Genomic DNA, 72,089 nt, shown 5'->3' on the forward strand with positions numbered 1-72,089 from the left:
ATTGGAACGTAGCCATTCGTGATAGTAATCAAAAAGATAAAGCGTAATAGATGAAGAGGTATTTAGAGTTTAATTAACAATCATGCTTTACGTTTAACATCACCTAAATAGCTGTAGGTTTTTATAGATGTTGGATTGTGGAAAATTCTACCTGAAACGTAAACCCTCGGACATGCTCTCACATGTTATGGCGTTCTTAATTAACTAATTAACTAATTGGATTTGATCCTACTGTAATTAGCATACGTCTTCGAACTTTTGACATAAGGTATGGTAAGAGTGTATTCTGCCCAAAGGCAGGTCCGAACCTCTGCAGAGGTGTGCCTGAGCTGGAGTTTACGTACGGTAGGGTGGCCAGTTCCTTTCCGTTCCTCCATTCCCTTACCCCCCCCCCCCAACAGCGCGTGGCAACCCATCCAAATCTTGACCACGCCCAATGTTGCTTAACTTCTGAGATCTTACGGGATCCGGTCATCTGGAGCCCTCCTCGTGGCCATGATCGTTGGGGCGTTGAAGTATAAACGGCCCGACATCGAAGTTAACCGGTTCGAGTCCCGTTGGTCGAAAAAATGTCAGCATCAGAATGTTGGCGAGTAGTGTACGGGAGGTAGTGGTGTACAATTTCCGATCACTATATTGCGTGCCAAAAGCCTGGATTAAATTCCAAACCTCTCCGCAGTGCTCATATGGAATGAGGGCATATGACGTTAAGCCTTGAGCAGACCCCTTGGTGCTATTCGACAGGAGTAGGCTAAGTGCCGGGACTGGGTTTCACCCTCTCCCTTTCTAGTATCACGTATCCCGGCATTCATTTCATCTTATTAAATCCTCTAATGAGGTTGACGTCAGGAAGGGCATCCGGACATAATAACCCACCACGACAGATCCATCTCGCCTCATACCCGACCCCGTAAAGAAACGGGACAAGGGTTGGACAAACAAACAAACTGGGGGTCATCTGGAAATGTGTGTTACGGAAGTTAGCGTAATGAAAATGTAACCTAGCAACCGGGCAGGCTGGTTTTGGGCAGTATATATTTCAGGCTTTGCATTACTCTGTATTTTGTGCTGTACGTTTTGGTTATTGCATATTACAGATAATTTAAAGATAGAAATTTTATAATGTTCCGTATTGAACTGTATCACAATTAAATTGAAAACAAGAAATAAAGTGGCTCAACCTATTCAATACAAGGAAAATAAGAAATGTAATGTTACATTCTTATTTGACTAAAAGCTGTACCGGTTTCGACCACTATTCTGCGTCATCATCAGCCGATTAAATAAAAACATAAAACAATGCATAGGAAAATAAGTAAAGGATAATTCTTTCCCTAAAGGCAGTTCAAGAAGCACTATAACACTGTAGGGATTAGCACTGCGTGATGTAAGATCCTAAAATCCAGAAGAAGTAGAAGATCAGTCATTTAAATGAAGCAAGGTGCAAGTTCTTGAAGAGCGGCATATCATACGTAATGTCCGGCACTGTGCTATGCTGTGTCATGCCGCTCTTCAAGAACTTGCACCTTGCTTCATTTAAATGACTGTGATCTTCGACTTCTTCTGGATTTTAGGATCTTACATCAAGCAGTGCTAATCCCTACAGTGCCATAGTGCTTCTTGAACTGCTTTTATTGAAAGACTGATTCTTTACTTATTATTTTCCTATGCATTGTTTTATATTTTTATTTAATCGGCTGATGACGACTCAGAATAGTGGTCGAAACCGGTACCGCTTTTAATCAAATAAGAATGTAACATTACATTTCTTATTTTCCTTGTATTGAATAGGTTGAACCACTTTATTACTTGTTTTCAATTTAATTGTATTACAGGTAAGGTGTGGATGGATGGCCAATGTTACCTAGCAAACGTGCGGGCTATGTCTTATGGCCGGTGGTCATCTGGAATTAGCAGCCGTTTGTGGATGGCTATGACCGGGGGAAATATTTAAGATCATTTGATTTTCGTAAAAGGGAAAGTGGTTTCTCTTTTCTTCTTCTCTCTTCTTCTTCTTCTTCTTCTTCTTCTTCTTCTTCTGTCGAATGTGCCTGCTTGGGACTAGGCTTTTTCAACCGTTGGGATTTGATGTTTGCCCAGTATTCCCGCATCTTCTAGTGGTGTAGACCCCTTTCTTGCCTCCTCCCAGGGGTACTTTTCCTCTCCAGAATTTCTTTCTGAAGACCATGGAAATTTACAATGCTACCGGTATTGTACTGATTATTTGAAGGAACTTGTTTCCTTCGAGATAGGTGCAACAGAATGCTTTAGAAAATATCGTCTCTAGAACGGTGTAAAATGTAGAAAGTACGGAATGGATAACTCCATAAATAATGGAGTCGAACTCCACCGACAAACTTTCAGAGGTTATTCAGCGATATCTTTTGAGTATATTGGTAGAAGGGACTCGCTGTCTCCGATGGCTCGTTTCAGAGTAATAAAGTAATTACGATTTATTCGGTTTGTTACCCCAATCATCCTTATCTCTGTGAAAAAACATTCATATCAGTGAGAAAGTCTGTAACATGCAATAACCACAACATACAACACGAAACACAGAGTAACGCAAAACCTGTAATATGCAATAACCACAACATACAACACGAAACACAGAGTAACGCAAAACCTGTAATATGCAATAACCACAACATACAACACGAAACACAGAGTAATGCAAAACCTGTAATATGCAATAACCACAACATACAACACGAAACACAGAGTAACGCAAAACCTGTAATATGCAATAACCACAACATACAACACGAAACACAGAGTAATGCAAAACCTGTAATATGCAATAACCACAACATACAACACGAAACACAGAGTAACGCAAAACCTGTAATATGCAATAACCACAACATACAACACGAACCACACAGTAACGCAAAACCTGTAATATGCAATAACCACAACATACAACACGAAACACACAGTAACGCAAAACCTGTAATATCCAATAACCAAAACATACAACACGAACCACACAGTAAGCAAGACCTGTAATATGCAATAACCAAAACGTACAACATGAAACAGAGTAACGCAAAACCTGTAATAGGCCATAATCAAAACGTACAAAATGAAACAGAGTAACGCAACAACTCTCAGACGAAACAGACACTTTTATTACAGTGTGTTCAATCTGTTCTGTCAGTGTATTGTACAGTATGTAATAAATCAGAACTGGTGCTGGTGGTGATTATTGTTTTATGAACAAATAGGCAACCATCCTCTATATAACATTAATCAGAGAGGAAAAGTGGAAGATATCAGAAACTTCGAAAACTGAAGGTATCGCCCAAAGAAAGATAAGGGCCACGAAGGGCGTGAAAATTAAGGACTCCCTAGGCCTCTAGCGCTCTAATACCGTCGGGGTAGGAAAAGAACAAGAGTTGACCAAGGGTGGTCAGATAGAATAGATGAAAGTGAGAATCCTGGTACAAGTAAGTGGAAGCAATGTCAGGACTCATCTGAGAGCTCCAAGATCGCCAACCCACTCTCCCAAGTAAAGAGCCCTCGGGGCTCCGTTTAGTCGCCTCTTACGACAGGCAGGGGATACCGTGGGTGTTATTCTACCACCCCCTACCAACAAAGGGATTTTGTTGAAGATGTCGAACCCCATGATCACGACATCGTTGGCTTCTGACACGTTAAAGAACTCCTGCGGGACAAAATTCCGACACCCCGGTGTTTGTCAAGAACTAGCCTGTATTAATTTCAGTGCAATACAAGTACAAAACTAATTGGGACAACAAACCAAACGAAGCGCAATTACTCTGTAAGGAGCCACCGGAGACCACGGGTCTCATATCAATATACTCTTAACAACCACCGTTTGACGGTGGAGTTCGGCTTCATCCTGTGGAGTTAATTATTTATGGAGTTATCCGTTCCGCACATTCTACATTTTACACTCATATGGCTACCGTTCTAGACATGATATTTCCTGTCCGGGCGAGTTGGCCGTGCGGTTAGAAGCGCGCGGCTGTGAGCTTGCATCCGGGGTTCGAATCCCACTGTCGGCAGCCCTGAAGTTGGTTTTCCGTGGTTTCCCATTTTCACACCAGGCAAATGTTGGGGCTGTAACTTAATTAAGGCCACAGCCGCTTCCTTCCAACTCCCCATGGCATTTCCTATCCCATCGTCGCTATAAGACCTAACTGTGTCGGTGTGACGTAAAGCCACTAGCAAAAAAAGAAAAAAAGTTATTTCCTGGCTCATCCCGCTTCACCTATCACGAAGGAATCAAGTCCTTTTAAATAATTTATACAATATTTAAACCAAAAAATGGTTCTTCTTCTACCTACTCGCTAACAAAAATTGTAATTGCCCTCAATTGCTAAAATCTCAAAAGTAGAAGGGATGTTGCTAAAAATAGTGACTTAATGATGTCTGAGACTTAAACCATGAATTGTTTTCATTCGTTCCATTCATTCTTCTTCTTCTCTTTCTACGTTTTCTTCTTTCGAATGTGCCTACTTGGCACAATGCTTCTTCATCTGTTGAGCTCTGTCATCTTTCCTCTTCAGAGCTATTTCCTGAAAACCACGGAAATTCTTCGGGATCTACGTCACAGTCTCTCAGCCCCAGTTCCTTATGTCCTCCATGGTCTCCGCCAGCGAGGTGGTACGGGCTACTGTGACTCAGTACTGACGGAATACATGACAGCAATAAGAAACTGGACCAGAGCCTGACCAGCTGCACAAGATCATTAATATCCGAAATGATAATGTATAACGATGTTATAAGGTGCTGTCATGACTCCGAAAGCAACAGCGCTGTTAACCTTAGACAGTATCTCTTTACACTGTCATTCCCAACTATCTTTCTTCACCTTTTTCTGCCTTCGCCCTATCATGACCAGAATGAAAGATTAAGCTCCTCTCATACCACACCCCTAAGACACACTGTATTATTATTATTATTATTATTATTATTATTATTATTATTATTATTATTATTAATATTAATATTATTATTATTGTTACGGAGTTATCCGTGGTAGTTAGAGGTGAAAGAAGGTGCGGGCGGGAATAGGTCTCAACTACAAAATTAAAGTTAATTTAAAACTTTAGTAAACGTTATATTTTCTTTTCAAAATCAACAAATAACAATAACAGATAAACAGGTACCAAGTAGCAGGAAAACAAGTTAATAAATTACATTTGCTGGGGTTCAAGCCCCGGGTGAATAATTAATGAGCTCCAAGCTCCACTTTACCAATAGTCAACCAGACCACCTGGGGCAGAATTCCCCTGAAATCAAAGAGCGCTTGCTCTCACCAAATACATTCCGGCCTTCAAGAGGCACTCAAAACCTAATTTGAAACGAGCGAAACGGCTCCCAGTTACTCACGCCTATTTAAGGCATCCTCGACTTTTACAATCGCTTGCCTGCAGGCACAACTTACAAATTTACACAGGGGTATCGTGTACCCAACCTACTGGGCCTACTCAGGAAAGAAACAGGTTAATTACATGGCCCAAAATACCAACTTGACTGGAGGCGTAGTTTGCACTCCTAATACACTTTTTAAAACCTAAGTGGCTCTAGGCTGATATACAGGGGCCAATCCCAAGCTAGGGAGGTGACACGTATGAGGAAACTTTAATGCATAAGGAAGAGAAGAAACGGTTATGAAAACGTAGTCACCTCAATTTCAAAATGAAGGGGAGTTCGAGAGGGTGAAGCACTCTCTATCCCCGCTTTACAGTAAAAGAGATATGAAGTTTTTTACATACACAGAAAGTTAATTTACATTTTAAAGGAATTGGTTACATATTAAAGGTATGCCGACATAGAGGGGCGAATAATACCATCTTTTAGCATCTGATCAATGATTCCTTTCAGCGCCTTCATTTTCGGTGGAGATAGCCTATAAGGTGGAAACCATACGGGAATTGAATCCGTAACCTCAATCTTATATTCGATAAGGTCAATAACACCAAAAGTATCAGAGAAAACCTCTGGAAACGACTGACATAACTTACGAATACTCTCTGCCTGTTCCTCAGGTAGATGTCTAAGGTCTAACAACATCTCATCCTGGGTAGGCGAAATAGATGAACATGTTACAGAACTACATTTTAACAAAGGGATTTTGGAATTACTAACAAATTTGAAAGTGCACGACTTGCTCTGAAGGTCGAGCACTAGACCGGTGTGAGACATGAAATCAGCTCCCAATATAATGGGGCAAGACAAGTGCTTAGCCACAAACAGTTTTATTTTCCAAGTGAATTTCAAAATGCGGATCTTGGCATACAGAGAACCTAAAATTTCTAATGGAGATGAGTTGGCCGAAACATATTGAACCGAAGACGAACAAAAATCAGGAAGTTTACAAATAGATTTTAATTTGGAATACCACTCAGCCGAAATAATTGAACAAACACTGCCTGAATCTAAAAGAGCAGTTACGGGCTCGTTATTCAATTCAATTTTGAGAAATGGAACAGGTGCGGGGGTATCCGCCGCAATCCTAAGACATTCTTTAGGACCTTCAAAAGACGAATTAGAGGAACAAAATTTCTCTGAGCTTTCGGCAGATTTACTTTGGGCTGAGCCTCGCAAAGAAGAGTTAGTCGACTCAGCCAAAGCCACTAGTCACTTGTTATTATTGGCATTGGGGGAAGTTGCACCAGAAGTTGAGCAGGAGGGGGTGCTATTCGAATTTGGGCAATTCTTGGCGATATGTGAAAACGCGCCGCATTTAAAACAGCCTTGAGTTGACCCTGCTCCATTCCTTGTCCCACTAGACTTGATCAATGGACATTTATTGCGAAGATGGTCAGGCGACCAGCAAGCGTAATATTTACGGGGTGTGACGGGTCGGCGAGGTGGAGGCCGAAAACTACTAGAGGATGGAGGGGGTTCTTTCGCGACACGCAAGGTATCGGCGTATCTAACTCCTTCGGCTGAGACAGCCATAGCCTCTAACTCGGCAAAAGTTTGCGGACGCGACGCAAAACACAAGTATGATCTGTAAGGCGGTGAAATTCTTTCCACAATGGCTTGCACGATTTGATCTTCGGGAAAATGAAGGGAGAATACCCTAGTATAGAATTTGATGTCTAGTATGAAGTCTGCCAGGTTTTCATCAAGTCGCTGCACTCTATAATAAAACTTCTGAATTAGAGATGACCTAGCTCGAGCCGGAATAAAATTAGCTAACAGATGGGCGTGGAAGTCTTCTATGGATGACTGTTCAGCAATTGCCCTAACTATCTTGTCGGAGAGAACACCAATTGCATAGGGATAAATGATCTGCAAAATTTGACACGGAGAAAGAGAGAAAACCTGGGCATGATCCTGAAACTCAACTAAAAACCGTAAGAATGAAATTACGTCACTGGCAGAGTTAACGGAAAACTTAGTAATACCTCTGAGCAACATTGCTAAATGATGGGGCAAACTGCTGAAACCCGGGGACGTAGTAGGAAGGGGCCTAAGTGGCGGAGAAGCAGATTCAGAAGGTGCATTATTTAACACGAAGGGTGGAGTGGACGTGCGACGATCGGACTCAGTTTCTAATGGGGCAGATGTTCGTTGGGTAGCCTCCACAGTCATACCATCTTCCTCTTTAGAGGAATCCTCCCCACTTACGATATTTACTACCATAGGCTGGTCGGTTTTTGAATCCAGATAACAAATGGCTAACTTTACTAGAAATTTTAGACAAGTTTTCGGCAACAGCACTAGCTTCCTTACCCTGAAGGTCATTTAACTTCAGGGACAATAGATCACATACCCTATTATAAAAGTTGTACAATCTGGCCTGTACTCTTTTGAGTACCGGGCGAGTTGGCCGTGCGCGTAGAGGCGCGCGGCTGTGAGCTTGCATCCGGGAGATAGTAGGTTCGAATCCCACTATCGGCAGCCCTGAAGATGGTTTTCCGTGGTTTCCCATTTTCACACCAGGCAAATGCTGGGGCTGTACCTTAATTAAGGCCACGGCCGCTTCCTTCCAACTACTAGGCCTTTCCTATGCCATCGTCGCTATAAGACCTATCTGTGTCGGTGCGACGTAAAGCCCCTAGCAAAAAAAAACTCTTTTGAGTTGATTAGGAGATGGATCACTTACTTCAAAAAAACTAACTACAGATGCTAGCTCAGCAGTATTGTCAGTGATCGTGGAGAGAGCATCGTCAATCTCTTTCTCTCCCAAAGGGGGGATGGAAATAGGCAAATCAAGGGTCTCTTTAAGCTTATTGGAATCTACTGCAACCGTGCCTCCAGATTGCACATTTCTAATTGTCAATTCATAGATCAATTCCTCCTTGCGCAAATAGCCCGGATGGAGGACGTCGCGAGGGCCGGACATGACGACAGAAAACATTTTAGAAAAAAAAAATCCAGCAACTGAGAAAATTGTTTGAGTTCGAAACAAAGCAAGTCAAAAGGGGCAATTTGAGACCCATTCAACCACGCTCTGCTACCCTTTTACGGAGTTATCCGTGGTAGTTAGAGGTGAAAGAAGGTGCGGGCGGGAATAGGTCTCAACTACAAAATTAAAGTTAATTTAAAACTTTAACAAAGGTTATATTTTCTTTTCAAAATCAACAAATAACAACAACAGAGAAACAGGTACCAAGTAGCAGGAAAACAAGTTAATAAGTTACATTTGCTGGGGTTCAAGCCCCGGGTGAATAATTATTGAGCTCCAAGCTCCACTTTACCAATAGTCAACCAGACCACCTGGGGCAGAATTCCCCTGAAATCAAAGAGCACTTGCTCTCACCAAATACATTCCGGCCTTCAAGAGGCACTCAAAACCTAATTTGAAACGAGCGAAACGGCTCCCAGTTACTCACGCCTATTTAAGGCATCCTCGACTTTTACAATCACTTGCCTCCAGGCACAACTTACAAATTTACACAGGGGTATCATGTACCCAACCTACTGGGCCTACTCAGGAAAGAAACAGGTTAATTACATGGCCCAAAATACCAAATTGACTGGAGGCGTAGTTTGCACTCCTAATACACTTTTTAAAACCTAAGTGGCTCTAGGCTGATATACAGGGGCTAATCCCAAGCTAGGGAGGTGACACGTATGAGAAAACTTTAATGCATAAGGAAGAGAAGAAACGGTTATGAAAACGTAGTCACCTCAATTTCAAAATGAAGGGGAGTTCGAGAGGGTGAAGCACTCTCTATCCCCGCTTTACAGTAAAAGAGATATGAAGTTTTTTACATACACAGAAAGTTAATTTACATTTTAAAGGAATTGGTTACATATTAAAGGTTTCGAATCCTCCCCGAGAGTAGACTGCTGAGCTAGCAAGAAATGAAGATGTTAACAGGCCATTACTTTGTAGATGAGCTGCTGCTTGAAGAAAGAGGCGCTTCCCGCCCCCTGCTATATATTCACACACTGAGAAAGATGCTACTGAAGTGGCACCGAGACAAGAAAATCAGCAGTTTATATACCCTCGTGGAACATTCGAGACCTTTCATAAAAGACAACGACCCGCCCACAAACGTTTATTGGCTACCAGCAAAAACTAATACACAAGACGATGAAGAAACACCTTATTGGTGAGAAATTAATTACAGAAATTTATGATTGGTTAATTTCAGAACTGGCGGAGGGAAAGGATTTATATTGCCAACCCACAAACCACAGAACAAAATTTAGTAAAAAAACTTAGGAATACCATATTTCTTCAAGAAAGTTAATTCCATTGCACCAGAGTGTGTTACCATAGTTTTGGGTAGCGACATATGTTAGAGAATGTTCAAACTTCTTGATACGGAGCAAACAAATACAAATCAAAATAGACACAGTTCAGAACACTTCAAGATTACCAAATTTACAGTAGTGAGATCTTCCGAGAAACCGTTGAGTTAATACAGTTGGTTAAAGTTCAGGCTTTCTCCTGTAGAGAGGTTTCAACTGGCGCAATATTTGAATTAGCGGCGTGGAGGTGTACCACCCGGTACAATTATTATTATTATTATTATTATTATTATTATTATTATTATTATTATTATTATTATTATTATTATTATTATTATGTTCCGGGGTTTCCGTGGTTCATATAGTAAAAGCAAGTGCCTGGGTTGAATGGTTGGACAAGGAATTACTTAGAGCAGCTTTTAACATAACAAATTTGGAAATTGTACTTCTTTCCTTTCTTAAAATTGAGAGATAGAACAAAGTCACTGTTCCCAAAGGGGACTAAAACGAAGAACAGTTACCTTATGAATAATACAGGATAATCAGGGACATAATTACCTATAATACCTGGCCTTAAATGTAAAAAAGAAAAGAGTGCACATAACCGGCCATTCACGAAAGGCAAGGAAGCGAAACACCAGCACTCCTTGTAGAAATTACTAAAAAACTAAGTGGGCTTACGGCCCAAAGATGCAGAGGCTAATCCCATACTAAAAGGGGTGACTAAAGAAGGAACATTTACAGCAGAGACAAGATTTATAATATTTAGAGATTGAAAACTTTAGTCACCCAATTGCAAGGTTGAATGGGAGAGGGCAGAGGGTCACCACTCTTCCTTCCCTTACATTACATATCCTCCCCACTATGACAAACCAGCGAAAGTGACCAACTAGGGAATCTGCAGTTCTAAACTTCTGGTCTAGATTTTATTACTTCTATAATGACATCCCTCTGACAAACTTTCACATCTGCAGCTTGTCATGTATGGTTAACACATAAAACCAATCATTATATATACAAATTGATTTGACATGAGTAATCACAACTTGTTTCAGCTCTCGTAATTTTTTGACAATTTGCCCATTTGTTAGTTTGCCAGACAGGGGACGATATATCCCCTCAGGGAATAGAACTAGAGTCATCAGACTTCGCCAAAAATCCTACATTTAAACTACCAGTTTACAAAATTACATTAAAAGGAAACAGCTGGAACCTTCCCCTAAAACTACCCGCAGACGCTATCACATATTTCGGTAAATTCTACCATTGCCTTGTATCGCTGAATGTTCTTCAAGCAGGCCGCGCCCCTACCTCCATTAGACCTCCGTCAATTCGCACTCGCAAGCACTGGAGCAATACAGACAAGACGGCCCTGAAGTGTCCTGCTTTTTATAGTTCCGTAGGGGAAGCTTCCAGATTAAATTGGAACTACCGTTGGCTGATAGGCTGAATCCCCATACACACACCTGGGTTTGATTGGCTAGAGAACAAGCATCTGATAGGTTGATTAAGAGGAGGAACCAGTTGAAGTGTTGACAACTTCGGTACATTAAAAATAAACAATCCTCAGAAGAAGGTTTACCAACTCACAAAATAAATATTACTCTATCAAGTAGTTTGTTTTTAGTCCAGCAGGGAGCGTTATTAAATAGATGGCAGAGGAATCTCACGATTGAAGAAGTTAAGTTTTTGGGAGGTTAAAATTTCAAGTCCGTTGGTATAGATGGCCGTAGAGAAAGCACGCGGTTTAAATAGCCGGGGCAGGTGTAACCCTGGAATTATTATTATTATTATTATTATTATTATTATTATTATTATTGTTGTTATTATTATTATTATTATTATTATTATTATTATTATTATTATTATTATTATTATTATTGGACATGAAAGGACGCATGAACTTCGCAGCTACAAAATAGCTCAAGAAAGCGGGTTTATATTGTGAAGGCACTCACCGAAACGAGCTTGTATGGTTATTTTAAGCCCCATTGCATGGTAGATGTGTTTGTTTACAACTGGAACGACAGAATATTGAGTGAAATATTGAAAAGTTTGCGGTGAAATAATCCTGTTGTGAGCAGCCATCTTGCCAAAGATCAAAATCACGTAGAAGGTACACTGCGGTAGATTAGACGATCGCTTTATAGTGTAAGCGCTCCCAGCCGCCTACTCACAACTTCATCTCCTTGACTCTAGACACGGCCAGCTAGACTCTCACATTGGCATGATGGCAGAAGCAGACATTCTGTGTGATACAGTGGAGCTCCCTGGTGTATCAAGGGAAAGTATTCACAATGGCCGAAATGGTAGGAGTATTGACCTAAATCTGATTGATGATATCAGTCGGCAGATAATGGATAATCAATACAAAGAAGAGGTGCATCTTGAGACAGCAAGATCACTGTTAAAGAACATAATGGCTATTCCTCTCAAAAATCTCAAAACGGAAATAAAGAATGGCCTCATGAAGCTGCAAGAAGCTTTAGAGGCTGGAGCAGCATGCAGGATGTTGTGGAAGAAATCTGCAGAAGAACAAAAGCAGAGACCAATTACCATGGAGAATAAGGAATTGTCCAACACATCACTAGTGACAAATGACTCGGAAGAGGAAGATCAAGGAAAATGGGAGACGTTTCTGTCAAAGAAGAAAAGAAAGAAGAAGAGCGAGGATAGGAAGCACGAAGATATTCCAACGAAACAGGCCAGTAATGATCCTGAAACTATAGTGCTTAGCGAAAGTGGGAAACGACCTCAATCTAAATCTAGGAGTCGTACAGAAGCCGTAATTATCAAACCGATGAACGGTAAGACTTTCGCTGATGTTTTGAAGGATATCAGGAACAGGGTGAAGCCTGAAGACAGTGGAACAGGCATTCGATCCATCCGTAAAACAAGAGCTGGAGCTGTCCTTATTAAATTCAACGAAACAACTAAGATTGAAAATAGGGAGGTATTCAGTAATTCTCTGAGAGATGCCCTCGGACGTGATGGCGATGTAAAGGCGTTAATCCCCCGAACTACACTGGAGATTCGAGACATGGATGGCGTCACTACCGCCGCAGACGTGGAGGAAGCTGTAAGACGAGATTCCAGAAATCCCCATGGAGAACTTAAAATATCGGTCTCGAAACCAAACAGCTGGGGACAGAAACTTGCCATTTTCGAAACCAAAGACGAGGACGCTCAGAAATTACTGGAAGCAGGAAGAATTAAGATAGGATGGCTATACTGCAGAGTAAGAGCTAGAACCCTGTTACCTCGCTGCTTCCGATGCCTATCATATGGTCATCTGGCAAAAAACTGCACAGGTCCCGACAGAAGTAAGCTCTGTTTTAAGTGTGGAGAATCTGACCACAAGGCAGTAGACTGTAAAAAGAACAATCCACGATGTATGCTTTGTACAGACAAGGGTGTTAATGAAGCTAAACGAAATCACATTCCTGGATCGGGAGCATGTGCAATATTTCGTGAAGCTCTGGAGAAAGCAAAAAGTCACAGTAAATGATGCGAATACTTCAAGCAAACATGCACAGGAGTCAAACAGCTAACGATCTTATGACACAGCTGATTTACGAGATGGAAGTAGACATCGTTATTATTAGCGAACCATATCAAGAGAGGGACCATCCAGGGTGGTTTGTGGATAACCTCGGAACAGCTGCAATTTGGATACCAGATCTAGGAAAAGTCCCAGTAACACAGCATGGATGCGATGACGGTTTTGTTTGGGTACAGACTGGGGGAATCACTATTGTAAGCTGTTATTTTACGCCAAATGAATCTGTTTCCAACTTTCAGATGAAAATTGATGGTCTTGAGGATGTAACACGCAGAATGGAAAAAAAACTAGTGGTCGCTGGTGACGTAAATGCTCAAGCGTTGGAATGGGGCATGCCACAAACAGACTCCAGAGGACGTCGTATAATGGAGATGGCAGCCAGAACGGGTTTGGTGGTCAACAACATTGGAAATGTGCCAACATTCCGACGGCCAGGATGCCAGGGAACAATACCGGATGTAACCTTTTCATCAGAGGATATTACGCCTAAGATTTCTGAATGGCAAGTGATTGAGAACTATACGGGGAGCGATCACCAATATATCATCTTTCGACTTCTTCAAGAATCTCCTCAAGAAAGAAACATCTTGCGCAGACCAGCACGGTGGAACGTAGCCGGTATTGACAAGGAAACGTTCATTGATGTAATACGGAATGGAATGGAGAACATAACTGAAAAATGTTCTACTCATAGAGGGAAAGAAGCAGCTGGTGTATGTGTTGAACTCACTATGCAGCTAATCCATCAAGCATGCAACGCCTCAATGCCCCGAAGGAGGCCGCGAAATAGCAAGCGCCCAGCGTACTGGTGGACCGAAGAGATTGCTGAACTGAGAAAGAATTGTCTGCGACTTCGACGCAGGGCTCAGAGGATGAGAGGCAGTCAAGAGAATACCTCAGTCACAGCGGAGTACAAGTCAGCGAAGAAGGAACTCCGTAATGCAATCAGAAAAAGTAAAGCCGATAAATGGTGGGCACTGGCTAAAGAAGTAGAAGATGATCCATGGGGACAAGGTTATAAGATTGTAATGAAGAAACTCGGGACATTTTCAACCCCGAGTGCGGATCCGCAAACAATTAAACAAATTGTGGATACACTATTCCCAGACCATCCAGAGAGGATTGACTGTGATGACGAAAAAGAACTGGATGACATACCCCTCTTCACTGTAGAAGAGCTGAATAGAGCTATTAGCTCTCTTAGAAACAAGAAAACTCCAGGACCAGATGGTATACCTACAGAAGTGTTAAAGATAATAGCAGAACTATGTCCAGAACTGTTGCTGAATATGTACAATCATTGCCTGCAAACGGGTGTTTTTAGTCCCCGATCGAAAATGGCTCGTTTGGTTCTGATCAGCAAAGGAAAACTTGGCGGTTATAGACCTTTATGTATGCTGGACACAGCCGGAAAAGGCCTGGAGAAACTTCTGCAGCCCAGAATCCTCTCAGCAGTTCAACTAGCAGGGGATCTATCTGTTCGCCAACATGGATTTAGGAGGGGACACTCGACGCTGGATGCAGTGTGGGAGGTGGTGAATACAGCAGAAAGGGCACAAATGGGCAATCATCATTCCCGTAAATTGACACTTCTTGTGACCCTGGATGTGAAAAATGCCTTCAATTCGGCAAGATGGAGCGACATGTTGGTAGCTCTTGAGGAAACTTTCAAGCTACCACAATATCTTATGCGCATAATAAGAGATTACTTCAAAGATCGCACTCTGTTGTATGATACGGAAGATGGAGAAAAGACAAAACGCCTGACGGCTGGTGCAGCGCAGGGATCGATCCTTGGTCCAGATCTTTGGAACATAATGTATGATGGCTTGTTACGTTTGGAGATGCCAGAGGACACGAAGCTTGTGGGCTACGCCGATGATGTGGCCGCCTTGATAGTAGCTCGTAATGTTGAAATGGCTCAAATCAAACTGAACCAGGTGATGCGGCGCATAAAAGAATGGATGATGAACCACAGTCTAACATTAGCCGAACACAAAACGGAGATAGTTCTTCTGACGAGGAAAAGGATTGAAACTCTTGTACCAATGACTGTTGGAGAGTTAGTGATTGAAACATCTGCGAGCACAAAATATCTAGGAGTGACACTTGACTCCAAGCTCACATTCTGGAATCATATTCAGAGAACGACAGACAAGGCAGTAAAATACATGACTGCACTTAGCAGACTAATGGGAAATATTAAAGGTCCGAAATCCAGCAAACGACGTCTTCTCATGTCGACGGTTCAGTCAGTGCTCTTATATGGCTCTGAAATCTGGGCTGAATCCTTGAGATTCGCTTGGTATCGGAGAAGGATAGCTGCCGTACAACGGAGAGCGGCTTTACGTATTGCATGCGCATACCGCACGGTCTCCGAGCCTGCAATCCTCACGGTGGCAGCAATAGCCCCAATAGACCTACTTGCATTGGAGCGATATGAAATCTGGCGAACCCAAGGAGAGCTGGGAAAGAAATGTGCAAAGAAGCGTGCCTTCAGTCAACGGATGAGACGATGGCAACTCAGATGGGAAAGTGACCCTCGAGGCAAATGGACCAAGCGATTGATACCACGCTTGGATATCTGGGTTGAAAGGGCCCATGGTGAAGTAAATTACTACCTCACGCAGCTTCTAACAGGGCATGGATATTTCCGGAAATTCCTGCATAAAGTGGGCAGAGCGAATGACGCAGCATGCATATACTGTGATTACATTGATGACGTATTTCACACCTTTTTTGTATGCGGCCATTGGACGATTCAGAGAAGATGTGTGGAAACTGAAATAGGAGAATTGACAGCAGATAATATTATTTCGGTGATGCTGCGAAACCAGGAATCCTGGGATCGCGTGGCAGTGTACGTGGAGAATGTCCTTCGTCAGAAGAAGAAGAAGGATTTGGAAGCATACGAACGTTCGTAAAGGAGAAATGAAGAAAGAAGACGTCTGAAAGACAAAGCACGATATCACCCTGAAGTAATGCGAGAGCGGTTCCGGGGTGATGATACACATCGTGGGAAAAGGGTGTGTGGTTTTTAGTGGGTAAGAATCCCACACACTTGTGGAGTGCGGACCCTTCACAAGTGTCTTTTTGAAGATTTTCCACAATCCCTCGTAAAAAAAAAAATTTATCTGTCTTTTAGGTCATCAGCCCAGAGGCTGGTTGGATCCTCAAATAGCACCATCAAAGGTTATGCGGTTATAAGGAAACGCCAAAAACCAATGGCAGCACCAAAATGAGGCGTACTAGGCAAGGTGAGGAGTGAGGTAGTTTGCCATTGCTTTCCTCACTGGGTCAGAAAGTACTATTGTAGCACGACTGACCCTATGAGCAGCACCTTTCATAATACTCAGATGCACTAGTCACGCTCTGAATGTCATTACTCAGCACTACCCACACCCCAGCAACTTCCATTCTGTCACAGCCATGCATGTTGATTGGGACTTCAGTGGAAGCTACACTTTACTCTGGCGTGTGCCAAGAGATGGATGCAAAAGTACTGTATCCATTAAGAAATGACAGCAGGCATATTATTATTATTATTATTATTATTATTATTATTATTATTATTATTATTATTATTATTATTATTATTATTATTCGTTACTTATGCGATGCTTCCTTCAAAATCACTTTATTCATTGTTCGCAGGTTCAGGATATATATCAAAAGTATCGTCATGCTTTCACTTATTGCGTACCGATACAAAATAATTATTCATTCCACTTCTCTAACTCGTGAACCAAGAGCTCCTCTTGCTCGTATTAAATTACTTTGAAGTCCATTGCCTCAGCAGCGCAAAACACGTGTTTTATGCATTTCGAATTATTTAAAGACAACGTAAGCAGTTAAAGTGAAAATCCCTCTACGTTGGAATTAATGATACTAGTTGCAAAACAAATACCCTTAGATTGTCCTTGATAATAATAATAATAATTTTATTTGCTTTACGTCCCATTAACTACTTTTTAAGGTCTTCGGAGACGCAGAGGTGCCGAAATTTAGTCCCGCAGGAGTTCTTTTACGTGCCAGTAAATCTACCGACACGGGGCTGTCGTATTTGAGCACCTTCAAATACCACCGCACTGAGCCAGGATCGAACCTGCCAAGTTGGGGTTAGAAGGCCAGCGCCTTAACCGTTTGAGCCACTCAGCCCGGCAGATTGTCCTTGACAAGAACAGTTTGTTTGCTGAGGGGTGAGAAAACCAACCCCCAACTATATTGTATTCCAGTAGCCAAAAATATGGAGAGACAAGAAAGAGCAAGACGAAGATTCTCTCTTTCTCACTTCACAGGAAATGTGACAGGAATATTTCAAATAATATTCAATTCATTTTTTAATATTCAAAACATTTCTTAAGAGAAAAAGTAGGGGATTTCCGTGCTACGAAAACGTAAAATTAGGCAATTTCCTCAATTCTGCCCAAAGTTGATCTAAAGAGCCCGGAAATATCTCAAATTATGAGTCTTGGATAACTCTATAAAACTAATTTCGAAAATCATTTCGGGCCTAAATGCAGTTCCGGAAGAACGGCCTAAAATCGCTTGTTTCTTTACTTGTTCTCTTTTTATTCAAGTCCTAGCCTAATTAACTTATTTGCATAATTCCTGGTTCAATACCCTCAGGCGTTTTTATTTATTTTTTGAATAAGGTCCGCACCGAATGTGAAACTCTGCATTGATTCACATTAGTATACCTAGTGGTGCTAAAGTGAAACAATATATTGACTCATATTAGCGTTCGTAGTGGTGCTTAAGTGAAACAGTGCATTGACACACATTAGCACTCGTAGTGGTAGAAAAACGAAAACTGCTATCTAATCGACCGGATAACGACGAATAAGATAAGTATTATAATTTTTAGGAATAAATAAAGAATATATTCTCACACTATATTATATTTTATTTGCCTAAAATTCGTAGCTCATATCCCTAGGATGTTTCCAATGAGTTGCTTGCCTGAAGGGCTGGAACTATGGATTTTTGTTTCTTTCGAGAAAAAGGTGCCGGTACTGCGTAACGTTGCGTACCACCAAAAGAGCACTGTATAGATCTAATAGCTATTGTACCCGCTTCGTCCGGTCTAACGATTCGATTACAATCGCTTCAAATGTCCTCAAATCCTTCACCTTATAAAAAACATATATACTTTTTAAATGATAGTGAACCCATAATTCTACCTTGCTAAAAAGAATTGCAACTACAAGATGGAGTGCAACCATATTTTTTATTGCAAGCTCATCTCGCGCTCCGTGGCATGGCAACTCAAAGAGGGAGGCGAGCCACCACTTCGAACGAGGTCGGAACATTTCGGCAGAATAAGGAAATTCTGGATAATAACCCTCATTGCGAGAGATGTCGGTACTGTCATTAACAAAGAAATAAGTATTTAAGAATTTTAAGACATATGATGAAGCTGAAGTCCACAGGATGTAAATGTATTTAATTGGGCCTGGAGAGAAGTTGGCATCTATGTCGGCCGTGAGGGAAACACGTGACAAGGACATGCAGTCAAAATGCGCGGCAAACCTAATGCACGAAATTAATTAATTACGCCCGTTAAATAATGGGAAAAATCAGCAAACAACAACGTCATGACTGGAAGAATAGGTGGAATGTCTGGAGTGAGTCTCGAAAAAAATCGGTCCAGTGATCTTCAATCGGAATGGTAGCACCACAGTGTATAACGCTTAGCATAGCGTCCCTAGGAAATGCGTAATTACTATACGCGCACTTTTTCATGCTGAATCGGTAGACCCCGGTTATCTTCGACATCCATATCGGCAACCTTTGAAACACAAACTATGAATCGCTTATTCATCGCTGTGCGACATCTGGCGTACACTTTACGAACTAGTACTGTTGTTGTTTATACAGCAAAGCCAAACTATATAATTCATGCTAGTAACAAGATTCGCATTGAGAAATGTTATATAATGTTAAATGATGTATGTGTGACACAATTGTTGACGTAAGATAATAAATGTTTAGAAAATTCATATCGATCGATCATATTATCGATTCAATTCAGATTTCATTTCCATCCAGTTGGCAGTATAACCGGAACTGGCAGCACTCCCTCCTTGCTCCTCACCCCGTAAAAATTGGGCTCAGGAAAAAGTGCGCGTATAGTACTCCCTCCTGAGGCAGGAGCGTCAGTCGTAACTCTATGTTCCGAGAGTGTGGAACTACGTCAGGCAACATTAAGGAAGACGACTTAAAGTGGGCGAAATAGACTTGTAGAATCTCTAAAGCCAGTAGGATTCAGTAGTAAATGGTGAACGAGGAGAAAACTAGCTATTGAAACATTGTTATTACGACCTATCATAGTTGGGGAAGAGAATCATAAGGTTAATAATTACACTGTAGGATTCCTGAACTTCTCATGGGGAGACAGCACATTCAAAGATAGCTTTTGTGAATTACTGCGAAAAATGTTATATTTTTGTTAGCGGTAAGGGAGGACGATAGTCTGGCGGAGATAAGCGTTGTGTCTCACGGTGTTACGAGCTCCCGATATCAACATTTTCTTCTTACCTTAAGCATACTTCTCCACTCCGTTCTCCTACACATTATACTGCTCTGCCTGCTTGCTAGTCTGCTTCACTACTGCTTGCGCTGTCGCTTCTCCCCACGCCACCACCTGACGTCACCTGCATCCAGCATTTTCTAGACTTGCCTTCCTTGGCGTATATATACTCGCCGCTTTCCTTCGACCAGCGATCAGGTGTGCTTCGTGTTTTGTAATAGGCAGTGGGAGCTCTTGCATTCCGCACGGCTGGACCGTGTGCTGTTAACCTTCTTCTTCTTCCTCTTCAGACCGGGTGAGCAGACTAGTAATTTACATTATGTTTTCAATACTTGCCCTTTTCTTGCCTTGAGAGGCTTTACTACTATTTGATTCTGAACTTTAGTCCCTTTAGGACTCTACGTCAAATACAATTGTGGTGCACAAATTCTCATTCTGAGACTTCTCCCAGTGTGTAAGAAGGGGGTGATGGACTGCCAAATTTATCAGTGTCTTTGAACTTTGCGTGTGGTGTAATCAACGTTATTATTTCCAACTGGGACTATGCAGCCTGATCCCTACTTATATTTTCATCCTCCTTGTTTCGCTTCCTAACACATTTTTCTCCTCTCGTGTTTTCCCTTCTCCTTTCCCCTTTTCTTTCTTTCTACCTTTTATTATAAAAATTTTAAAACAAGTCACTGTGAAATTGTGGTCTGCGAATCGAATAGTGTATTTTCTTTGGTCTTTGAAATGTTCTGTCATTATTCTTATTTGAAGCAAGCTACGTTGACCTTGGGGGGATTAGACATTGTTTTTACTTGCACTTATATGAATTTCCGGAATGTTCCATTCTATTTGTGAAAGATTGAGTATGCCTTTTCAAAGTTTTGATACTTTAGTCTGAATGACCCCAATTTATGTAAAAACCTGTCCAAATCTAGTCCTTGGAAATTTAACTGGACAACCATTATCTTAACTTTTCAGTACCTGTGTAAGCCAAAGATATCTATTTTTACTCGTTGTTGTATAATGCTTCTTGTTTCCATTCTGTTGTCGTTACAATACATCTATTCTTGAAACCTGTTATTTTGGGAGTTCTCATTTTTTTCATTCCCTCTCATTAACTACGTTGTAACTGTTCCACATCGTCAAAACACTTGGGGAGATGAAAGTTATTATCTTGGGACACATGAATATTATATAAACTATTTGTGGCTTGCCCGCAAATCGCCACGCAAATAGAAACAATTAACATTCCATGGTTCCCCATTTCTCTATGTAATGTTTGGGCGCCATGGTTACAGTTTTAAATAAAACTGTAAACCAAAATTTATATTTACTAGCATAGAGACTTATACTTAAATCACAGGGGTAGGATTTTAAATAATTAACCATTAAGTATCGCTTAAGAAAGAAAATTAACGCAATATAAAATACAAATGAATTTATTATACAAAAAAATGAGATGAATCGGAAAAGTTTCCTTAAAGCGTGGAGGAATTTAGAATTTACTGAATTTACTTATTGCTTGCTTTATCTAATTGAAGCTCACCAATTGCAGCTTTCGTTGACGTCATCTGGTTTCCGTGGTTACTCGTTCTCTTCTTCTCGATGTAGACTCTGCTCCATGGTGGTGGTGATTATTGTTTTAAGAGGAAGTACAGCTAGGCAACTATCCTCTATTTAACACTAATCAGAGGGAAAAACGGAAGGGGTCCAACACTTCGAAAAATGAAGTTATCGGCCAAAGAAAGGCAAGGGCCACGAAGGGCGTGAAAATGAAAGACTCCCTAGCCCTCGCAAACCTAATAGCGTCGGGGTCGGAAAAGAACAAGAGTTGACCAAGGGAGGTCGGATAGGATAGATGAAAGTGAGGAGCCTGGCACAAGTAAGTGGAAGCAATGTCAGGACTCAGCTGAGGGCCCCGTGGTCGCCAACCCACGCCCTAAAGTTCAGAGCCCCTGGGGCCCCTTTTAGTCACCTCTTACGACAGGCAGGGGATACCGTGTGTGTTATTCTACCGCCCCCACCCACAGGGGGGTCTGCTCCATGGACATCCTTCTTTCCTTCTGTGATATGGTACGGGCTATCTGGACTAACACTCCCTACTTGCCTAGTCTTTAAATTAGACATTGGCCCCATACTTGTAAAAACTGATCAGCGTTGATCGTATGAGGAGAAAATTCAGAGATAGGAATTTTTCCGTATTAGTAGAAATCTCAATCCAACTGAGCTATACTATTTATACGGTACAGACTTGTACCAAAATTCCGTAGACTTGAACTAAACATAGTTCTTCGTCCACAATATTTACTGAATATCACACAAGCCGTAAGCTTGTTTCGTCTCACGCAGATCCGATAACATTACCGCAGCGACAACACATTGTACAAAACTAACTATGTCACGGAGCGACCACACACTGTTTCAAAAATCAAATCACGTCGTTCAAAGTAGATGTTCACAGTAGAAGTACTAGTGATGGAGTTCACGTAGTTAGATTGTAAGGTCCTACGGTCGTAAGGCCTTAAGGTCTTAAGCTTGTCAGGTTCTAAGGTAAGGTCCCGTTCTCGTGTAGAGAAACAGTATATATCCGGGCTCACCCCCACTCTTGGTAACAGTTCAATCTCAAAACTCATATACAACGAAGTATCTGATTCGATAGATCGAAGCATCAACTCCCCTTCTCTTCCTCGACAAGTCCAGAAGGCGTGGCGATGATATAGCTGACAAGCCTCGCGCACGGGTCGCTGTTTACTAGCCTTGGTCATAAAAGAAACCCATGACTAACGCAAAATCCCAAGCTTCAAGAATAACCCTCCGTATACACAAACATGAGATGAAATGAAAACAACTATGCCTCAACATATTGACCGTATTTACAACATATTGAATTCTTATCCTACATAATACAATAATATAAATAATAAAACTATGTTATCATATATACAAGATGATTCCAAAAAGCCTTGATTACAAATGATTGACGTTGAATAAATATGTTATTACAAATAATTGCCGATGGCGGATAAACTTGATATCAAATGATATCGCGTAAAATGATATTATATTAAATTAGTAGGGCTGGAGAAGCCTGGACGGTTACAACGTGTACCTACTAAGGAAATCCTTTGGGAAAATAGGGCCCAAAAATTATTTGTACGCTACTCAGTTGAGGTCTTGCTATCTTACCTTTACTGTTCATGATTGTTCGGTCTCGATAATTCGACGTCACAAATATCTTATACCACGCTTCCCTGCGCTCTGCTTGTTGTGTGGCACTATTATAACGCTTTAGTGTATGTCATCATTTCCCACTTTTCGTAGGAATAGCTATTTGTTTTGGACCTTATAAATAACAAGGGTCACCACAACGGTCAATCACACCTGTGAACAACTGCTTAGAAAGGAGTTGGGAAGATTCCACAAACTGCATTAGTTGAGTTCTCGAGATGCAGCGGGACGGTTTAACTGCTATATGTGTATAGAATAAGTTAATGTAACGTGTGTTGCCTCAAGCCAAGTGTAAAATCTGTGTATATATAAAGTAATATTTAATAGAAGAATGTACCCTGCAATTTTGAAGGGCTAAATTGGAGGTTTGCTGGCACAAGATGAAGACGAGATGATGCCATGCCAAAACGACTACAATTTACAGGTCTATCTAATATAAATATTTTGTTTTGTAGTTAGTGATGTAAATGGTTGTCTGTTTAAATTAATTAATTAATTAATTAATTAATTAATCAGAACATCGCGTTGTATAAGTGGCGTGTGAAATAAAGTATATTGCGATGACGAGGAAGTGTCTTGTCGTTAGTCAGCGCGCGAGACTTTAAAAAGTGTTTAAATTTATTTTTTAATGTAAAAGTGACGTTAAAAATTGCAATAAAACCAATGAAACAATTTGGGACCGGTAAAAGTAACAATAATGATGACGTTAAATAACCGTTATGAGTGTGATGAAGTCAAATATTAAATTATCAAATAATAATGTTAATAATAATATTCACGTCACGATGTAATTTAAGATTATAAATTATGCGTTCAGCAGTTATAAGCGATATTTGGGGTTTATATCGAAATCCAGTGAAGGAAATGATACAGTTGGCATTTTTGGAAAACTTAAATTTTGTGACAGCGTGTATTTGTGATACAGAAAATCACGGTAAGCTATTTGGCTCCTGAGGCCAGTAAAAATTTAGAGAAACAAATTGTGAGTTCATTATAAAGTTGGTTGGTCATGGGATCGCTTGTATTTAAAAAGTTTCAAAGAAGGAGAAAATGGATTTTAACGGAAACTAAATATTGCGAGAATAGTTAGGAACATGTTAAAGGCAAAGTGATCCTGTATTTTATGAGTGATTTAGCATTTGCAGGATGCCAAGGATAAGGGGTCCTGTATTTCTACGGAGAGGAATTTTTGTGACATGGTGTATAAGTTGAGGTGTAATATTTCTGAAACAGGCTGTATAAGATGAACGATGTCCTGTAGCAATCCAGAACATTTGATGAATTTAAAAGTGAGCACGTTGTAACGCCTATCTTAAGTACAAGTTGATGTTCTCCCATGATTACTATTTTATGTAAGACTGCAGGTAATGGCAATTAAGTTTAAGTTCCGGTTCTATTTGATACCAGCCAAGTGCAGTTTTGTGATAGCCGACCTCACGAACGAAATGCATTCTATCACACGGTCCAGATAATAATTGATTATTGTAAATTGAATTCTATTTTGTGTCTTTACGAGACGAAATACCGCTGACTAGAACATTGCGGGTGTGAAAAATGAATTTTATTAGAATGATAGTTGAGCTTGAGTAGATGGATGAAAAGTTGCTTCACTGAACAGTTCACGCTGATACATGTTAGGAATGTTGAGATGGAAAGCCAATTGGAGCCTCACACTTTGAGTTATGTCGTGAATATCGTAATGGTAGTGATTATGGTTTTCTGTGATATTATGTAATATTTTTTGCTAGTGGCCTTACGTCACACTGACACAGGTAGGTCTTATGGTGACAATGGGATAGGAAAGGCCCAGGAGTTGGAAGGAGACGGCCGTGGCCTTAATTAAGGTACAACCCCAGAATTTGCCTGGAAAACCACGGAAAACCATCTTCAGGGATGCCGACAGTGGGATTCGAACCCATTATCTCCAGGATGAAAGCTCACAGCCGCGCGCCTCTAACCGCACGGCCAATTCGCCCGGCGTATTAAACAAGAGTTGAATTTATGTTTATTTAGCGAACTTCACTACATGTCTTGAGATTGTATTGAGGAATATATTAAACTATTTGGACATGTTGTTTAATTTCTATTTCACTCTTCATTGTAGGAAATAGACACAGTAATATTTCTAGGTTCGAGTTCATTTTTGTAACGAATTTTACTTCGTGTGTTAGAGGTTCAGCGAGGATCATATTTAATTATCCGTACGTTGCGTTAAAGGTTTCGATTTCGCCTGGCGGTATGAATGATACGTTGGCTCAGCGATAGATTTAGGATACCGCGTGTATTATATAACTTTAGGATGAGTAGACAAGTCATAGGTTAGGCATTTCTGCGAATCGACTTGAAAGATGTTAGTGTTTGCAGTAGTGGATACGAATGTGAAAGGGATTAGGAGGTACTAATTAGGACATGTTTCGGCATAATTCTTACTAGCCAGAAGGTGCTCCCATAATAGCGTTGCATCAGTAGTGGCATGAACGTAAAAGTTTTCCTGCGTGGAAACCTAGCCAATGGAGATCGATCCTTACTGCTTGGCCGCGCGTGTTCAAGTTCCATGAACTTCAGTTTTCTATCTACTTGTCTTTACTTTAAGATTTATTATTCGGGTGTCCGATATTATGGTAATGCCGCTTGTTGCCACTTAGTTGATTTTGTAGGATTTTCATTACGAATGCGGTTTCGAATCGTCAACTGTTAACATATTTCATTTTTATTTTTCGTTATTCTCATTATTGTGAGACGTTGATCTACCGATAACTTGCAGTTTACTTTAATGGGACAAGTGTAGGTAGACAGATTTGTAATGGAAGTCGCAGTTAGAGAAAATTGAAAAGATTTCCTTTCGTTTACTTTATTGTAGACTTGTATTTTAACCAACTTAACGACGTTAATTGTTATATAACCTGAAAGTTGGCTTAGTAACAACATTTTCAAGTGACTTATCACTTTTCTTCAACTTCAGTGTTTGGCATTTCTTCTAAATGCATTATGGATTCATGTTTTCCTGCATATCGCAGTTTTGTTCCTTCAGGACGATGTAACGTAAGATCCCCTTGGACCAAGTGTTGTTGGTTCCTTCTGAACATCTGTTTGGGATGATGCATGTTTCAGCATAAGGATTCCCCTGTAACTTAAGGGTGTCACGAGATGACGATATATGATGGAATTTTATTTTTGATTGTGACAATTGCTGTTAACTCGTAATGAACACCTTACTTTCTAGTAATATTTCGCAACCTATCCAAAGCAACTGATAGGCGATTTAGTTTGATTAAGGGTCCATTCGGGGGGATGTTCCAATATTTGATAGGATAATAGACTGGTGGATAAACTTAATTAAATGTAAATCGGGAATTCTACTTGTTGAAGGTCAGATTTTCCACGGATCATGTGGCTTAACTCTCAGTTATCGTTTGGATCAATGGTGCCCATTTTCCAGGTTTTATCCTTATTTTCTGGTTTTGGCTGTCCACGAAAGTTTCACTGTGTTCTCATTCTTTGAAATACAATCATAAATATTTCAATAAAACTTTACCAATCACGTTATGAATTGTGACTGCGTTACAAATGCTGGGAAAATTTTATGTGTCTTTCTTGCCAATCTCATTAATAATTTATCGCGATTTACATTTGAATAAATGTTTTAGTAAGCACATTTTTGCTCCTTATTTGACGTAGTTATGCTCTCCTCTGAACCCTATCGTTTGGTCGATGAAGTGACAGAAAAAAACTCGCAACGACCCGAAGATCTAAGAGTACAAGCCGAGGCAGACGACCAACTATGGAACGGTAAGCTTAAGGATTCAATAGTGTACAGACTTCGAAATTATATGTGGGCATATTAGAACTCTCCGTCGGCCTTCCAGTCACTCAGTTTCCGAGAATCTAGTATTATGATCCCCACTTCCTTTCCACTCTTATAAAAGACGCCTCACCTTCGTGCTAACTCCACAGTGCTCACAAAGCCTACCAATGTAATACCAGCACCACCAGATTTTCATATCTATAAAATCTAGGGCTGCCTGGATGCGAAGAGTAAGGTATTTATTTCTGATTTGAGGTACTGGACATGCAAGTCACCCACGTGTTGTCAGTTTCAAATATTTACGCAGGCTAGTCAGGGCTACGCGAGATTTTGATGATGATGATGCTTGTTGTTTAAAGGGGCCTAACATCGAGGTCATCGGCCCCTAATGGTACGAAGTGAAATAACAAAAAGTAAAAATTCATCCACTGACCAAAATAAAATAAGAAATGTCATGAAGAATGAATGGATGGACATGAACCCAACAAAAAACAACAGTGGATCAGACTAAAAAAGATAGTAAATAATAGTATTACTGACCAAGGAACCACTTATAAAGCACAATGATGCTTGATGTCTAAAGGGGTGCAAAATCCACGTCTAAGCCCCACAGAATGGTACATGTCGCGAGTAAAGTAGAACCATGGTATTTGTCATGTTCGGGTACTAATCAAAAGTAGCGAAGACTCACGGTGTTCCACGCAAGATGGCACTACTCACAAGTATTGTACTTCGAACAGGGAACGCAGACCTATGGTGTTTCTCACACAATGGCGCCACTCACAGCCAACGGAAAACGATGAGGCTCCTCACCTAGCTGTACTAATCACGGGCGCCGGTATTCCCGTGGTGTTCCTCATATAGTGGGTACTAATCACAGGCAACACCCTTTTGGGTGCAATATGTACCTAAACTTTTCCGATTTCTTCCTTCTTGTCTGGCCAACATATACATAATACCGCCAATATACCAGGTGACCCGTCAGCGCTGTACTTTCTACTTATGCAACTCCCACATGCACTAGTGATGAATGGGACGTCTAATCATTGATTTCCACAGGGGCATTACTGTGTGCAGGTAAGTTAGGTCAGAATATGCCACTCGCTGCATGTTCCTCAGCGCTGTCCGCCAATGTCCCCCCGTGTGTTAGTAAGCCTCATTTTCGAACGCTGATTAGTAGGCTGCTATTTGGTACAGTTGTCAACATATCGACAATGTCTGGTGTGTTCAACAACGACCAATACGCAGAAATAATTTTAATCTATGTAGAATTGGGTCGGAATGCAATCGAAGTTCGCAGACGATATGCGTAGGAGGTTCCAAATAGCCGCCTGCCTTCTACACACGGACATTGCCGAACAGAGTTGAAATTAAAAGCATATGGATCGTTCAAGGCACATACAAGCAGCTTTTTGGTTCAGTGGAATGCCAGTACGTGTATAAATTAATTAATTATTGAACTGTATTTTCTGCATCTTGGCCTTGTTTACAAATACACCCTGTAACAGAACGGGTGTGGTAAAATGACTGCTATTTGTTTTACACGTTGGTTCTCATTAAACTGATAAGGGTATGGAAATGTGGATCCAGTAGGCTAACATAAGAATCTCTCCCTGGACAAACATTGTTATAAAATTACTTCTAATAATCTTCACTGTGGTATTGAAAAGGTATATTTCTCTAAGGGACGAATTTAATGATTCACTGCGTTTTTGTACGCAAAGAAGCCTTCCTTTAGGCGGAAAGATGAATGGTATCCCTTTATCTGATGATTGCCACGGATAAGGCCGATCATTCCTTGATCCGATTCCTAGCGCGAGGTAGTGTGATGCCAATACCTCGAACACGATTGATTTTAGGGCCTTCAAATGCGGCTTTAAAGGTCCCTCAGGGACTTGCCGAATTTTATTCCTCGCGTAGTGAGGATTAAAGTGAGCTTTGAGTCGTCCATGTACGACAAATTCGATATTTCGCCACAATTAGCCTGTGCTAATGTTCCAAGGGACCTAAACCTAGGGAATGAAGACAACTGTCCAAATTTATTGTTGACAATGTTACCACAAGGTACTAAAAATTAAGTAACCAAAATTTAGTTCAGATTGGTGAAACGGTATAGATTTGCAAAAGAAACAGTCAGATTTTCTACTTTATACATAGACTAGCTGATGCACCCGTACTTCGCTACAGAATTCTCAGGACGACTGTAGTTTTCGCAACTGAAGTCAACATAGATCATTACACTGACGTCAGTAGAAATGTAGCGATTAAAAGCAATGTTATAATAAAGTACTCTATCAAATTAAAAACTGCACATTTTCTCACTTTTAACTAACAGTACTACGGCGCCGATCCAACAGTCCAAAGTAGCAGTGCTGGAATGACCAGGAAGCAGACACTCCTCTGTCATTATTCTGTTAAATGTGCACAGTGCTCATTCTAATCAGCGACTCAGAGTAGGGATTGAATAGCTGGAATGCTATGACGGACCAGTGTGTTAGGTACCAGTAGTGTCAGAAAATTTATTAAACAGAGGGAAGGAATAGCAATCTAAAGAAGAGAGATCTAACTCCCCAGCTACTTCCGCCAATATTCAGGCAGGCTGTTAGGGCCTATACTCGGTACGCAGCAGTAATCCCATCTATCGGAGTTGAGTGATAGCAGAAGACACAAAGCACAACACAACAAACAATGGTCAATGAAATGTTATTTTTGATCAATGTTTTGAGCTTCTTACATATTGTAGGCCTTCACATTAAGTTTTCATCCGACTCTGTGATGTGAGGGCATCTTATACAATTATTTATAGTAGTTCCCTATTCCCCCACTTTGCATACCGATTTTCGTTAAAATCGGTTTATTTATTTTCTCGTGACTCGGCGCTGATGTAGACTTAGTTACAAAAATACAAAGGCATGAATATCTCTGTTATCATAGTCGGTGCGGTAAAAATGCATAAGACATAAATGATCAGAAATTTAATATTATATAATTTTAGTTATGTAGTATTTATCCATAGGATCATTAATAACGAATATTGGAGAATTAAATGTTAGAACTTCCCCTAAACTACCATTTCACTCAGCGTGAATAAAATTATTTATGACCTGGATTGTAGAGACTTATTCCTACACTTTCCATGCCGATTTTAATTAAATTATCTATAGACGTTTTCTCGTGCTGCGCGTACATACATACATACATACATACATACATACATTACAGAAATTACAGAAAATTAAAAAGTGCATTTCCTCGTCACTGTGGACACGACCGATACAGAAATAAAATTATGAGCAATGGCAATGTACAGACAAAACTCTTATTTTAGAAAGACAGATCTACAGATAGATAAATATTGCACAGTGGTTTAGTGTAAGGGAGGGCCTTGAGTACTAATGTCGTCGAAAATAAAGGTATTATCTACCTATCCACATTTCATAATCAATCACCTGTTAGCTGGCACTAACTACGAAGGTAAGACTAAGCATCATTCAATATTCATACCATTAATGTTAATTCTGAGCGGAAATGAATGTTCGTGTGGGAGGAAGGCGTAGGCAAACTTGAGCAAGTTTCACTAACTTCGACGTGTGATAAATTTATGTACTTGCCATTATCTAAAGTACATTACAGCCCCCGTTGTAAGTGGCAAGTTTCTTCTTGTGCTTATCGTGCGCAATTCCGAGACGAGAACAGTTCTGCACAGAATACCTCACTGCATTCAAAGCAGCGCCGGAGGACAAGATTTATATCCGTCTGCTGGCCTGAATGTGTGTCCGTTCCATCTATTCGCGTCCACTTCAAGTAAGACAGCGAGTTTTATTCCATCGCTGCGATGCAGACCACTGTAATATCACTGTCCAGAAGGAAGGAGGACAACAGTACAGAGACGTATCTTGGTTTCTCCCAATAAACGTCGAGCTTATGTCTTTCTAGGACTTTTGTTAGAAAGCAATATGAAGAAGAAAGAAGCTGACAGAGCATTCAATTTAGTTGCCATAACGCTTGCCTGGAACGACCTTAATCTTAGGTTGAAATGAAATAAATGATACATGTTTCGTTTTTTAGTATTTGTTTTACGTTGCACCGACAGAGATAGATTTAAGGTGACGATGGAATAGGAAAGGGCTAGGAGTGGGAAGGAAGTGACCGTGGCCTTAGTTAAGGCACAGCCTTAGTATTTGCCTGGTGTGAAAACAGGAAACTGCCTCTCGAATTCAAGCACACTACTACGCGACGCAAACCGCGTAGATACTGATCCTTATTCTTCTCTTTCATCTCGAGTTCTTGATGTTCAAGAACCAATATACTGTACGAGGTGGAATACATTTCGTCTCATAAAATTACCATGCCAGTGAATCTGCTTCTCTTGAAAGATCTCACTTATTTTTCAACTTAAAATCTTTCCAGTTTGTCGAAGACATTATTTCAGTATAAATATTACACCATAACATACCTGTAAAGAAAACATTTCATTAAACGAGGAATAAAAATACACAGTATAAAACAAAGTATGATATACTTTGTTTTTTAAAGAACAATCAGATACTCTCAAGTCACATTCAGTATTTGAAAAGATGTATATTTCTGCCCAAACCCAATGCGAGGGGTTCGAAAAGATGTTGCTCTTTCATTGGCTCGAATCCAACCGGCTGCCAATATGTTGTCACTCCATTACGTCACCCCCCTACCGCTCAGGTCCTTGTTTAATAATCTTTTTTAGGTAATTGAAAGTGTAATACTTGTGCTCGACAGACTGAAGAGGTTGTAAGTTACATTTAACTGAGTCAACATTGAAAGGTACAGCTTCCTTCTTAACATTTTATTTCACCATCTGCTTTACGTCGCACCGACACAGATAGGTCTTATGGCGGCGATGGAATACAAAAGGGCTAGGACTGGGACGGATTTAATCGTGGCATTAATTAGCATACACCCTGGCGTGAAAAAGCTGTTCGAAACCTCCAACTCCCGAATGCAAGCTGATAGCTTCGTGACCCAAACCGCGCGGCCACTTATTCGGTACATACGCATCTATATCACATTTAGTTGTCGATCATTCTGCTTTTCATAGTTCAACATTAGAACTATACAGAAAAGCAGAACGGATGATACATTTACACACGTCAGGCTGAGTGGCTCAACTGTTGAAGCGCTGGCCTTCTGACCCCAATTTTGCACGTTCGATCCTGGCTCAGTCCGGTTGTAATTGAAGGTGTTCATATACATCAACCTCGTGTTGGTAGATTTACTGGCAAATAAAATAACTCCTGCGCAACAAAATTCGGGCACCTCTGCGTCTGCTAACACCGTCAAAAATTAGTTTCTGCTACGTAAAAGCAACAACATTATTTTTTAATACGTAGATTTTAACGACCACTAAATGACAGGCTAATACTTAATTATAGTTAATAATTTGCTGGCGCGTTTAGATCCTGCGACCAGGCTCGTCTCCAGAGTAATAACAAATCATGTATTGGCAACTTTCACTCCATAGTAACCAGACTCAAGACACGGACACCCTGTTAGAAATAGGGTATAGTTCATTCCAGGGCCTCCAGAGTCAAGGAGAAAGATGTTGACGAGTTATCTATGGAGGGTAGACATAATCTACTCAGTATATAGCCGTCACCTTTGTTAAAATTATTCGGTTGGTTAGCAATTTCTATCGCCTTACGAATGATTCTAGGTATAAAGCTTTTATCTTTATAAATTACTGAAGTGACATCAACAATTATTATTATTATTATTATTATTATTATTATTATTATTATTATTATTATTATTATTATTGCTTTATGTCCAACAACCTACTTTTACCGTTTTCGGAGATGCTAAGGTGCCTGAATTTAGTCCCGCAGGAGTTCTCTTACGTGCCAATAAATCTACCGACACGAGGCTAACGTATTTGAGCACCGGACTGAGGCAGGATCGTGCCAGCCAAGTTGGGGTCAGAAGTCGAGCGCCTCACCCGTCTGAGCCACTCAGCCCGGCACAGCACACCTAGACGAAGGTCAGAGTAGTAGAATGACTCACAATAAGCACAAGAATTGGTTACGTAATTTGATGTTTACAAATATTCACCATGCAAATTACATAAAGCAAAAAAATGAAAAATTACTTGTGTACTTCTGAAGAATAGCAGGGCGTTGGCTGTTGTGCCACATTGTAACAAATACATTTACTAAACACTCATCAAGGATTTGGTGTAAGTTTCCCTTAAACGCTGCATATATTTTTGGAAGAATGACATTGATCAAAATTCCGTATTCTTCCGTGACTATATTTTCCGTTCTATTCTGTCCACACAGAACCGGGCTGACTCGTACACCAAGAAAGTATTTCTTGAGTCTTGGGAGTACTTCTTGATCATCTGTTCAAATCACTGAAGAGTAAAAAATTGCTAATCATGGCATTTTATTCTTTCTTTCTTAACCTGTTTACCCTCCAGGGTTGGTTTTTCCCCCGGACTTAGCGAGGGATCGCACCTCTACCGCCTCAAGTGCAGTGTCCTGCAGCGTGAGACATTGGGTTGGGTGATACAACTGGGGAGTATGACCAGTACTTCGCCCAGGTGGCCTCACCTGCTATGCTGAACAGGGGCCTTGTGAGGGGATGGAAAGATTGGAAGGGATAGACAAGGAAGAGAGAAGGAAGCGGCATGTAGCCTTAAGTTAGGTACCATCCCGGCATTTGCCTGGAGGAGAATTGGGAAACCACGGAAAAGCACTTCCAGGATGGCTGAGATGGGAATCGAACCCACCTCTACTCATTTTAATCTCCCGAGGCTGAGTGGATCCCGTTCCAGCCCTCGTACCGCTTTTCAAATTTCGTGGCAGAGCCGGGAATCGAACCCGGGCCTCCGGATCTGGCAGCTAATCACACTAACCATTACACCACAGAGAGGGCCAAGGCATTTTATACCAGTGATAAGATTTGCACTGAGTGAGCTGGCTACATGGTACAGTTCGTAAAACTGTCACCTTGCTTCATGAAGATGGTGAGTTCGAACACCACCATTGGCAACCCTGCATAAGATATTTCCATTTTACCGCAGACAAACGTCTTGGTTGGAGCTTAATAAAGGCCACACGACTACTTCCCAAGTTCTAATTTTTTCACTTTCAATACACATCGGACACCGTATGTGCTACTGCGACGTTAAACCAAACCAAACCTAATGGCGCAACAGCCCCGAAGGGCCATGGCCTACCAAGTGACCGCTGCTCAGCCCGAAGGCCTGCAGATTACGAGGTGTCGTGTGGACCAGCACGCGGATCCTTTCGGCTATTATTCTTGGCTTTGGAGACCGGAGCCGCCATCTCACCGTCAGATAGCTCTTCAATTGTAATCACGTAGGCTGAGTGGACCTCGAACCAGCCCTCAGATGCAGAAAAAAATCCCTGATATTCCCGGGAATCGAACCCGGGCCCTCCGGGTAAGAGGCAGGCATGCTACCCCTACATCGCGGGGCCTGCCCGCGACGTTAAAACAATGGGAAAAAGGAAACGGTAGAGGTGCTACCTTGACAAGTTACTGAAGATGTGTGCTTTAGTTCGAGAGGAAACATATTATTATTAATAATAATAATAATAATAATAATAATAATAATAATAATAATAATAATAATGTCATTTGCTTTACGTCCCACTAACTACTTTTACGGTTTTCGGAGACGCCGAGGTGCCAGAATTTAGTCCCACAGGAGTTATTTTGCGTGCCAGTAAATCTACCGACACGAGGCTGTCGCATTTGAAAAAGCCAGTTCTGGCCAGAGGTTGAGGATTGGTTGGATTAATACTTCTGCTCAACAGTGGTTATCTTCACTAGAACATCACCAACAACTTCACCTATGTCTCTCAAATTTTCAAACCAGGAAGCAGACATAGTCTTAACCTCACTCCTACATTTTGATAATGAGATAAAATTCAATCTATATACTGTACACACAGCATAGTTAGTTTACATGATTTAGTTTACATGATCCAAAAGAAACGCAAAATGCCAATTAAAGAATAAAATCTGTAGTCTCGAAAGATCAGATATACGAATTTTGATTTAGCAGAGATACGAGTTTCACAGCATATGTACAATTCTTCCCTCCCCCCCCCCCCCCCAGTACTTCCTATACAAATTCATAGGCATCTATCTATATTACACTCCTCAAGTTTTATGTGAATATTTATTAACACAGAGCCTCCGTGGCTCAGGCGGCAGGGCGCCGGCCTCTCACCGCTGGATACCGTGGTTCAAATCCCGATCACTCCATGTGGGATTTGTGCTGCACAAAGCGGAGGCGGGACAGGTTTTTCTCCGGGTACTCCGGTTTTCCCTGTCATATTTCATTCCAGCAACACTCTCCAATATCATTTCATTTCATTAGTCATTCATTAATCACTGCCCCAGAGGAGTGCGACAGGCTTCGGCAGCCGGCACATTTCCTATCCTCGCCGCTAAATGGGGGCTTCATTCATTTCATTCCTGACCTGGTCGAATGACTGGAAACAGGCTGTGGATTTTCATTTATTAACACACTATGCTCAAGTTTCAAACTTAGGCAATGCACATATGAGAATGAAGGCTGTCATTTTATAAACATTCATTACCTAGGGATAAGTTAACATGCCATGTCACATAAATAAAAAATCCTCTCAAAATAATCATTGCTTACTGTACTACTCATTTCAGAAATGGCAGTCCAGTAGTATATTTATATTAATTGCATACATGCAAAACTCAGTTACGAGTTCTACTTGGCACACTTGGGTACTAGATGAACACAATGTGTCTCACATGCTTCAACCTGAATAAAAACTTGGTACACACCCCATTCTCTCGTCTATATTCCACGTTTCCACCCTTCAAAGCAATCTGACGGAGATGCAAGTGGCATCTGACACTAAAGCTGCAGACCACGTTGTTAATAACAATGTCTTTCTGGTGTTTCCCCACTCTCTGCAGGTGGGATCTCTTCTGGCTGTAGCCCATGCTGTTCTCCAGAAGAAGGTAAACTTGCTTGCTCCTCCACATTATGACCTAGAGTCGTCTCATCCTGCATATTAAGGCCAAGGCTCCAATCTGACAATGACCTGATTCCATTTTCTTGGAAGGCCGTGACCATCATATTAAAGCCCCGTAATTGTTATACTTCCTTTATGCAGGGAATACGATATCCCTGAAAAAATCACTCGCATAACTCATCTACTGTAGAAGGCAGGGCAATAATGCCTTTTTTTTTTTTTTTGCTAGTTGCTTTGCGTCGCACCGACACAGATAGGTCTTATGGCGACGATGGGACAGGGAAGGGCTAGGAGTGGGAAGGAAGCGGCCGTGGCCTTAATTAAGGTACAATCCCAGCATTTGCCTGGTGTGAAAATGAGAAACCACGGAAAACCATTTTCAGGGCTGCCGACAGTGGGGTTCGAACCCACTATCTCCCGAATACTGGATACTGGCCGCACTTAAGCGACTGCAGCTATCGAGCTCGGTGACAGCCATTGTTTTCAGCCATATTGAGCACCTTCAAATTCCATCGGACCGAGCCAGGATCGAACCTGCCAAGTTGGGGTCAGAAGGCCAGCACCTCAACAGTCTGACCCACTCAGCCCGGTGGGTGAACATTCTAAATCCAGCATCATCATATACAAATTCACACACAAGTATTTCCAGTGCTTAACACATTTTGAACACAGCCGTAATTCAACAATCGGAAGTATGTTCCTTCAACTATCTTTGGTCATTAGGATGTGATTCTTCTTATTCTGTTAAGGTACAAAATACCTCAACGACGTCCACGGCGAAGCCCATGAAACACACTTGTATGTATGTTAGGTATTCAGCCCGAAGGCTGGTTTGATCCTCTACAGCTCCACCAACAGCTGTCATAAATAGCCTAGGTGTCACTGAAGAGGCATACTAGGGAAGTGACGAGTGAGGTAGTTTCCCGTTGCTTTCCTCACTGAGCCAGAAGTTGCTATTGCATATCAGTCTGCCAAGCCCACTGAAATGCATGCACAAATCGACCCTATGAGCGATATTTTCACACCATTCATAACAGGGACTGGCTGCACAAGGAATGGCATTACTGGCATCGCTCATACCTCGGTCACTTTCATATTGTCAAAGCCAAGGATGAGCCTGAGACAAGTCAATGAAAGTAACAAATTTATTCTAGCCAATACCAGAAGACATAGTGCACCGTAAACACTACATCCTGCCAGCAAAGGCATGAAACACACTTATAGAGAAGTTTTTCAATAGTGCATGCATGAAGGACAGTTTAAGTTAGATTCACTTTGAGGAGATTCATCGAAGAGATAAACCAGACGCAAGACTGAATACGTTAGAAGATGAAGGTAGAATCAAGTGGTGAAGGGGCTGATAAACTCGTTGGTTTCCCCTCTATAACTGCAGAAGAGAATATGATGACATGATATCAGACTTGTTGCAGTAAGGCAGCCCAGCCAACCTGTGCGCCTATCCGCGGGTCTCTACAGACACATGAGGTATGGCGTTCTCTTGGTGACTGTTTAAGGGCCGGTATTATAATGAGGGTTTAAACTGAAGATTGAGTTAAACTGTAACTTGAGTTTAAACCGACGTTGAGTCTTATAATGGCTGGCCTAAGTTAAACTGAGCTGAAGAAGGAAGTATACGATCTTGGTAGCATTGACTTGCGAGAAAAGATGACTGTCTATAATGTTTTGTTTACTTCTTGTAGGTAAAATGGCGGATAAAAGCAATAAACGTTGTCCTAATTTTACTTGTAAGGAAATAGAATTGCTTGTGCAATTAGTACAGAAATATTTATGTAGTCCGTGAAACAGTGGCCTTATGAATTCCTCCGAAATCTCCCACTGTTATAAACATACTACGGGAGGCAGAAAACCGCAATGCTATTAGTAGCTGACTGAGGGGTTCTACAGCATGATTTCTGAAATAGAAGGAAGTTACTTTATTTCCTAAAATTTACACTTTTGACATTCAAATAGTTCAAAAAGTCATTTTTACATTCTTAACTTTTCGTTGCATGTTTTATTCCAGCACCAATTTGCTGAAATAGGGTTATGACAGACTGTTTTGTAAGACTAACCCTATTTAAAAACTATTTTTCATTCCATATATGAAAGTAACGTGCCCTTGCTCGAAAAACTCGTGGTGCCCGTGGTCGTCCAATAATTTGAACAACTTCATCACCGGTTAGTATTTCTTCAAACACCTCAAAAATATCTTCGAGATCCATTCGTTCTGCCATGTTGTAAGGTTATGTATTCTTAAACTTCAGTTTAAACGGTAGATGAGTGGCAGTAAAATTAATCTCTAGTTAAACTTAAGATTAAGTTTTATAATACACGACTAACAGATGAACCAACAGTTTAAACCTATATTACAATACCGGCCCTAACTCATGGTTCTGATTAACTTTTTTTTTTTTTTGCTAGGGGCTTTACGTCGCACCGACACAGATAGGTCTTATGGCGGCGATGGGATAGGAAAGGCCTAGGAGTTGGAAGGAAGCGGCCGTGGCCTTAATTAAGGTACAGCCCCAGCATTTGCCTGGTGTGAAAATGGGAAACCACGGAAAACCATTTTCAGGGCTGCCGATAGTGGGTTTCGAACCTACTATCTCCCGGATGCAAGCTCACAGCCGCGCGCCTCTACACGCACGGCCAACTCGCTCGGTGTTCTGATTAACAATCCGGTCAAAGGCTATTAAGGCAGTGAGGGACAAGATAATGAGTTAGAAACGTGCAAGTAAAGTGCTTAGCATCCCACGAGCAACGCTGAAATACTATGTTAAAAAGAATACCAAGAAAACATTTTTCATAAACGGCCTTTAAGTAATTAATTATAGAGAAAGTGTGTGGTAAGGTGAGAAAGGAAAATTAAATGTACTTTTGATAAATTTGGTGGGGGACGAAGTTACGAACATTTTTTTTGGTAGTTTAACCTTTGTACAGTTTATATTTATGTCAAATTGACTACCGTACGTTATCAAAGTTTCATTGCAAGTTGCTTTACGTCGCACCGACGCAGATATGTCGTATGGCGACGATGGAACAGGAAAGGCTAGGAGTGGGAAGGAAGCGGCCGTGGCCTTAATTAAGGTACAGCCCCAGCATTTGCCTGGTATGAAAATGGGAAACCACGGAAAACCATTTTCAGGGCTGCCGACAGTGGGGTTCGAACCTACTATCTCCCGAATACTGGATACTGGCAGCACTTAAGCGACTGCAGCTATCGAGCTCGGTAAAAATCATTAATCAATGCCACAGAGGAGAGCGATACGTTTCGACAGCCGACATAATTCCCATCCTCGCGGGGGGTCTTCATTCATTCCATTTCTGCCCCCGTTAAAACTGGAAACAATCTGGTCCGGTGTTCGATTCACTTATATATCAATTACAGTCATCATTCACGAGATCTTTGTCCTACAACTGTACTCTCGATAATAAATTTCCCACTTTGTCATCTTGCTGACGTTCATAATGTAAGAAGATCTGAAGAGTTATTCGATACTTTAATAGAGGATAGTCTCCTTTGTACCTTAACACATTCGCGGCCGCTCGGATATGGGTAACCGTTACTGCTTAACGGAGTTAATTTCTTTGTCCTTATCCATTTTAGATTATCATTTGCATTATTTCAATAATATTTCCGTGCATGGGAATGGCACTACCGATGAGGTTTTCGTCCGCAGTGCCGTTTTAAGCAGCGCATGTGTTTTGACAAGTAATGAAGTGGAATCGGAGAAAGAATGTTTTGTACGATCGTAGGTATTAAATAACTTTCCTACAACATATAAACACGTTTCTAAACATATGTGACAAAAATACTGCGTGGTAAAATCCTTTCCATGTTAAGAAAACAGTATTGCTCTTATGATACCAAGATTGCCATATCGAACTGCTCTGCTCAAGAGCATCGCGGGGAAACCGTGGCATATATATTGGTGAAAAGTTCAAAATAAAAGAAGGAAGAAACTATGCTGCATTTTCTTTTAAATCTAACGTACAGGGGTTGTAAAGGGGAGAAGTGGGCGGCTTATTTACGTTTCTACAGCAACATGCGTAAACAAAACCTCAGTATTGAAGTTCAAGGGAAACTGGGAGAAAATAGACAACATATATTTTTATAGGCTTGGGGTGGAGGATGCAGTTAATTGCATTTAATAAATTTGCCCAGGCAGCGTCGGTTACTACTCTGCCGTCATATCACCTCACGAAAAGAATGGTAATAATTAAATGCGCTTATGAAAATAAGTGGTAAAAATGTGGCAAAAAATAAAATGCGCTCAAGAAACAAAACCAAGCACAGATAAAAATCATAGAGCATTTCTGTATCAGTACAAGTGATGCCGTGATGTAACGCTGCACACCACAACATCAAAATCTTCAGTACAACTGATGTACAGTCAGTGGTGGCGCGTGGATAAAAGGTCTGGGGGTTCACTGCTGTGGAAAATAACCTGTTCAGATTATTATTGTTACTTGATGTTTACATAGATGTAAAATAGTGGCATTGCTTGATTAGAAACATGACTTTGCTTTGCAGAGACACGGCTACAGCTCGAAGAAGTTACCAAAACAATGAAGAATGAAAGGCAGAGGATATGAGATGCAATTACTTTAAGCTGATCCAATTTCCTCTCATTTTGAAGACATTGCTTACGTAGGAATAACTTCTTCAAGAACGTGTTAGGCAGACTACTGTTATTTATTTGTTGACGTATTTTGCTGTTTACTTTTCATAAAACACGTATTACTAATGAAAAGTATCATTTGATTACATAAACGTAGGCTACTTACGCCTATTGATGCCTGGCTCATTGCGGTTACTTACATCAGAAAGGCAAAATCGCCAAATTAAATTCCCTTCAAAGCTACCGCATACGGCAAATTTTAACCGCGCGCTCTGAGAATGCTTCGGCTAATTTCGGAACTGCTCGATGTAACTCGTGTCTACCGCTGGTCCACTTGCCAGCGATTCCTGGGCTATGTTTTCCTGTTCCTCACAGCCCCTCGCCATGCGTACCCTCCTTACGTCTCATGGCCCCGCGCGTTCAGTCCTGAAATTGAACCTCTTCGCTGGTTCCGGAGAGCAACCGAGTGTTGATGTCAAAAATACCGCTACGCGCGCTGATATACAGAGCAAATTTAAGGAATAGGCTCTGATAAATCATTTTACCTAGACTTATCTATTTCGAGGGGGTTCACTGAACCACTGAACATATAGAACGCGCCGCCACTGTGTACAATACAAGAATATTAGACCCCAGACACACAAATAAATAGATAACTTCTCTACAACAGTGGTAAGCTGCCGGCGATTCACAGCGTAAATGATTACAATAATAAATGTACCAGAGCAACTCAGAAGGAAAATGAAGAAATGCAAAAAAGCCATGGCTGTTCCCGCCATCGCGCGTCCCTCCCTGCGAATGTATTTATGAGATAGAAAACTTCACTTGTAGGTCCATAAGACCAATACTGTTTTCTTAACATGGAATGAGCTATAGCCTAGTCAATGCAGTAGCCTCTGATATTGTGATGAAACAAACACCGTTACATAAAATAAACTTCATTATAAAGCCCGTATTGTCGTGAGTATACGTTGAAGGTTAGGTCAAATGTTCCACCTTTACAATACTAAGATTCTTTATTAACTAAATATTTACATGATTTTTAATTATATCGGGACATGTTTCGTCTACCTTGTAGACATCATCAGCCATAAAAACTTTTGAGAAAAAGCTACAAGGACAAGGACAAAGTAATACATTAAAATAATTCGGATAACCGAATATGTCATTTAAAATGGTGAAGAAATCAGAACTGTTTTGAGCACAGCACTTAAGAATACCGTTGACATTAAAATTAAAATTGTCCACATGGGATGATTCAGTAAAAATTTTGCGTTAAAATTCTTCCTTTTTGTGTGATGTGTTAATATATAATATTCTGTTATGTCGTGAAGGCTTGATAATGAATTGCACAATGTTCATTCCAATAGGATAATAACGATGTGTAAGAAATCCAGCGAGCATATGTTAAAGCCGTCTTATTGGTGTAGTATTGGCATTTCCTGTTGAGAAGTTAGGTGGAAAATTTGAACGTGATGACGTAATGTGGAATGTGCAGTAGAGGGCCGTTCTCGCCTGTCTGACAGCGACTAGTTCAGTGTGGAAGCCTGTGGTTACGTCATCACGTTCAAATTTTCCACCTAACTTCTCAACAGGAAATGCCAATACTACACCAATAAGACGGCTTTAACATATGCTCGCTGGATTTCTTACACATCGTTATTATCCTATTGGAATGGACATTGTGCAATTCATTATCAAGCCTTCACGACATAACAGAATATTATATATTAACAAATCACACAAAATGGAAGAATTTTAACGCAAAATTTTTACTGAATCATCCCATGTGGACAATTTTAATTTTAATGTCAACGGTATTCTTAAGTGCTGTGCTCAAAACAGTTCTGATTTCTTCACCATTTTAAATGACATATTCGGTTATCCGAATTATTTTAATGTATTACTTTGTCCTTGTCCTTGTAGCTTTTTCTCAAAAGTTTTTATGGCTGATGATGTCTACAAGGTAGACGAAACATGTCCCGATATAATTAAAAATCATGTAAATATTTAGTTAATAAAGAATCTTAGTATTGTAAAGGTGGAACATTTGACCTAACCTTCAACGAAACAAACACCGTCAATTACTTCTGTCTCTTGCGGAATTTCAAAAAATATTGCTCAAGACACAAGCCTGGCTGTCCTGGAAACTCTCTACAGTAGAGTATGAAGTTCTGCACCGCTCCTCCCACTGTCCTTACGGATTCCGCGCCCTACGCCCATTCTCTTTAACCACATATTTACTGGCAAAATGTGAAAATGCGTTCCAGTAGGTGGCGTTTCTTCCCCTCAGAAAGCCCTACAACATCACTAGGGTAATTCAGGGAGAGTTGCCGCACTTTTTTATGTCTTTTGTTATATCTCGGTATATTTACTTTAAAAATTGTTGCAAATTCATCGAGCATAATTTGAAAACATGTACATTTGATCAGGGATGAACAAAATATTGGCAATTGAAAGTAAATGGGAGAAAGGAGTGAACAAAGGAATTGTTGCATCTGCGGCGTCTCTCCCTGGATCCCGGTATAGATGCCGACTTTGCTCGGGAGAGATGCCGCGAGTAAAATAATTAATGACAAAATCAAATTTAAGCCAATTTCTTCAACTTTAATATAACCGAACACTAGAACGTACTACAAGACAATTATATCCACATAATATAATCATTCAATGGAAAAAGTATATCTGATAATTTACAACATTAAAATCATATTTTAATTTCGATTTACTATAAATGTGCATGTGCAATGGATTCTTCACTGTGTTATATAAAACCCCACGGCACTTAACACCCTTGAAATGGCTCTGGCCTGCACAGCGACCGCTGCTCAGCCCGAAGGCCAACTATCAGGGAGAGACGCCGCACCCTCCTGTTTTCATACCTCAAGGCTATCATGGCCCAAAATTAGCTTACTCTCAACTACAGTTATGTTTCTGACGTCTACTGTACTAAAAACGTCTGATTTAAGCACTTGAAGCCAACTTAATATACAATAAATTAACACACGCAAAAACTTTGTCAGGAGGAAACATGTACTCGCCTCATGATATCGGCTATAATTGGCGTAATATACGAGCAAATTTCGTCACACTCGCAGACAGTAGTTCTTCCTTAGAAACTGAAAAACCACACATATTGCCATCTAGCTGTAACGATGGGAACCTTTAGCTACAGTGTATGCGGCATCTCTACCGGGGCGGCATCTGTCCCGGATTTACCTTATTCTCTGTTGATATCGCAGAAAATTATGCCGAATAGTAACGACTACAATAGTATAGTAACTAACAATAATTAACCTCATGCCCAGATGGAGCGTATGTTTAACAACCGCTTAACAATGCACAGATAAGAGGTCCGCTTGTTTCCATAGGTACTGGCAGAAATACGAGCTTTAATATTTGACTTGGAGTGTGACGCATGTGTGCCGTCATCGGCACTACGTAAAAGTGGAGTCATGACTCGAATGTGTCGTCATCGACCGTTAATTCGGCTTGAGTTCTTCGCTCACTTCTCCATTCATGATATTCTTAACTTTCTCATATACGCCAACGAACCAAGTTTCCCTTTTGTCTTTTGACTTTGTCCACATTTGCGTAACACAACGGAAAACTAGAAATGCTAGGTCCCTCACCGATCCATAGAAAACTATCCTGTTTTTATTTATTTATTTATTTATTGTTTTTATATTTCGAATTTGTATTACGTCGCACCGACACAGTTACGTCTTATGGCGACAGTGGGGCAGGAGAGGTCTACGAGTAGAAAGGAAGCGCCCATGGCCTTAATTACGGTACAATCCCAGCATTTGCCTGGTGTGAAAATGGGAAAACACGGAACATCATCTTCAGGTCTACTGATATTGGGGTTCGAGCCCACTACCTCTCAATGCAAGCTCATAGCTGCGCAGCCCTCTTCTTTTTTTTTTTCTAACACAGTGAGCGAATACCTTTATCTAGGACTAGAGCCTCTGGTACTTCCAGTTTTTCATTCAAGCCTTTTCAGTTTAGTGACTGATACTCCATGGCATACAGGGCTGGCGGGCGGGTGACTATTGTGAAGTATTTCAGCTTTAGATTTCGTAACAGATATTGCTTGTCAGTGACTAGGCCGGCTCGAGCTTGTTAACTCTCGCAGAAAATGCTGCTTTCTTTCCAAAGATGGGTTCAATTCAGTCGCCAAAGTACTACAATTTCTCGTTTATTTCACCCTTTTCTAGTGCCTTCTCTCTGTTAGCCTCTTTGGTATTGGTGAAGTACTTGGCTTCATTGGTAAAGCCCCATCCTTATAGACGCGAAGGTCACCTAAAACGACGTCTACCGAGCTCGATAGCTGCAGTCGCTTAAGTGCGGCCAGTATCCAATAATCGGGAGATAGTGGGTTCGAGCCCCACTGTCGGCAGCCCTGAAGATGGTTTTCCGTGGTTTCCTATTTTCACACCAGGCAAATGCCGGGGCAGTAGCTTATCCACTTCCCAGGCCTCTCCTACCCCATCGTCGCCATAAGACATATCCGTGTCGGTGCGACGTAAAGCAAAAATAAACGGCGTCTATTCAAAAGACCTGCGCCGGGCTATTCGGAGACCACACGCTATTCTTTGTTTTACCTGCATCATTTTTTTTTTTTTCAGGCATTCACTGACCAATATTATGTCGTCTGCAAAGAACAGACAATTTACTGTCAGCCCTTTCTTCTTGCAACCGTACTCTGGATAGCTAAGATCAGACATCATCAAGTAGTTGCTCTAGGGAGCAGGAGCTACTTTCTCCCGCTGCCACGTGAGAAAAGAGCAGCGGACATACAGGTTGCATACCGTGGCAGTACTTGCAGTAACTGTACGGAGATAATGTTACCATGTGAATAAAAATTATAATTTGGAGTATAGATCATGCGGAACGAACAGGACACAGGTTACAGAGTATAAGAGGGCAAGAAAGCTACTCATAAGCAAAGTATAGCAGTGTGAAACAGGTCTTGAATAAATAAATTTGCATTACTAAATAATTAAAGTTTTGGGACACATGCATTTGTTGAAGGAAAATACAGATTTGAACGTCGTGTGGTGTGAAAATATCGTGCATTCCCACTGTCCTTCAGTACGTACTACGTCATGCACTTCCCCTCCATGCTCGCTCAGCTGCCCTCGTTCCTCAACAGCGGGGAGCAAAGTTGATTTGCACTGAGTTGACGCAAGCTGGCTAGGATGACAAGTTCCTTACGCCAACACACTCTCAGCTTATTTGAGAACGCAGTTTCAGAGGAGTGGGGAAAGTACATATGATTTTTCTTATTCCTGTTTTCATCTGGAAGGCTATATTTTGTTATTCGTAAGTGAACTCCAATTTTTTAAAATATGTATACATATCTTCAGAGAAAAGAACTTAATTATCCATTCTGTCCAGTGTATTTGCGTGTGATCTCTTTAATTTCTACGGAAGGATGAGGAAGTAAATGAACTTATATTTCCTCAATAAACACACTGTACAATAGAATATAGTCTATATTTCTCTTGTGAGATACCTATTTAAAAATTTCACTCATATTATAATGTTGTTAAATGCTTTTGTCAATAATGATGCTCGTATTTTCTCTCCGCTCTGATGCCCGAAAGTTTGCGTTTCTCACTCACTTTAAATCATTTCACAATCCATTAGCAAGTGTTTGTCATCGGAGAGCACCTTTATCTTACATGAATTTACGAAGAGGCACCTAAATAAAAGGAAAGATATTTTTACATACGGTACATCTCTCGCAATAATGGCATTTTGAAGAGCAGAAATGCATTAATGTCCACCAACGAATTCAAAGTAATGCGCTTTACATTCGAAGAGAACGAAAGCTACTGTTGGCGATTCTTAATGCATTACTCGCAAACTTCTTCTACAGTTATGAGATACGCGCAAGGAGCACAGCACTTAGTTGAGACAAATTCTGCCTGTAAACTTTATGTACGGTCGCCCAAAGAGAGAAAGAGGACGTGGTATTTTGTTTCTTGCGGGTACACTCTTTTCGAAAACAATTAAACCAATAGATATAATGTTTCTTGTGGGTATGCACAGGGTATGGAAGGTGAATTGAGGCGACTAGAAAGAGCACGTGGTATTTTGTTTCTTGCAGGTACACTCTTTTCGAAAACAATTAAACCAATAGATATAATGTTTCTTGTGGGTATGAACAGGGTATGGAAGGTGAATTGAAGCAACTAGTATCAAAATCCGCCAAATCCATGTTTTCACAAAATGGAGTTAAATAACGCTACTGACATGACAAAAAATAAGGCTTCTGATTGAGATAGCTAAATAAAATTTAGGAAACTCAGTCGTCAAAAATTACCAGTATTTCGCCCCAGTGCGGCATGGGCTCATCAGTTGGATACCGCATCTTCTCTAGACACTGGCCGGCTAGCACACCGGTAGCGACACAGGACATACATAACAAGTAGAGACGCAATTCTCCCCTAGTACGTCGGCACTGCATTGTGCGTATCACATGTATAGCTTGCTGTGGTGTCGTTATCGGCGCGTTAGCCGGCCAGTGTCTTGGGAATGTGAGGTATCTAACTGATCAGGCAATGCCGCACTGGGGCGAAACACTGGTAATTTTTGACGATCGAATTTCCTGAATTTTATAAACGCTACTGACAGCTTTTACCCCGATGAATACAACGCAACCCTGATTTTGGACCAAAACCAGACATATCCCGTTAAAACACGCAGTCATTTATGAGGCTGAGTTTCAATATCCGCCAAATCCAACACCTGTAGTGACATAGTAGTGTTAAAGCAAATACTTTAATATTAAAGTATTTGGTTAAAGTCCGCCAAATCGCTGTCACCCTATCAGTGCTTTCCGAGATTTCCCAGCATGCGCTGCGCATGTGTTTATTGCTACTGTGCATGCCACACTGTCGGGGCCTTTTCTTCTGCTTGAATGAGGTGTAAAAATTACGATAAAATTTTTGGAGAAAAATGAAGGGATAAAAAGGCTGCCTCAGTTTTTATTCTGCTTTAGAAAAACAGGAACATCTAGGACTTCAGACTGAAGAAGATGACGATGGTGTAGTAGTTTACCAGGAAGAAAGACACGGATGTACCGAAAATGCAAGAAAAATATTTTTAAAAACTTTCATTTTCATAATGTCTATTGAACTGTGCAGTAATGAAGTAACTCCTTCCCTTTTGAAATATTTAAGAAGCAATGTTGAGAAAATGTGGATATGGCGGTGTGTGATATTGAGATTGGCATTTAACTTGTTCTGAAACAAAGAAATTGAAGGCTTGAAAATACTTGTAATGCTGAAAGAGGTGCTACTGCTTGTGTAATACAATATTCATTTATAATAATGAATGGTTTCTAGTTTAAATTAATTCAGCTACATGGAATTCCTCGGGGTAAAAACCGTCAGTAGCAATGTTTAACTCCTTTATTTGTTTTCAAAACATGGATTTGGTGGGTTTTGATAGGCCTACTAGCCTCCTCAATTCACCTTCCATACCCTACTTTTAGATATTTGCTTTACGTCGCACCGACACAGATAGGTCTTATGGCGACGATGGGATAGGAAAGGCCTAGACATGGGAAGGAAGCGGCCGTGGCCTTATTTAAGGTACAGCCCCAGCATTTGCCTGGTGTGAAAATGGGAAACCACGCAAAACCATCTTCAGGGCTGCCGACAGTGGGGTTCGAACCCACTATCTCCCGATTACTGGATACTGGCCGCACTTAAGCGACTGCAGCTATCGAGCACGGTATGAATTAATTTAAACTAGAAACCATTAATTATTATTGAGTACTAGCTGATGTACCCGTGCTTCGCTACGGGATTCTCAGAAAGACTAACTGAAATCAACATAGGTCATTACAAAAACGCAAGTAAGAATGTAGCGATTAAAAGCAATGCTATCATATAAAATACTCGATCACATGGAAAGCCACACGTTTTATCACTTTGAACGAACGGTGCCAATCTAATAGTCCAAAGTTCCAGAGCTGGGATGACCAGGCCGCAGATTGCCATGAACACTCATCTGCCATTATTCCGCTAAATATGCACACTGTTCATTCCAATCAGTGCCTCAGAGTAGGGATTGAATAGCCCGAATTCTATGATAATCCAGTGTGTTGCGTACCAGTAGTATCAGAAAATTTATAAACCAGGGGAATGGCATGCTAAAGAAGAAAGTTATCTAACTCCCCAGCTACTTCCCATCAATATTCAGGCAGGCTGTTACACTCTGTACGACTGGGCGAGTTGACCGTGTGGTTAGCGGTGCGCAGCTGTGAGCTTGCATCCGAGAGATAGTGGATTCGAACCCCATTGTCGGCAGCACTGAAGATGGTATTCCGTGGTTTCCCACTTTCACGCCAGTCAAATGCTGGGCCTGTACCTTAATTAAGGCCTAAGGCACTCTTAGCCCTTTCCTATCCCATCGTCGCCATAAAACCCTTCTAAGTCGATGCGACGTGAATCAAATAAAAAATACTCTGTACGCAGCAGTAATCCTATCTACCGGAGATGAGGGGCAACAGAAGACACAAAGCACATCACGACAAACAATGGTCAATGTAATGTTATTGTTGAACAATGTTATGAGCTTTCTATATTGTAGGCCTTCACATTTAGTTTTCTTTCGACTTTGTGATTTGTAAAATATTTTATACCGTAAACTGTACTTTCTTATTCTCCGACTTTACATACCGATTTTCATTAAATACTGTTTACCCATTTTCTCGTTACTCGGTGCTGATATGAACTTAGTAACAAAAATCCAAATTCACGAATATCTTTGTGATCATAGCCAGTACGGTAACAATGTATAAGACATGAATAATAGGAAATTTAATACTCTATAACCTTAGTTATGTAGCATTCATCGATTACACCTCTAATAAGAAATATTTGAGAATTACATTGTAGGCCTTCCCCTAAACTACCATTTCACTCAGCGTGAATAAAATAATTTACAGCCTAGACTATAGCGGCTTATTTCCTGACTTTGAATACCGATTTTCATCAAGATAGGACTACTAATAACAACAATATTTGAGAATTACATTTTAGGCCTTCCCCTAAACTACCATTTTTCTCAGCGTGAATACAATTATTGATAGCTTAGATTGTAGCAACGTATTCCCCAACTTTGCATACCCATTTTCTTTAAAATACGACCACTAATAACATAAATAGTTGAGAATTCAATTTTAGGCCTTCCCCTAAACTACCATTTCACTCAGCGTGAGCAAAATGATTTATAGCCTAGATTGTAGAGGCTCATCCCCCGACTTCACATACCGATTTTCATTAAATTCTCTTCAACCGTTTTCTCGTGATGCGTGTTCATACAGACAGACAGACAGACAGACAGACAGACAGACAGACAGACATTACGGAAAAGTAAAAAATGCATGTACTTGTTACTATGCACATGACCGATACAGAAATACCATTATTTTCAAATTCTGAGCAATGTACAGACAAAACTCTTATTTTATATATATAGATTGTATTACACAAGCAATAGCACCTCTTTCAGCGTTACAGGTATTTTCAAATATTTGATTCCTTTGTTTCTGTTTTCTTTTATTTTTTATTTTTTATAAGTTGCTTTACGTCGCACCGACACAGATAGGTCTTACGGCGACGATTGGGCAGGAAGGGGCTAGGAGTGGGAAGGAAGCAGCTGTGGCCTTAATTAAGGTACAACCCCAGCATTTGCCTGGTGTGAAAATGGGAAACCACGGAAAACCATTTTCAGGGCTGCCGACAGTGGAGTTCGAACCCACTATCTCCCGAATACTGGATACTGGCCGCACTTAAGCGACTGCAGCTATCGAGCTCGGTGATTCCTTTGTTTCAGAACCCGCTAAATCCCAATTTCAGTATCAAACAACTCCATATCCAAATTTTCTCAACTCTGCTTCTTATATATTTTAAAAACCTTATTCCAAAAGACTTTCACAGTTTCAAATTCTACGCTAAATAGCTCATTTAAACATTAAATCTATATTACTCTGGAAAATTATTTAGTCTGGGCAGTTAATTCTTTCGGTAAACCGATAATGCAGAAAAAGAATGACTTGGTGGCTTTTGATACTAGCGCCTCATCATCTCTCTATATAAAGTGCCTATTCTGTCTGTCATTCACGGTGATACTGAGAAAATGAGAACGTTTCAACAGGTGGAATTGGTACCAGTTATAGAGTGTTATGTCTTATCTACAAGAGAAATACAGTGTATCTCTCATGACAGCGACTTTTGTACAAGTTAAAGAAAAAATACGTTGTTTTCAGCAAAGTGAGCTTCTCATGTTCATCGTGACAACAGCAATATCTATCGGCAGGAGTTCAAGCTACGTACATCCTGACCACTGCCGTCTCGATCCTTCTATACTGCCTGCTCTATGCTTAGCCACGGCCGACTTGATGCGTCGCTCTAGCTAGCTCCTTACCGGCCTTGACAATCGGGTCCACGCACTGTAATCACGGTGGGTTTATCCGTTGCCTACCCTATAATAGAAGGCCTGGACAAGCCGACACATTTCTGGGCGAACAAAGTAGTTCAGGCAAGGCCGCTTGGATCGCGTTTATGTTCTGTTGTTCTCATGTTCTGTCTATATCCTTATTTTGAAGATTCATACAATAACGCGAAATAATACATTTTTATTATCACTATGCCCGGTGTGAATTAGATATGAATATATAAAACAACTTAGAACACACTACACTTCATAGATTTCTTTCATTTTGCACTTGTTTATCACACAAGAATAAAGAATAGGGAAGTAGGCCTAAATAGAAGTACTCACCCGATTTTTCCCTATTACTATGATTTCAACACTTTTCTGCTCAGTGGCTTGCTCTTGAATTTGTTTAATAAATCACAGTCATTAGTCACTTTCTTTGCATTATTATCAAGAACAGGCCTGAAAAATTTTGTAAATATAACGTATGTGATGTGTGCTTGATCACAGTCGCGGCACTGAAACGTCTCTTTAAACTTCGGAGCGGTAAGGAATTTTAGCTTTCGGACAAGGTTACATTTTCCGAGATATCCTAATGCCCGAATTGTAAATATGAATACATTTTTAAGAAGAAGACGAATTTGCGTCGGCACTTTGTCGGGGAGCAGAATTCCCCTCACAGTACTTACACTGTAATCTGATTCGACAAAGTGCAAGTTACATATTCTGGAGTTATCATTAGGAGCCCAAAGAGATCCCTTTCTGCTGACCTGTCGAGAAATAGCAAGCCTCCATTTATCCCGTAAACTCAGATCTTTAGGAAAAAGATGAAAATTGATATTTGTGTATATTTCTTCGCTGTGTCAGATGTGCAGTTAGGCACGCAACAATAAACCATCTTAACCTACAGAATGGAAAGAGAAACTTGACGGTAATTGGCCCCAGGAGCTCTGAAATTTGGAGCGTGGGTTGTCAACCACGGGGCCCTTAGCTGAGTCCTTTCATTTCTTCCACTTACTTGTGTCAGGCTCCTCACTTTCATCTATCCTATCCGACCTCCTTTGGTCAACTCTAGTTCTTTGCCGACCCCGACGCTATTAGATCTTTCATTTTCACGCCCTTCGTGGTCCTTGTCTTCCTTTGTCTGATACTTTCATTTTTTATTACGTTCAAAGTCGGTTAACTGGCGAAGTGTTACTTTCTTCATGACACTGGCGTCTGTGAAAGCCTGCTCAGCTACGCCGCAGCTAGCCGCAAGTGCTCAGGGTTCATACACGGCACATTTTCTAATGGGACACCCCTTCCCCTGACTTTCGGCCATTCTGTGTGCATTAACATGTTCATTTCATATTTCCAATTACTTAACACATAGTCATTTGGACTGTCGAAGATAAGGTTGTGTACTAGTAGTTTTATAAAAAATTAAATCTGATAACATATTAAATGCGAAGAACACACAATACCATGAACTCATTATTTTTTTGAGTGACTATACATTGTTTTAAAGTTGAGAATAAGAATTTTTCTGTAGTGATCAACGTACGTTCAACATGTTAAAGGAGTAAATAATTTTCAATTATAATCTACGTTTGAAAGAAATTATATTCAAATGTTGATTTACCGTGGAAATTCCCGAAGAATCTCATAAGGCAAGGGCACGGATCGCTGACTGGTGACCACCATCAAAACTGGGTTCGTCGGAAGGTCCTGAGACTCACATAGCCCTCACTGATGTGTACGGACGATTTTTATTCCTTCTTCATGAAAGAAAATGTAGCCTATTGCTCTTTTTATTCATTGCAAAATGTCTTTCCACGTATGGTTTTTAGAGGTTGCAACAAATGTACGTCACGGGGTGAGAAACCTAGATTAAAAAAGGGGATGAACCAAAGCTGTCTAACGCATTTCATCCCATTTTGGTTTTGTAGCTGCAGCAGCGGGGGCCTAGCGTTATCGTGAAAAAGCAGGGCGGTGTGTATTGGAACTGTAAGTCTTCCGGAACGTTGGCCGAGACTCCACCACAGAATCGCGACGAATTGAGACTCCATCGTTTAACTAGAAAATCTAAGTAAACACCTGTGGTATGCTGGTGGTTCTGGGACGACGTTGTGTTGTACGGTAACAGCGCGCTTGTCAACTCATCTAGAATGCACAGGGTAATTGCGAGATAAGTTCAAATTCCCTTACGGAAGGTAGGCATGAATGTCCCCAATTCGAAAAGTATGGCTTTTGTTAACATTCAGCGAATTTTTTGTCGGAGGGAGGAGCTTGAAGTCGAGAGTGATGTTGTGAGGTAGACATTAGTTTTGATTACCCCTCGGCTTATACAATCTACAGCGCCATAATTCAAGCAGTATAGATGTATAATGTGCAAGAAGCATTTCTAAGTATACCATTGTACAGCAAATTCAAGTAGTATGCATGCGTAAGTCGCACGAAAAACTTTCTACGTACAAGAAGCTAATGTCTTCACATTGCAAAATACTGTAACGTTTATCAGCAAAGTCGTTCATCGTTAAATACCACATGACCTACAAACATTTTCAATTTCACTATTTTGCTTAAATATGACTTTATTTTGGCGTCGAATGGGTTCAGGGCCCTTCAAATAACCAGCAGGAAAAGAAAGGTATTTTTACCCACCTTCCAAATACACTTGATTGCCTTGCTATCAACTATGAAGATATTACCACCGAGAACTGGAGATATTATAAGAAGAATTTTGTAAACAATTTAAATTTATGCCAATATCTTCAGCGTAACATCTTTGTTTGGAAAACTTGCATCTACAAGGGTACGATCTGTACGATCTGCCCAGGAATCACACAACAATAAGCTCTTTTCATTTGTTACATGTTCGCCAAGGACTGAAGTTAGAAAACGTTTCATGTGTTCTTTAGTCATTTTTCCCCTTTTGCTTGCCTTCACATGAATGTTTCTTGGACAGGTTGTTGCAAGTTTCCTAAAAATATTTGGACCGAAGGTGCCTTGTGTCTCTTCAAAACCGATGCACAACTTGTTTGCTAATCTGCCTGCCATTGATAAAGCCACATCAATTGTGTAGCTGTTGGCAGAGCTATGTACAGACTGCAACACACTACCTGTAGTTTTCTCTCCTCTGTAGGACAGTGTTGATGCTGAAGACATTTCATACTGGAATTGACTCTGGTCACTGTTTCAAACGTTACCTTTCTCCACACCCTCCTCTGTTATAAACATGTTCACTTATTCCACAAACTGTTCTGCCTTCTGACGTATAATATTATCGTCTTCTATGTCCTTACGTGTGTCAAATGTAGTAATATGCCTGGATGAAATGCCATATTCAGCCTTGAGATGGTCGATAAAGGAAATGGAAGCTTTGAAATTGACCAAGCCAACCATTTTAGCCCCTATTAGTGCCCACATCTGCAGATGCCAATAGTGAACTGTAGATTCATACCTCCTTGCACCATCAAATTGCGATATTGCATACTCTTTTATAGTTTGTAATTGCGACAATCTGTTTCCTTTGAAACGAGCACCTGCTCCCGTTTCTTAGACACATAATTTAGAATTAATGTGCTATTTGCTTTACTTTTGATGCACTTATAGTGCTTGATTAGTTTGCTATAGGAATTGAAGCCATGATTGTAACAGTCATCAAAAATGTTCTCTAGTACGCTGTCATCAATATACACTGACTGACAGAGCAAATGCAACACCAAGAAGGAGTGGTCAGAACTTTATGCCAATTGCAGGGTAGACTGACGTCACTGAGGTATGCTCATGATGTGAAATGCGCCGCTGTGCTGCGCACGTAGCGAACGATAAATGGGACACGGCGTTGGCGAATGGCCCAATTCGTACCGTGATTTCTCAGCCGACAGTCATTGTAGAACGTGTTGTCGTGTGCCACAGGACACGTGTATAGCTAAGAATGCCAGGCCGCCGTCAACGGAGGCATTTCCAGCAGACAGACGACTTAACGAGGGGCATGGTGATCGGGCTGAGAAGGGCAGGTTGGTCGCTTCGTCAAATCGCAGCCGATACCCATAGGGATGTGTCCACGGTGCAGCGCCTGTGGCGAAGATGGTTGGCGCAGGGACATGTGGCACGTGCGAGGGGTCCAGGCGCAGCCCGAGTGACGTCAGCACGCGAGGATCGGCGCATCCGCCGCCAAGCGGTGGCAGCCCCGCACGCCACGTCAACCGCCATTCTTCAGCATGTGCAAGACACCCTGGCTGTTCCAATATCGACCAGAACAATTTCCCGTCGATTGGTTGAAGGAGGCCTGCACTCCCGGCGTCCGCTCAGAAGACTACCATTGACTCCACAGCATAGACGTGCACGCCTGGCATGGTGCCGGGCTAGAGCGACTTGGATGAGGGAATGGCGGAACGTCGTGTTCTCCGATGAGTCACGCTTCTGTTCTGTCAGTGATAGTCACCGCAGACGAGTGTGGCGTATGATTCCACGTCACCTCTAGTGCGTATTCAAGGCACGTTAAATGCCCACCGCTACGTGCAGCATGTGCTGCGGCCGGTGGCACTCCCGTACCTTCAGGGGCTGCCCAATGCTCTGTTTCAGCAGGATAATGCCCGCCCACACACTGCTCGCATCTCCCAACAGGCTCTACGAGGTGTACAGATGCTTCCGTGGCCAGCGTACTCTCCGGATCTCTCACCAATCGAACACGTGTGGGATCTCATTGGACGCCGTTTGCAAACTCTGCCCCAGCCTCGTACGGAAGACCAACTGTGGCAAATGGTTGACAAAGAATGGAGAACCATCCCTCAGGACACCATCCGCACTCTTATTGATTCTGTACCTTGAAGTGTTTCTGCGTGCATCGCCGCTCGCGGTGGTCCTACATCCTAGTGAGTCGATGCCGTGCGCATTGTGTAACCTGCATATCGGTTTGAAATAAACATCAATTATTCTTCCGTGCCGACTCTGTTTTTTCCCCAACTTTCATCCCTTTCGAACCAATCCTCCTTGGTGTTGCATTTGCTCTGTCAGTCAGTGTATTTTAATACACTGGACCTCGTCTTTTTGGGTGGAGAGAGTTCGTACTCACTTCGACTTGACTGTTCCTGTTGCTCTGGAGATGAATGTCGTGTACTGCTTGAAGAGCCACTTTCTGGTTCAGGTTCCTCCTGTCCTTCAAAATCCGTATATCTATCCAGCGTAACGTCGTGTATTTCTGTGTCATCGCCATTATATTTCTGAATTATTATGTTATATAATACGAGTATATCCGCGAACTCCATATCCTCGGCCCCGATGTTATTTCCATATTCAGCACGTCGAAACTTGGTCCCTAATATTTGGACCACATGCGTTGGATTAATTCTCTTCATGATATCACTGCACTGTACACAGTTTACACAGTAACTCGCTTGCGAACACTCCAGGAGACAAATACGTACTGCAGCTATACCACTCACGCAACTGGAGCACTAGTTAGTGCAACTACACTATGCCACCGTCTACTGGCGCTAGCAGACAGGTGCGGAGTTTTGCATGGAAATGAAGCACACCACCGTTTTGTTTATGATTGCTTGTTATTCTAAGCATGGTTTCGTGCGGTTCCGAGCGTTCGAGGTCAAAGGTGTCCCTTGTTAGGAGTACTGAAGAAGTCTGTGAAGCGTCATTTCCGGTCGGTTCTGCACGGCGATCACCGCGGAAATATTGTTTTGGTTTGAGAGATACAGTGCGAAATTGCGTATTGTGAAATTCAATCGTCATTTCCAAGACTTCCTTTTTCCAATACCTTCTCTTGAACTGCTAAATATATCAAACTGAAACTTGATAGACAGGCGGGCTAAGCACGTTTACAGAATTTCCTGCAAGCAAATTAGAAAATATGTAATTTTATGGACTTGAGAGTTTAATATACGGAGCCTGTCATATAAACTAAGACCGTCGAAGCGGCGTTTTTACTCTCCGATCCGTAAGCTGCAGTATGGAAGGTGCGTGCATAGTTCTTGACCTTGCAAGCAGCCTGCACGTGTTCGACCTGGCAAGCGTGGGTCGCTAATCTGAATCTCAGCTGTTAACACGATGAGACAGTTATCATTGCAACATCGTGTTTTCGTAATTTTTTTTTTTTTTTTTTTTTGCTAGTTGCTTTACGTCGCACCGACACAGATAGGTCTTATGGCGACGATGGGACAGGGAAGGGCTAGGAGTGGGAAGGAAGCGGCCGTGGCCTTAATTAAGGTACAGCCCCAGCATTTGCCTGGTGTGAAAATGGGAAACCACGGAAAACCATTTTCAGGGCTGCCGACAGTGGGATTCGAACCTACTATCTCCCGAATACTGGATACTGGCCGCACTTAAGCGACTGCAGCTATCGAGCTCGGTTTTTCGTAAATTAAAGTTCAGGATTGATCTTAATGGTCGTGTGAAGAGTCATAACTCTCGCTATTGGTGTGCAGAAAACCGTAATGCTGTTAATGAAGTCCCTCATTATGATAGAAAGACTGGTGTTTGATGTGCTGTTAGTGCAAGACGAACAATTGGGTTTATTCATTTCAAGATTACAGTAATGCATAGAGGTACCAAAATGACATTTTAACGCTGTTCTTCTATCAGTTAACGGAATATTAAAAATCACATGGGTGTTTTCAACAAGATTCAGCCCCTGCTCATACAATGAGGCTACTTAAAGGATGCAACAAAGAATTAAAAGAGAAAAGTTACTTAAGTATGGTTCGTCCATTACTGGAATATGCAAACAGTGTTTGGGATCCTCACCAAGAATACCTAATAAAAGAAATAGATAGTGTGCAGAGGAAAGCAGCACGATTTGTAACAGGGGATTTCAGGAGAAAGAGTAGTGTATCAGAAATGTTAAAGAAACTAGGGTGGGAAACTTTAAGTAAGAGAAGGGAGAAAACTAGACTTATAGGTTTATATAGAGCCTATACATGAGAAGCAGCATGGGGAGATATCCGTGAGAGGCTTCAGTTGGAAAATAATTATATCGCCAGGACTGACCACAAATATAAAATTAGAAGGAATTTTAGCAGAAGCGATTGGGGTAAATTTTCATTCATTGGGAAGGGTCTGAAGGAGTGGAACAGTTTACCAGGGGTAGTGTTTGATCCTTTTCCAAAATGTGTACAGATATTCAAAAAGAGAATAAACAGCAACAGAGAAAATAAATGAAGTGTTAGAGGACGTTCGACCAGTGCAGGTTATTGTAAATTAAAAATGTGTGTAAATAAATTAATTCCATCCCCTGGTCTAAGGAGTTTGGACAGCCAAAGTAGGGGACTGCCTGTAGGGGTGAAGTACAGTGGGGACTTCGAGGGCCCTGGGACCGCTACGGTAGCTGTGAAGGCCCTTCAGGAACTCTGAAAAGTGGTGGCAAAAGGGGCTCTGGTTAAGACGCAGCAGGTCGTTATGCTACTTAGGTTCCAGAATGGGTAAAGGAAAAAAGAAAAAAGTAAATAAATGCAATGTAAATTTTAATCTTATACCAGTTGTACAGTATCATTTGAAGTAATTCCACATACTGTATATCAGATGACTATATTTGTATGTAGTACAGGAGATATTAAAAGTAGAATTTTGTAAACAATGTAAATTTATTAAGGATGAACTGTGAGTTTAATAGAAAAAATCGTTAGCGTCAATTATATAATATTGTATTATAGGAAAATTATATTCTCTTGTTAAATTAATATTTAGTGCTTGACAATAATGTATTTTAGTGTACCATTTGCGACCGAGGTAAACACCTCATTTGCAAATAAAGAGATTTTGATTTTGAACAGAAGATTCCCTTCTTACAATCTCGGAAGTGTGTGCAGACAGAGTGGTCAGTGCTGGTCTATTTCCCCCTCGTTCTCCAGATCTAACAGAGTATGTTTTTACTGGTGGGGTACACTGCAAAAAAAATGTCTATCGAACAAATCCTCACACGTTGGAGAAATTGAAAGGAAACATTACGAATGAAATCAGGAACATTACAGTGGCGGAAGTCACTCGCGTCAGCTAGAATGTGGTTACCAGATACACTGCCTGTATAACTCGGGAAGGATAACTCTTTCAGCATCTTTTACAAGGCAAGATTTCATGAGACTGTATACACGCTTAAAAGGCAGGGCGGCCGCGCGCGACATGAGTTCGGCTGAGGCAGCTGCCGTAGCGCAGAGTACAAACTCCGTGCGTTCGGTCTTAGTTTATATGGGATACCCTGTATATGTATTTTGTACTTTTCAAATTGAAAAGTTCCATTACTTTCAAAAATCGAATTAGGCATGAAATTAAAAACGCCTGCAGACATTAAATAATCAGGTCCTTAGAAATCAATAACAAAATTTATAAGATCCAGGACCTTCGCGCTGCTGTGAAAAAGGTTCATCAATTTAACCAAAATTCAAATTAAAAAAAGACTATTTCAAAGACATTTTATCTAAATTAACTTATTAATGTAAGTAGTTAATAACAATGTATTTCAAATAAATATGCAAGGTTTCATGATTCTAACTCAAATCGTCTCGAAGATACAGGGAATTTGGAAAAATCACTGAAGTTTCGTGCGCGTCTCCCCTTAAAGCACGCGTTCAACAATAGCATCACTCAGAATCTGCCACTTCTGCTGCCGCTCGCTTCCACTGCAGTAATTGTACAAAAACTAACCCATCAACGAATGGTGCATCAGCTAAAACAAGCACAAAAAACAAAGAATGGCTTTGATTTCAATTGCCTGCTTTGTGGTCATGATCGTGAAGGTATCAAGTCTCCATGGTCTCACCGTGGTTACCCGATTCGAGTCCTGTTAGTGGATAACATTCACTGTCAATGTAGGCCGGCAGGGTACGATAACCTATATTTCTAACCAGTAGAGTGCGTGGAAAAAGCCTCGGTTTAGTTCTAAACCGCTCCACAGTGTCCATATGGAGTGAAGGCAACGCCTTGACACTTGTGCCATTCTTCGATAAAATTTCGTTCCTGTCACTCCTTATGCTCTCAGGAAACGCTCTACACCCCTTTGTTCTTCTTTCGAAACCTCCATTTCACTGTTGTTAGCACGACTGGGTGCAGTGGACGATCAACGGGTGCGCGTGCTCGGTCTGTCGTCACGTGGTGTGCACCCATGTCCCTCCAGCGGTGAGTTTAGGGACTGCGCCTTCTTCCGCAGGCAATTGCATTACGATCCTTTCAGCGGTTTTCATTTTATTACATCCAGCTCGTTTCTTTTTGAATGGCCCTCATACAAATGGTATTTCAGTTGATGTCTATTAAAATACGAAAAATTGAAGCTGAATAAAATACATTAGAACTTATTTTTTCATATTTTAGAGCCTATTTAGGCACCTAAAGTAACATTTTTAGTACCTAAAAATCGAAGGTTTCATCATCATCATCATCATGATCTCACACCCAGACGCTCAGATCGCCCACGGGTGTCAAATAGACTTGTACCAGGTGAGCTGAACATGTTCCCGGACACTCACGGAACTAAAAGCCGTGTGATAAATAATAGTAATAATTTCACTTCCTCTCCCTCTGCCCCAATACAAATTGAGTGCATACAGTACAGAGTAAAGTTTAAACAGCTCTAAATTTAGCGGGAAGTGAAGTGAACAGGAAATTCATAGTTAAATAATACAAATGTGAATCAGATAAAATAATAAATGAGGAACAAAATAATTTAGTTTGTTGTCTCATGGTAACGTAAGTTTCCCCTGCAATGATCACGTGTTGCGGCCATATTTACATATAACAGCCATTCGTCACGAGCATGGGGATCCAATCAAACTGATTACTTTGGCATGACAAATGACAGTCTGCGTTCCATCATTTTCATTTACGTCACAACTAAAACATCCCTAATTAATGATGGCATAAGTATAAATCATACATCAAAACTTGTTTGACAAATTACCTTATTTATAATTTGCTTCGATGTAACCACAGCCCTCCAGGGATATTCAAACTTGGAACATTATTTTCAAAATGTGGATTCCCTTCTTCTCCCCAAGTAATATTCTTTCAAAGTTGTTCTTGCGTTTTTGATAGGCACATAGTCAACCCTCCTCCTCTTCTGTTTGTTTCATTTCTCCCCCTACCTTGTCTTTGTTCCACATTTATAACATTCACACAGTTTCTTCTACAGAGAAGAAAGTAAAATGCATTTCAAAATGACAGTCAAACAGCATGCTCTGTGTGATGGCTCACAACACCCAAATATAGACAGAAGGTTTGTGCCTCACCAGCCTGCTATTGACGTGGAAGGGGAGGGAGGGAGGTGCGTAATAACTGACAGACATAGGAGAAATCTGTGTAAACTGAACCGCTCAACTGTGTTACCATATCCTAACCTCAAAACAATAATGAGCAAGACGAAGCGTTTCGGTAGGGCACTGAAAGAGAAATAGAGGATATTCTCGAGAAGCTTGTTGACGGGACAATATCTGACTTCGAAGATAAGGATTCATGGAGAACAATCTGCTGGAGGAAGTTTAGACAAGAACATAAGTGAACATGCCCCAGAAAAGAAAGAACGTTCCAAGTATCGTTTTAGGAAAGTGGAATTTACACCCCCTGATGTTATATATCAATCAAAAGTTTTCCCACAGGCTGATAGCAGTCCCTATGAGTATTTCAAGATGTTCTTTACTTCGGAGGCATTTGACTTATTTGCTGAACAGTCAAATATGTGTTACCGTGTTTTGGTGGTAGGTAGAGGTGTAAGAAGGTGCGGGCGTGAATGGGTCTCAAACTACGGAATCAAAGTTAATGTAAAATTTAACAAGGTTATATTTTCTTTTCAATATTAAGTAATAACAAAGAACAGGTACTTAGTAGCCGAAACACAATTTGAAATGTACAATTACAGGGATTACAGAGTTTGGGCTTCGAGCCCTGAGTTCACAATTTTTGAGCAACTAGCCCAACTTTCCGATATACAAATTTTAACAAAGGGGCAGAAGACCCCAATCAAACCCTGGAGCACTTGCTCCAAATTACACAGTAAAGCCTCCTCGAGGCATACAACACTCCGTTTCCAAAAGAGCCACACGCTCTTTAATTTAAGCCTCTCCCAGGCCACACCAAACTCCACCTTCAAGTTGTCCTCAACGGACATAAACACAGGGGTAAAATACCCAATCTACTGAGGTCTATTAAATGAAAAGCAGGTTAATTAAATGACCTCTAAAACAATTTGAGAGGAGGCGAACTTGCACTCCTAATACACTTTGATTTTAAAACCTACTTTGGCACTAGGCCGTTATTACAAGGGCTAATCCCATACTACAGAGGTGACTTCATAGCAATTTACATTACATTACGGAAGAATTGGTTGAGAGAATAAGTTCACCTCAAGACGATGTGAGTGGGAGCTCGAGAGGGTTAAGCACTCTCTATCCCGATATGTCGTTTTAAAATAGAATAGATACCAGTTGTTTTTACATTTTAGGAAAAGGTTACATGGTTGAACGCTTAGAACCCGCCCCGAAAGTTAAACTGCTGAGCAAGAAAAGAAAGAATTTATTAATCGGCCATTACCTTATTGTTGACCGCTGCCGAAGAAAGAGGCGCTTCCCGCCTCCTGCTAGGTACTTAATACACTGAAAGATGGAACAGAAGTGGCCCGGAGACCCTAAAATCAGCAGTTTATATACTCTCGCGGACGTTTCTAGGCGTTAGGGGAATGAAAACACCCGCCCACAATGTTTTTATTGGATAGGACCCCGCAACCGATACAAGTTGGGGGAAGATACACCAGATTGGTCAGAAATTACTAAAAGAAATTCGGGATTGGATAAATCTAAAACAAGGGGAAAAAGAGGGGTATACAGCCAACTTAAACAATAACAGAAAGAAATTTAACAAAACACAAACTTTTGAAATAAAAATTTCTCCAACAAAATAGTTCTTTGACTCCGCACTAGGGTGCACTATTGTTGATCTTCAGTAGTGTCCTCTAGAAGAGAAAGTTCACACTTCTTACTTCAAGCGAAACAAAAACACATCAAAAATGACACAGTTCAAAAACTCAAAATTTTCCACGTGGTGACATCTTCTGAGAAAGTAGAGAATTAATAGAGTAGATAAAGTTCAACCTTCCTCCAGAAGAGGAGTTTCAACTGGCGCAACTTTTAAATAAACGGTGTAGAGGTGTACCGCCCGGTACATATGTATGCTCACCAAAAGGATGGGAAAATTCTGGGCACAGACAACGAGGAAAATGAGCAACTCACAGGAATCTCTCTCATGATGGGAGTCGTAAAAATGCCGAGTACAGAACTCTATTGGTCAACACACTGCAGATAACTTTCCACTGCAGATTTTATGAGTAGAAATAGATTTAATACATTCAAGAAATATTTTCATGTTGATAATAATATTGACCAAAAACCACGTGCTGACTCCGAATATGAAAACTCTTTAAAGTCAGGCCATTGTTAGATATCATACGCTCAAGAATGGGACAATTACCACCAGAAGGGCGCAGTTCTGTAGACGGACAAATCATTTCTTTCAAAGGAAGGAGCTCTCTCAAACAATATTTCAGGAATAAGCCCCATAAACGGAGTTACAAGTGCTTTATGCGTGCAGGTGAATCTGGTATAATATACGATTTTGAATTTTATACCGGGAAGGGTACTTGTAAAGATATGGGTCTAGGATTTTCTGGCGACAATGTAATGGCTCTCACAAGTGAACTTCCTGATCATAAAAATTTTGAAGTTTACTTTGATAAGTGGTTTCCTTCCCTGCAGTTAGCCATTGCTCAGAAAGAAAGGGGTATTTTTTGTGTTGGTACCATCCGGAATGAGAGAATGGGCAACTGCCCGCTTATGGCTGAAAATGACCTAATAATAATTGTTGCCAGGTATCTGTGGAACAGCAGAGGTGAAAGAAGGTGCGGGCTGGAATAGGTCTCAACTACCAAATTAAAGTTAATTTAAAACTTTAACAAAGGTTATATTTTCTTTTCTAAATCAACAAATGACAACAAATAACAAAAGTGTAACAGGTACCAAGTAGCAAATCAACAAATTAAGAAATTATAGATTACAGTCGTTACAAGTTTTGGGCTTCGAGCCCCGTTTTACATTCCTTGAGCCCTCAGCTCACAACCACAAATTACCAAAGGGCAGAAAACCCCTTCATACCAAGGAGCACTTGCCCCTACTTACAAGGTTAAGCCTCCTAGAGGCACGCAGAGATCAAATTAGGAAAGAGTAGTCCCGCTCTCAATTTTACAAGCCTATCAAAGGCCACAACAAACTTCACTCCTAACTGCCTTCAAGGCACACATACAGTGAAACAGGGGTATCTTGTACCCAACCTACAGGGCCTTCACATGAAGAAAACAAAACACTGGGTTAATTAAATGGCCCAAAATACCAAATTGAAAGGAGGCGAAAACATGCACTCCTACACAAAGTTTTGTCTAAAACCTATGTGGCGCTAGGCCGATCATACAGGGGCTAATCCCAAGCTAGGGAGGTGACACGTATGAGAATTTTAATATTTTAAGGAAGAGAAAAAAACGGTTATGAGAACGTAGTCACCTCAATTTCCAAATGAAGGGGAGTTCGAGAGGGTAAAGCACTCTCTATCCCCGCTTTACAGCAAAAGAAATTTATATGTTTTACATAGACAGAAGAGAATTTACATTTTAAAAGGTAGGTTACATACTAAAGGTTTCGAACCTTCCCCGAGAGTTAAACTGCTGAGCTAGCAAGAACAGAAGATGTTAACAGGCCATTACCTTGTAGATGAACGGCTGCTTGAAGAAAGAGGCGCTTCCCGCCCCCTGCTACATATTCACACGCTAAGAGAGATGTTACTGAAGTGGCACCGAGACAAGAAAATCAGCAGTTTATACACCCTCATGGAACATTCGAGACCTTTCAAGAATGAGTAGACACCCCCCTCACCTTTATTGGATAGCTTAGAGCAACATATCTATGTCGGAGAACATACATGATCGGTTGGAAATAAATTAAAGAAATTTGGGATTGGCTAAATTCAAAACAGGCGGAAAGAAAGGATTTATATTGCCATCCCCCAAACCACAGAACAAAATTTAGTAAAAACAAAACTTGTGAATGCTAAATTTCTTCAAGAAAGTCCATTCCTTTACACCAGAGTGCGTTATCAAAGTTTTGGGTAGCGACATCTGTTAGAGAATGTTCAAACTTCTTGATACGGAGCAAACAAACACAAATCAAAATAGACACAGTTCAGAACACTTCAAAATTACCAAATTTACAGTAGTGACATCTTCCGAGAAACCGTTGAGTTAATACAGTTTGTTAAAGTTCAGGCTTTCTCCTGTAGAGAAGTTTCAACTGGCGCAATATTTGAATTCGCGGCGTGGAGGTGTACCGCCCGGTACAGACCTCCCCCCCCCCCCCAAAAAAAAAAGTCCTTCCAAGGGGTCACACAGAAGAAAACAAAAAATTTGCTTTTTTAAAAAAAGTCCAAGTTTTTGCTGAGGAGTTGAAGAATTTAGAAGAGAAAAATATACTTTTCAAATATTCGAAGATCTCAGAAGTTGCTTGATATAAGTGGGATTAAATAAAATCCAGTTTTGGAATTTCTTTATAGTAGCTTTTGATGAAAGGTCTCTATGGTTGTAGTAGTTGAATTCCGAAAAAAAAAACTTTAATTCTTGGAAGAAAAAAAATTTCTAAGTCCACCAAATGTTGATTAGAAGGGGTATTTAATTGCCGAATAGAGAGTCCATGTAGCAGAAGGAGTACATTAGTTGCCTATTACTTTTGACGGCAAGACCTGCCGCCGCTGCCTATGTCCAGAGGAGGCCGCTCGGACCCCTCAAGTACCCTGAGATACCGCTCTCCCGCACTATGAGAGGGGTGAAGATGAGAAGTTTGTTTACAGTCCACAAGTAGCTTGCGGGTGGTGCGCCGCACATCAGCCTTGGCCGGAAGGAGGGCTCCGGCGCGCCGTACACAGGTTGACCTCGCTGGAGTGGAGTAGGCCCGTACCCCACCTCAGTGGCGGTACGGCGCCGCACGGCTGTGAGCGCACTGAAACAGTAAGATCTCGGCGGAAGAATTGTGTTGGACATTAATATTTTTAGGGTACAGTTTTTGTGGTGAGGCTGAGGGGCCAGCGGCGTGGAAAGTTTTATTTCATTACTTTTATTTTAATGCCACTGGTGTGGTTTAGCAGGAGACGGGAGCGTGGGAATGGCCATATGGAAGGGACAGCAGAGTAACTTCAAGAAAGGTTTCACAAAATCTATACAAAGTAGATCCAACCAAATGTAAAACTATAAGAGGCAGAAGGCCTTAAAATGAAACTAAAAATATAATCTTCAGGATTCCTACAAAATTAAAAGACAAGGTTAGCACCGAAATTATACAGGCTTCACCTGCGACAGGTGAACCCTAAATATCCTCTCGGTGGCTGGATTGCTTAGTAACAACGTCACCGGGGTAAGGAAATCTAAAATGATGCACGGCCCATGAAATCTGGGGGCAAGCTTGCCCGCGGGAACAAAATTCTTGACCATAACTTGGTCTCCTACCTTTAAATTGGTGGGCCTCCGTCCACGATCATATCTTTCCCTAACCTTTTCATGACAAATTTTAAGAATTGCCTTGGCCTTCTTCCAGAGATCTCTAATATTATCTGGATCTACTGCCTCAGGTAGAATATCATTAAGAGACCAAAGGTAAGAGAGCGGCGCATTGGGAACAAACCTGAACATCAAAGAAGCTGGAGTAAATTTATGGGATTCATGAACCGCCGAATTCAAAGCGAAAGCTAACCAATGCATGGACGTGTCCCACCTAGAATGATCGTCATGATGATAGGCAATAAGAGCCGACCTCAAGTTACGATTGACCCGTTCAGCTAGAGATGGTTGAGGATAGTAAGCAGAAGTAGTCACATGAGAGATGGACAGATCAAAACAGAATTTACGAAAGAGATCAGATGTGAAAGCCTTAGCATTATCTGAAACAATATATTGACACAGACCAAAAGAAGCGAAGATGGAATTTAAAGAAGAAATGGTGGACTGAGCGGTAGCCAGCTTAGTCGGAAATAACCAAGAAAATCTAGTGAAGCCATCTACACACACAAGGATGAATTTATTGGCATTCCCCTTTGACTGGGGAAAGGGTCCGACGTAGTCGATATAGAGTCGTTCCATGGGGCGCGACGCTTGATGAGAAGACAAAAGCCCTTGCTTAGTGGACATGGTGGGTTTACTAAGCCAAAGAGATTTACAAGCTTTAACTTGTTCACGAATTTCGCCGTCCATACCTTTCCAAATGAACATCTCCCGGATCTTTTCACGGATTTTGAAGATACCTAAATGCCCCCCTAATGGGGTCTCATGATAGTACTTGAAGATCATGGGCACAAGAACGACTGGGCCTGCCACTTTCATCTTATTATCATGCCTCGACGGGCAACATAAAACACCATTCCTCAGTACATAAGGGACGACGTGTTCCCCAGAAGAAAGGGTTTCCATTATCGGAGCCAGCGTCGGATCTTCACGTTGATATTTTTCAATATCCCTATCTGTTAGAATGGCATTAACCTCAGGTAGTATGGACTCGGGAGGTGAAGAACTATCAACCAGTTCATGGGTCTCTACATCATTGGAAAACATACGGCTTAGTCCGTCTGCCACAACATTTTCAGTACCTCTGATATGACTAACATCAAACTGGAAGGCAGAAATCCTGATGGCCCACCGGGCTATACGACCAGTACGACGCGGCCTACCTAAGACCCAACTTAAGGCTTGGTTATCAGCCTCCAAGTCGAACTTGACATGTTCCAGATAAAGGCGGAACTTTTCTAGCGCAAACAAGACAGCCAAACCCTCAAGTTCATAGATGGAATACTTGGCTTCTTGAGCCGAAAGAGTCCTAGATGCATAGGCGATAGGTCGCCTCCCTAGTTCGGTCTCTTGAAGAAGAACCGCAGCCACTGCCGACGACGACGCGTCGGTTTGGACGATGAATTTATTCGAGAAATTAGGCATGGCGAGAACAGGGGCATTACACAGAGCTAATTTTAGATCTTCAAAAGCAGCTTGTTGAGAAGGCCCCCACTCAAATTTGACGCCTTTCCTACGAAGTAAGTTCAAGAGCGCCGCTCTATTGGCGAAATTTGGAATAAATTTCCTGAAGAAATTCACCATACCAATGAATCTAGCAATCCCCTTGATGTCCTTGGGAGGTTTGAAATCACGGATGGCCTGTGTTCTAGAATGATCTACTGCGACACTATCGGGCGACACAATATGCCCTAGAAATGACATGGAGGGCTTAGCGAATGCGACCTTGGACAACTTCACCGTTAACCCCACCTTATGAAGGCGACTTAGGACCTCTTTCAGATGATCAAGGTGTTCTTCAAAGGTCTCCGAAAATACGACGACATCATCCAGGTAATGATACAAGTACTCAAATTTGATGTCGGAGAAGACCCTGCCTAGCAGTCTCGCAAGCACAGCTGCTCCCGTGGGGAGCCCGAAAGGCACGCGGTTGTATTCATACAAATTCCAATCAGTGGCGAAAGCAGTCAGGTGTTTAGATTCCTCTGCTAACGGTATCTGATTATAAGCCCGGTTAAGATCTAAGATGGTAAAGAACTTAGCCTTAGGAAACCATGAAAAACAAGAGTGAATGTCTGGAAGGGGCACAGATTGTAACACCACCTTCCGATTGAGAGCCCTATAATCAATCACAGGCCTGAAACAATCTTGGGGTTTCGGAACTAGAAAAATAGGCGAAGAATACGCCGGCTTAGAGGGGCGAATAATACCATCTTTTAGCATCTGATCTATGATTTCTTTCAATGCCTTCATTTTAGGTGGAGATAGCCTATAAGGTGGAAAAAGGACAGGAATCGAATCCGTAACCTCGATCTTGTATTCGATAAGGTCAGTGACACTAACAGTATCAGAGAAAACCTCTGGAAATGACTGACACAACTTACGAACACTATCAGCCTGCTCCTCAGGTAGATGTCTAAGATCTAACAACATCTCATCCTGGGTAGGCGAAATAGATGAACATGTTACAGAACTATATTTTAACAAAGGGATTTGGGAATTACTATCAAATTTGAAAGTGCACGACTTGCTCTGAAGGTCGAGCACTAGACCGGTGTGAGACATGAAATCAGCTCCCGATATAATGGGGCAAGAGAAGTGCTTAGCCACAAACAGTTTTATTTTCCAAGTGAATTTCAAAATGCGGATCTTGGCATACAGAGAACCTAAAATTTCTAATGGAGATGAGTTGGCCGAAACATATTGAACCGAAGACGAACAAAAATCAGGAAGTTTACAAATAGATTTTAATTTGGAATACCATTCAGCCGAAATAATTGAACAAACACTGCCTGAATCTAAAAGAGCAGTTACGGGCTCATTATTCAATTCAATTTTGAGAAATGGAACAGGTGCGGGGGTATCCGCCGCAATCCTAAGACATTCTTTAGGGCCTTCAAAAGATGAATTCGAAAACTGAGTTTTCCTTGGGAATTCGGCAGTTTTACTTGGGGCTGAGCCTCGGAAAGAAGAGTTAGTCGACTCAGCCAAAGCCACTAGTCACTTGTTATTATTGGCATTAGTGGAAGTTGCACCAGAAGTCGAGCAGGAGGGGGTGCTATTCGAATTTTGGCAATTCTTGGCGATATGGGAAAACGCGCCGCACTTAAAACAGCCTTGAGATGACCCTGCTCCATTCCTTGTCCCACTAGACTTGATCAATGGACATTTATTGCGAAGATGGTCAGGCGACCCGCAAGCGTAACATTTACGGGGTGTGACGGGTCGGCGAGGTGGAGGCCGAAAACTACTAGAGGATGGAGGGGGTTCTTTCGCGACACGCAAGGTATCGGCGTATCTAACTCCTACGGCTGAGACAGCTATAGCCTCTAACTCGGTTAAAGTTTGCGGACGCGACGCAAAACACAAGTATGATCGGTATGATGGAGAAATACCTTCCACAATGGCCTGTACAATCTGATCTTCGGGGAAGTGAATGGCAAACACCCTGGTATAGAATTTAATATCTTGGATGAAATCAGCAAGATTTTCATCCAGACGCTGTACACGGTAGTAGTACTTTTGTATTAATGATGACCTTGCCCTAGCCGGAATAAAGTTAGCTAACAAATGGGCGTGAAAGTCTTCGATCGATGATTGTTCTGCAATTGCTCTTACTATTTTGTCTGAGAGGACACCAATGGAATAAGGGTAAATTATCTGAAGGATCTGACACGGAGAAAGAGAAAAAACAAGATCATGATCTTGGAAATCAACTAAAAACCTTAAGAAAGAAATAACGTCACTGGTAGAATTAACAGAAAACTTAGAAATACCCCTGAGTAGCATAGCTAATGGATGAGGCAAACTGCTGAACCCCGTTTACATAGTAGGTAAAGTTCTAAGGGGCGGAGAAACAGTTTCGGAAGGTGCATTATTCAGTGAAGTACGACGTTCAAACTCATTATCTAATGGGGCAGAGGTTGGTTGAACTCCTACTGATTTCCTATTTTCTTCTCCTTTAGAAGAGTCTTCCTCGCGAACTACGTTTACCGTAGCAGGTTGGTCAGTTTTGGGAGGGACTGCCCCGGTTAACAAAAGGCTAACCTTACTGGACAAATCAGAAAGATTATCGAGAACAACACTAGATTCCTTCCTTTGAATGTCATTCAACTTTAGAGACAACAGATCGTTAACTCTATTAGAAAAATGAAACAATCGAGCTTGCACGCGTTTAAGTTGATTAGGTGATGGATCATTTTCTTCAAAAAAAAACTAACTACAGATGCTAGCTCAGTAGTATTGTCAGTGATCGTGGAGAGAGTGTCGTCAATCTCTTTTTCACCCAGAGTGGGGATGGAAATAGGCAAAGTCAGGGAATTTTTAAGCTTGTTGGTGTCTACTGCAACCGTGCCTCCAGATTGCACATTTCTAATGGTTAATTCATAAATCAATTCCTCCTTGCGCAAATAGCCGGGATGGAGGACATCGCGAGGGTCGTGCATGATGAAGGAACTTTACAAATTTGGAAAAAATCAAAAGAAAAACCAGCGACTGAGAAAATTGTTAGAGTTCAAATCAAAGTAAGTTTTAGCCGTCAAAAGGGGCTAAATTGAGACCCATTCAACCACGCTGTGCTACCACTTGTTCTGAGGTATTTGTGGAACAGCAGAGGTAAAAGAAGGTGCGGGCTGGAATAGGTCTCAACTACCAAATTAAAGTTAATTTAAAACTTTAACAAAGGTTATATTTTCTTTTCAAAATCAACAAATGACAACAAATAACGAAAGTGTAACAGGTACCAAGTAGCAAATCAACAAATTAAGAAATTATAGATTACAGTCGTTACAAGTTTTGGGCTTCGAGCCCCGTTTTACATTCCTTGAGCCCTCAGCTCACAACCACAAATTACCAAAGGGCAGAAAACCCCTTCATACCAAGGAGCACTTGCCCCTACTTACAAGGTTAAGCCTCCTAGAGGCACGCAGAGATCAAATTAGGAAAGAGCAGTCCCGCTCTCAATTTTACAAGCCTATCAAAGGCCACAACAAACTTCACTCCTAACTGCCCTCAAGGCACACATACAGTGAAACAGGGGTATCTTGTACCCAACCTACAGGGCCTTCACATGAAGAAAACAAAACACTGGGTTAATTAAATGGCCCAAAATACCAAATTGAAAGGAAGCGAAAATATGCACTCCTACACAAAGTTTTGTCTAAAACCTATGTGGCGCTAGGCCGATCATACAGGGGCTAATCCCAAGCTAGGGAGGTGACACGTATGAGAAAATTTTAATATTTTAAGGAAGAGAAAAAACGGTTATGAGAACGTAGTCACCTCAATTTCCAAATGAAGGGGAGTTCGAGAGGGTAAAGCACTCTCTATCCCCGCTTTACAGCAAAAGAAATTTATATGTTTTACATAGACAGAAGAGAATTTACATTTTAAAAGGTAGGTTACATACTAAAGGTTTCGAACCTTCCCCGAGAGTTAAACTGGTGAGCTAGCAAGAACAGAAGATGTTAACAGGCCATTACCTTGTAGATGAACTGCTGCTTGAAGAAAGAGGCGCTTCCCGCCCCCTGCTACATATTCACACGCTAAGAGAGATGTTACTGAAGTGGCACCGAGACAAGAAAATCAGCAGCTTATATTTACCCTCGTGGAACATTCGAGACCTTT

Source organism: Anabrus simplex, chromosome 6 (assembly GCF_040414725.1).
Source record: "Anabrus simplex isolate iqAnaSimp1 chromosome 6, ASM4041472v1, whole genome shotgun sequence".
NCBI lineage: Eukaryota > Metazoa > Arthropoda > Insecta > Orthoptera > Tettigoniidae > Anabrus > Anabrus simplex.